The sequence below is a fragment of the Scomber japonicus genome, chromosome 4 (genome assembly GCF_027409825.1).
Source record: "Scomber japonicus isolate fScoJap1 chromosome 4, fScoJap1.pri, whole genome shotgun sequence".
Taxonomy (NCBI): Eukaryota; Metazoa; Chordata; class Actinopteri; order Scombriformes; family Scombridae; genus Scomber; species Scomber japonicus.
The window spans coordinates 35413171-35485259 of record NC_070581.1 but is presented as its reverse complement, the minus strand read 5'-3'; the positions used below and the strand labels follow the sequence as shown (position 1 = coordinate 35485259).

The following is a 72089-nucleotide window of genomic DNA, read 5'->3' as shown; positions in this document are numbered from 1 at the left end:
TTGCTGGAAAGAGAGCATGAATATACCCAGGCTAATAACAGGAGTTTTCTGTGTGTGTGTGTGTGTGTGTGTGTGTGTGTGTGTGTGTGTGTGTGTGTGTGTGTGTGTGTGTGTGTGTGTGTGTTCATACCTAGCAGCGTCCTCAGCCATCCTCAACAGCGGTCCTGAACACAGCCAATCAGGCTCCAGCTCCATCCCTAAATGTCTAAATGTCCAAATTCTTTTCTGACATATGAACCAAACAACTAAATGTAATGAAGTTAAAATAATCATTATTTGCAGCCCTGTACATTACTGCCTTAAAATGAACAATAATCACTCATCATAGATTTTCTTGGTTTTATGTGGCTGCGTTAAGAAACCTCCAACAAACAAACTGGAACACAGAAAGGATCATTCTTGACCTGATATTCAGAACAGCATCAGCAGACCTGCATAATCAGCTCTGATGAAATCTGATAGGAAAACAATAAACACAATGAACTCTTTGCATGTTGCCAGTACAGGTGAGGTAAGAGGTTAATGTGTAACCTCCAGCAGCATATCATCAGTCACAGACTCAGAGAGAGACGCAGATACAAACAGACGATGATGGAGAAAGTTCTTCTCGGCATCATAGCTGCGTCAGGTAAGACTTTTATTTATTTGTATATGTGTAGTTTTAAATGTCATTAATTTCCCTTATTATTATTATTATTATTATTATTAATATTATACATTGTGGTATCTTAGTGATTGTAACATGTACAGCACTGTGACAACTTTAAACACAATGACTTTAGTGTTACAGTGCTTTTCTATTAACTGACACTAAATACAAAATGATAGTTGGAGTTTTTTATGTTCACATCAATAACCTTTTACTGACAAAAGTAATAACACACCTGAATACACTGAAATGTTATTTTAGGTGGTATTTAATCAATGTGCATGTGTGTCATCACAGTGCTGTGTGTGGTCTCGTCACACGTTCAGCGTCAGTACCACTTTGTTTATGAGAAGAAGAACATGACTGAAGCGCAGAGTTACTGCAGAGACAAATACACAGACCTGGCCACGATAGACGACGAGGGGGATGTGAAGACCCTGACAGACATGGTGGATTTAGGCAAATTGGGCCTCGATGAAACCGGCTCTGCGGTGAATTCACTTTTCACTACTGTTCACTCTGTATCTGTTAAATTTGCATTTGTGACAATGACAGTATGTAAGTGAGAGGTGTCACACACACTGAGCTGCTGCTTTAGTACATTTTCTTCAGGCTATGATGAACATTTTAGTACAAATGTTCCACTTTCTTGGTAAATATGACCCAATGGGCCAGATGCAAGAATATGTTTGTATTTTTCTTCTTAAATGTGTCATACTTTTTCGTGAGGTGGAATGTACGAGTGTGTCACGTTGGATTCATAAAACACTTGTATCACCAGGAAACAGTCGTAAATGACGTTCGTAAACATGATGAATCCCACCTGTTCTACATTAACGCGCGTTCCAGAGAATAGTAAGTTAACATTTCCCCAAAATACCATATAAGGTCAGACGACCGGCAGGTTGTGGAGAAGATCCATTCATGAAAATGACACTAAAGACTAAAGCCCAATTTCCACTGGGTCCGGCAGCGGCGCGTTACAGCTGCACCGCGGTCACCGGAGCTGATGGTAACACTATAATCAATGAGACCGGGAATGTTTCAGCAGCGTGTCAGCAACGTCTCAGCAGCGGCTCTCGCGCCGCAGCGCTATGGATAGGTAGCATTTCTATTTTTGAGCTCAACAGAGCAGATTGCACCAGACAGGAAGTCAAACACTGAATCAGCATAATAAAACTTCCGTTTTTCAAAATAAAACAACCCGTGCAGCCTCCCGGTCGTATTTCAGCAACAAACAGGAATAAAACAGTCAGATAAAGACTCCATCTAGCTACGTAGCTACTGACACATGAGATAAGCACAAAAATCAAAGAAAATTACCAAATCAACCAAAATTGAGCAAGTTAACAAAACCGGGCTATTTAGTTGTGCTGCTACTACAGTAATTACTGTAGGTTAAAAGGCACCCGTTTGGATTTGATTGGGCTGGAAAATTTGAGTTCCCCCAAAAGATATCATTGTCACACTGTCATGTTTTATTGCTTTGGAGGACTGCAGGTTGGTTGTGTGTGACAGGTACGACAGCTCACAGAACGAATCTGTGCGTACGAGTGGTTCTTGCATCTGGCCCATTGATTTTGTTTTTAAGTGGGACTTAGAATGGGAGCAATAACATAAAGCTAAATGTGAAATATATGTGTAAATGTCACGAGAATAAATATACAATATTTGTAAAAATGTTTTTAAAGTATTTTGTAGTAATATGAAAAATAATAATTAAAGCTGCAAGCAGCGATGAACGGGCCCTCACTCCCGCGCCGACTCAAAACAGCGGTAACGCATCTTCAAGGTCATAAAATGAATATGAAGTCGGTCAGATTAAATCTGTAGGAGGAGACAAACAGCAACAAACAATTCAAAATTTAAATGAAAATGGTCTACTTCCTGTTATGGTTTGGGTCCAAGAGACTTCTTTGTGCGTCTTTACATGATACATATGGGTACCAAATTTTGTTGGTCTACATCAATCTGGAGCGAGGGGCTCAATTTGATCTGATACGTGTGCAAATTTTCTTGAGTTTTCTGGAATTTTAGTACAAATGTTCCACTTTCTTGGTAAATATGACCCAATGAGTTTGCTTTTATGTGGAACTTCATATGGGAGCAATAACAGAAAGCTAAATGTGAAATATGTGTAAATATGAAAATGGACAACAAAAATTCATATAACTCCTTTCATGTACAAAAAACAGCTCAAAATTATTGACAATTTAAAACAGAAGACAGCAAATCATTTAAATAAGAAAGAATAATTTAAAGTTTATTATTATGCAATAATTTAACAGTTTGCTGTGTGTGTACCATTAAATGACTGAAATACTAGAACCAGCAAGTAATACTGCATCAGTTACTTTAGATGAAATCTCTTATAATGTAAGTGAATGGAAATGTTATGCAGAGTATCTTTAAGCTGAGCAAAGACAAAAGTTGTATAACAATCAAATCTTGCTTTCAGACGGCCTGGATAGGACTGTACGATGACGTGAACAGCTGGAGGTGGTCACACACAGATGCAGAGGTTGAGTTCACAAAGTGGGCCACAGGCGAACCGAACAACCAGCAGAGTGGTCAACACTGCACAGAGATGTATGATACTGGAGAATGGAACGATATTCCTTGTGACTACACTCGTCAGGCAGTCTGCTCTTATGTGAGAGGTGAGAGTTATCACTAACGGTCCGTTCTTTTCCAGTTACTGTTCAGTTTCCTCCAGATTTGGGCTGAAATAGTCAGTTCCATCAGTGTGATCCCTGCATTCATTTCAAGGTGTGAAGCAGAGTCATGAAGCCAGTTTCTATAAAGCCTGTTGACTCATTGAGCTTCTACATTAACACAGGTCACTGTCTCAGTCAAAGGGGTAAGAAAAGGAGGCAAAGTGGCTCTGATGTGCCTTTATGGATGAATGTGTGCCTCCATGTTCATATGTTCGCTCCACCACTGGATACAGAACGTCTGAAGAGAGAAGTGTAGACGTATGAAGAGCCTGTTAAACAAAACAAACTCTAACATAGTCAGTGTCTTTAATGATTATTCTTACTGACACAGTCCTTTATTGGAGCAGTTCTCAGTGGATTCATAATGACACAGAAATGTTACAGAAACTGTGGCATTCATCTTTGTTCACTCATGTAAAGTGACAGACAGGAAACACTGATTTTCACTATGGTCTATTTTCAGGGTCAAATGTGACATTTATCCGCATCACTACTACCATGAATTGGACTGAGGCCCAGAGCTACTGCAGAGCAAACTACACAGACCTGGTCACTGTGAGAAATGAAGCAGAGAACCAGGAGGTGAAGGATCTAGCTGATGGACAATTGGTCTGGATCGGCCTCTTCAGAGACTCCTGGAAGTGGTCTGATGGAAGTAACTCCTCCTTTAGGTACTGGGCCAAAGGAGAACCTAACAACCGCGAGAAGAAGGAGGAATGTGTAGCAATCAGCTTCAGCCGTGGAGGTTGGGAGGACTGGAACTGTGACTATAACAAACCATTCATTTGTTACGAAGGTAAGTCATGATTCAGTTATCCTTTAAAGGACAGTTCCCAGTGTTCCCAGTGTTCCCAGAGCTATAAGATGAATTTGCAGTAACACATTAGTTTTGACAGCCTCAATAAAAAATGTGTAAACAGGATGATACAGCTGCCGTCACAGTTTTCAGTCTTTGCTGTAAAAGGTGAATTTTATATTGAATTTTCTGTCCACATTCTGTTCAGTGATATTATTTTATTACTTGTAACAAAAAATAAAATGGCAGTGGTATAATTTGTGATTACTAGAACAAACCACCTTCAAATGTTCTTAATCATTTACTTCATTAACATATTTAATGCTGTATTTTTCTTGTGTATGTGGTCGATGTTTCAATATGAACTTTCTTTCTAGAGCAGCGTCTCATTCCTCTGCTTTATTGATTCAGTATCTGATAGTTTCATTGTGTTTTCATTGTTAACAGCTCCAACCACTGAAGAACCAACATCAGTCCCATCAGCCTCCACACCAGCAACAACACAGAGTTTAACCTCCAGTTCAGGAAGCTTCACACCTTCATCATCTGTCCCTGAAACCACAGAGCAGATTGCAGGTACAGGACATTATATGTACATTTGAGAATCTCTTCTGGAAGGATTCTGTATCTGTAGTTTACATGTTGGTATGAAAAATGTGTCACTAAAACAACACTCAGAAGAAAGAGTGAAAACTGATGAAGCCTGTTTGTTTCTTAAAGAGATGATTGAGCCAAAGCACAAGATGCGTGTGGGTCTGAAGATGAACTCCGCTCTGGATCTGAACAAACCTGAGGTGATGGAGGAAGTCTTGAAGCAGGTAACTAACAGGACTACAATGTCAATGTTGTTATGAACTAGAGTCAGAGCCAAGAGCAGGACACACAGCAGGATAATGAGTGGAGGTGTTTATTGCAAGGCTGAATTGTGATGGAGGCTAATGGCAGGGGGAATGGAGCTCAGAGCTGCTGGGCGGCTGAGGATGAGGTGAAGGTGATCCTAAGGTACGAGGAAAAGTCTGATTATTAAACAGCAAAAAAGAAGGAGTAGAGAATTTAGGAGAGTAGCAGAGCCTGAAGTATAGCTAACACTCTGGCATTGTTGGAGAGCTGGGGTTCATGTAAGTGCAGGTAGGTAAGCTGATGAGAGGCAGGTGTGAGTGGCACAGCAGAGCCAGCAGAAAGGGGGGAGAACCACGGCCACGCCAGCTTCACAGACAAAAACAACAAGAAAGAGAGAGACAAACAGGAAGAACACAGAGAAACACTAGGAGTCTGCAGCAGAGCCAGTCACATTCACAACTAATGTCACATTCAATATTACACTATATAACAAGCTGCTAGAACATGCTGCTGTGGAGCCCCTGTGTGTAGTTGTGGCTCCTTGTCATGTTACACATCTTTGAGTTGTTTTGGAGAAAAGTTTGTAAAATGAATGAAAATGTGTTTTTTATGTGGCTCATGTCAGTCACAACGGCAGATTTTCTGCTAAACTGGAACTTTTACTCTTCATACTTGAAGTAAATTGAGCTGATTGTAGTTTAGTTCTTTTAATCAGGCAGGATCTGAAATGCAGGACTTTGACTTGTAATGTAGAGTATTTTTACATTGCTGTATTTGGACTTAAGTAAAGGATCTCAGTCTGTGAGTGATATTCAACACAGTAAATGTTTGTGTATCTCAGCTCAAACAGAGGCTGAAGGAGAAGGGGGTGAATGAAGACGTCAAACTGAGCTGGAAGAAGCAGCCTGATGGAAAAGTCTTCCACAAGGAGAAGAAGAAGAAGAAGAGGAACATTCCACCAAGAGATGAGTTTTAATGCTGTGTAGAAGTTTGTCTGTTTCTACTCAACAGTTTTTTCCTTCATTCTTTAAAAGTGTGATGCTTTGTTCAAAATCTTTGGTGTGATCTTTAAATGATGCAAGTGAGAGTAGTTGTGTGTGAGGCAGACGCCACTGAGCATGTGCGATTCTGTAGAAGCTTCACTTGTTTGTTGAATTTTAATTTTTAGAGGCCGAGCTCTTCACAGTGCGAAGGCTCTATTTTATCTGTAGGAAAAGCTCTGCGTTGTTTTTGATTTTTATTATAATTATTTTATGGCCTAGGACACTTTAAATGTAAATGTATCCATCCAGATTGATATTGAAATTGGGTATGTAAATGAATCATGTCCATCCAACAGGAAGTCGGCCCTTTCTATTCAAAGTTGCCATTTTTCTGCCATTTTTGCCATTTCCAGCTCTCGTACTTTAAAGCTGCAGTCTGTAGTTATGAGAAAAAAGTGGACTTAGACAGATCAGCCTGACAGCAGCGCGTGTACAGCCTTATTGACACTCCTCTGGGCTGTGATTATAAATATCACCAAAGTACACAGATAATTCTTTCCTGAAACTTTGAAGAAATGAATAATGAATTATAAGAATAACGGAGCTTTAAAATAAAGTGTGACATGAAGTCCCTCTTTCTTCCTCTCTGCTGCTGCAGTCCTGCCTTCTAAGCCCCTCCCACAGAGGAACCTGCCGTGCACTCTGCACGCACGTGAACGCTCGTCCCCACAGAAACGCTGCGGACACCGAAGAGCGGTGACAAGCGTCCTGCAGTGAGTTTACATAGAGGTTGCATGGCAACTCACCGCAGGACGCTTTTAGAGAGGAAACCTGTTTGACCAGTGAGAGCAAAGCAGATGTGTGTGTGTGTGTGTGTGTGTGTGTGTGTGTGTGTGTGTGTGTGTGTGTGTGTGTGTGTGTGTGTGTGTGTGTGTGTGTGTGTGTGTGTGTGTGGCCTCAATGACACGCCTCTGGGCTCTGATTGGTTGTTTTGACTCAGGAGCGATGGATTCTTGCTAATCATTTTACGACCACTAGGTGGAGCCAGAGACAGTATCTGTATGCTGTTCTACTGTCAGATCATGATGACAATTTTAGCAAACATAACACAAAATGAGTCACAGACTGCAGCTTTAAACAAACCCATCCTACAGATTGACTCCAGACTTTAAATTGTTCAGTATCATCTAAAGATGTTGGAGAGGAAACGTTTTGCCTGTGTTATACGTGATGGGCGTGGCAGTGCGGCAAAGTTCAATGTTTTGCCATGAAACTTTAAAGCCTTCTAACTTCACTCCACATCGTCTGATCTTTTCCAAATGTAATAAGAGTCCCGGTCTGAAGGCCCATATTCAGTGACAGCCATAGCGCCACCTACTGTCAACAGGAAGTAATAAGCGTCATTATTGGACTAGTTACTCCTAGTAGGTTAGGCAGATACTGATACTGAAAGTGACTTAGCTAAGATGTAAGACCTTGATGATGCTCCTTCATTAATGTCATGACTCATAATCAAATGCCGTTACCATTTTTCCTTTTCCACGCCTCGTACTTTAACAAACTCCTCATAACTCCTACATACATTGTCTGATCTGCACCAGAGTGCTCAGGCATGATGAGAGTCCCACCCTGAACACGTCTAAGTGTCAATACCATAGAATGTATAAAAGAAACGGACGTAACATCCGTGACGTCACCCATTGGTTTGTGAACTGCTGCTCGGAAGCCGATAGTTTCTAATCTGGGCAGCGCCATCTTGAAAGTTTCAGGTGCATGCTGGGAAAAATAAAAACAGGGATTCTTCTTATATGGGCATGAGGCGGGACCATGGGCGGAGCCATGGGCGGAGTGGGGAGGTTGCTATGGTTACGAGGGCTGGATCTTGAGGACATTGGTCAATCAACCTGTCAATCAGGACGTAGCCCCGCCCTAATGCATACCCTGCTTTATCGTCACATATAAAATCAGGGAGGCCAAAATGTCCCAAATGAACATCATACTGCATTGAAGAAGGCTTTAAACTAGCGATTGAGACCATAAACACATTTTGAAAACGTTTACTGAGGTTAGAAATCAAGTGAGAAGTTGGTGAATTCTCCATTGACTTGTATAGAGACGGTCGCCCCCTGGTGGCCTTTTGATAGAATGCAGCTCTAAGTTACTTCTCCATTGACTTGTATAGAGACGGTCGCCCCCTGGTGGCCTTTTGATAGAATGCAGCTCAAAGTTACTTCCTGGTTGGACTCATTTCAGAGGACCGGAGCTCCCCGCCTGGTCAATACTGACTCATATTAACAGCGCCACCTACTGGACACAGGAAGTCAGCTTCATATGACAAACATTATCTGATTTACATGAAATTCACAGGATGTGTTCTCCACATCATTCATGACGACATGACATGTAATTGGTGGGTGATCTCTAGCGCCACATAGTGGACACAGGAAGTGTTGTTTAACCCCTTCATACAATGTTAAATAAAAGCCTGGATGCAAAGACCGTTCAGCGCTGCTTGCAGATTTAATTTGAATTTATTTATTTCTAACATGAGAATAAAAACAGATAAAGAAGACAAACGAAACAAGGAAGAAGTATAAACTTAGAGGTTCCTACCCGCTTCTCACTATCGCAAGTTTATTTACAACCAAAATATTCAGCCGGTGCCAAAAACAAGAATAAGACCAACCTATTAACACAGCTCCTCCTCATCCATATACCTCTTCAATTTAGTATCTTTCTGAACTGATTTTGGATTTGAACTTAGTTTCAACTCAATAGCCACAAATTCACTCCACAGACTGAAGTAGACATTTTCTTCACTGTTTGTTTCAAATTAAAATCTCCTCCAAAATGTTTGTATATTACCCAGAAGTGAATGACTTCCTGCTTTAAAACATAATTTGTGCAGTTTTAAATTGTACTAGACCATGTGACTTTTAAATAAGCGTGTTTGTGTGTTCACAGTATCCTACATTGTTTACTATCCTAATTGCTCTTTTTTTGTAGTTTTCATAATGGCTGTAAGTTGCTTTTATAGGTGTCACCCCATACTTCCACACAGTAATTCAGATATGGTCATTCCAGCTTTGTGATTATATGACTTATGTGAGGTTTCTTAGCTTCCACATAAATTACAGATCCATCATTAAATGAATCATCAGCCATCATCTTTCATTTATTCTGTTATATTGAGTAATAATCTGTTTACTACATATTGTATTAGATTTATTAACCCTCCTGTTGTCCTTGTGTCAAGGAAGGAAGGAAGGAAGGGAGGAAAGGAGGGAGGAAGGAAGAGAGGAAGAAGGAAGGAAGGTAGGGGGGAGGAAAGAAGGAAAGAAAGAGAAGGAAGGAGGGAGGGAGAAAGGAAAAGAGGAAGGAAAGAAGGACAGAGGAAAGGAGGAAGGTAGGGGGGAGGAAAGAAAGTGAGAAGGAGGGAAGGAAGGAAAGAAGAAGGGAGGAAGGAAGGGAGGAAAGGAAGGAAGAAAGGGGGATGGAGGAAGGAAGGGAGGAAATAGAGAGGAAGGAAAGAAGGAAGGAAGTACAGTAAGGGAAGAAAGAAGGAACAGTGAAAACAGACGGGTCAATTTGACCCGGGAGGACGACAGGAAGGTTAATATTCTTTTAGTTAATAAATAATTGTTGTGTGTTTATTCTTTGAAGTGGTACAGAGATCAATGAAACTGTTGAATCATTCAGATGTTATAAGACTGATTTATTCAAAATGATTGATTTATTAATGAATGATTAATTTTCATAATCTGTCTCCTCTCTTTTTAACGAGTGCTAATTACTAAACATTGTAATTCGTTACAACTGATAATCCATGTACCAACCAAAACTATAAAACTATAAATATCACCAAAGTACACAGATCAGTCTTTCCTGAAACTTTGAAGAAATGAATAATGAATTATAAGAATAACAGAGCTTTAAAATAAAGTGTGACATGAAGTCAGCTGGTGTCCTGGTGCTGATTGGCTGCCTCGTTGTCTTCCCTCCTTCTGTGTCACATCTTCTTTGCCTTCGTTTTAGGACAAGTCCACACGTACCAAAACGATCTTTTCCCCCTCCGTTTTCCCTGGCATCGTTTCAAGAATATTTGCGTACAAACAGATTTTTTCAGAAATTCACCAAAAACGGAGAGGAAGAGGCTATAAGAGGGATATAAGAGGTGGAAGGCTAAGCTCGAGGGGTGTGGCGATGACATCATCGAAACGTAGGTATGCGTCTTCACCATCCAAACGAACACTCAACTCATGTTTCCACCCTGGGACCAGGTTTCAGAAAGCTTGGTTTCCACCCTGGGACCAGGTTTCAGAAAGCTTGGTTTCCACCCTGGGACCAGGTTTCAGAAAGCTTGGTTTCCACCCTGGGACCAGGTTTCAGAAAGCTTGGTTTCCACCCTGGGACCAGGTTTCAGAAAGCTTGGTTTCCACCCTGGGACCAGGTTTCAGAAAGCTTAGTTTGGTCGATCGATTTGATTTCGGTGTTTAAATCAAAAAGCGTCTCCGTGTGGATGATGGCCCCTGAGACTTCCAGCATGTTCCTGTTGGGTTCCTCGTGTGTTTCCACCTTTGCATGTTTGACTGTGTAGTGGACATACGGCTGAACATCATCTGGCCGTAGTCACCTTTGACCCCAGGTGAAATAAACTAGACCCAGTTTGGTAGAGAAACAGACACAGTCTCTCTGTTGGATAAAACCAAAATCCATTAACATTCACAAAGTGTAACAGCTGGTGAGTGTGGACCCAGTTGCAAGAAGGGGAAGTGAGACAGAGGTACAAAGTCCAGTAAGGCAAGTTCTTTAATCCAAAGAGGAGGCAGGTGGTCATACAGGAAAAGGCTAGCAGGAATCAGGCAACCAAGACAGGCAGAAACTCTGAGGTCATAAAACAAACCGGTGTTACACAAGAAACAAACAGGAAGTAGGCGAGAAAGCAAGAACACAGGGTAACGAAGACAATCTGGCAAGGAAGACATGGTGGGGGGGGGGGTTATACACAGGGAGGCAAGACACAGGTGAAACAAACAGGTAATCAACTAAGGCGGGAGAAAGAACACAGAGGGGAAGTAATCCTGACAGCACAGGGGAAGACTAGACTTTCAAAATAAAACAGGAAGTGTACAACACAACATAAAATACAGAGTCTGACACAAAGAAGCTCAAAGTGACAGAACATAAGACAGATCTTGGTGTCTCCTTCACTCCCCTTTCTACCTTCAACTGAACCTGTGAATAGAAATGAATGTTAAGACTTAGACAAAGACATCTTGGTCAATAGTTATGTAGTTATGTTAATAATTATGATAATAATCAATTATCTTACACACATGGTAGAATAGCAGTGTGTCATGCTTGATTATATTCATTATTTTCAGGCTTTAATGAATGAAAGTGATGTGTGCTCAATGCCAGAATAATACATTCTGTGTTGTGTTACTGTATTTTATTAGGATTAAATGACCTGAATAATAATAATGAATGAAGATGATACGTTTGTGGCAGGGCCGGCCCAAGCCTCCATGGGGCCCTAAGCAAAATTTGATTTTGGGGCCCTCTATTACTGCCAATAATAATGATTATTGATCATTCACACACCTACTATAAACATATTCTACTTATTCTACTCCGTCATTATGAATACACTTGTAAAACTAAATGTGAAAACTTTTTGTTATAGTTAGATTGTAATCAACAGTGATTAATGGAAGCAGACACCAGATTTGCAAACTTACAGAAAAATCTTTCAATTAATATTTGGCAAAGTGAGCAACTCCCCCTACTGGCCACACAGAGAATCAATACATAAAACCTCAAAGAGCAGCCCGGCATGTTTTACCCATCTATGGTTTTTAATCTGAAATGGTAGCAAATCCAGCTACAAGAGCAGCCTGGGGTTGATTAACACTTAATATTAAAGTGATATAGTACTAAGTGGGATACTGAATGTCATCTAGGTCAATTAAAAGTAACAAAATAAACTAATCATTTACTGTAAACACAATCTGCTTTATTATTATTATTAATTTAAATAAACTGCAACACCAAATATACAAAAACAGACAGTATTAAATTAAATAAAAATACAACAAATACTTAAATAATGATGAAAATCAACAGGCACCTAAAACAAGGTAACACAAACGGTTGATAAATAAAATATTAAGTTGAATTAGGTCTGAAAACTATGTAAAAATGTGCAAAATATTTGGTAAAAATAGGGAGGGAAATACAAAACACACTCCTGTAATTCAAACATTTGACTATTATATGTAAAAAACACAGCATTGAATAAAATAAACAAAGAAATATCAATCCTGCTGTCCCTCTGTTGCCAGTTTTATGGACTTTTTTGAAAATAATTTGCAGCAAAAGCAATAGACCGCATCTTTACTTTTTGAATATGTGAGCCAGCTCCGCTTGACTTTATTTACTAGGTGTCTGTATGTGTAATGATGGTGGAAGCTTCGGCCATCGTGTCTCTTCGGGAATGTGAATGTGTCCTTTATAGGCAGTGGCCCTCTTAATACCTGTTCAGTCCTTTCTGAGTCTGACAGGAAAGAGGGACACTCAGCTGGGTCCACTGGCGGAGCTGCTGATCCCTGCTGCAAACTGGATGCTGAAGAAGATCATTCTCGATGACCAAAGATGAAGGACCTATAGGGAAATTAAAATAATATTTTTGGACAAAATTATTAATCTCAGTATGTTCTGCAGTGCACTGAGCAATTATAAAGGCTGTTTTGTTGTTAACTTACCAGGTACAGCTGAGGTTGCAGAGAGGACAGTGGGTACAGTGGATGTAGCAGAAGATAGAGACGGACCTGAGATGAAAAACATGTCCCTTGTCATATGATTATATCTTATATTATTACATCTTAATGAGATAACTTGACTAGAAATTAAATATATATGGTGACAGTTTTTCGATTACCTGATTCATCAGCCTGGGCTGCTCCTGAGGAGGTGGATTGCCCCTGGACTGAGTTACTGCGTCCTCCAAAATACTTTAACAGTGCTCCTGGGGAAGTTTCATATAACGTATGAGCATAACAGGGAGTTGATGTAAAAGGAATATATTTACTTACTCACATAAATTACTGTGCTCTGCAGCAAACAATTGCAAACAACATACCTCAAACTATAAGTTAACTAAATTAATTCATTAATGCAAAACCATATTGCTAGCAAACGTCACCGCGTTTGTAATTAACGTTAGTTATTAAACATTTGCTATCAAACGTTGTTATCAGAAACGTTGTTTTGATGCCAAAAAGCGACACAGAATAATATATATACACTGAGAATTAACTTTTCAAAGTATTACACAAACACAAAAACGTTAGCTGACAAGCTATCTAACCTACCCACAAGAGAGAAGTAGTAAGACATTTTGAACTAATGTTAGCTAGCAAATTTGCTATTATAGGCTAACGTATTTGAAACAAAATGTCAACAATAATTAAAACTGCAAGCAGTGATGAACGGGCCCTCGCGCCCCCATGCACCGCCCCGTACTCGCATGTCGCTGCGTGCTGCAGTCACACGGCAGACACAGCGGGCACGTAGACATCTTGGCACCTGGGCTTGTAATGAATGTTGTGTGATGGGGCTAAGTCACATTGCATGTGTCCACTAGGTGGCGCTAGAGATCACCCACCAATTATATGTCATGTTGCAGTGTGTGATGTGGAGAACACATCCTGTAAATTTCATATAAATCGGATAATGTTTGTCATATGAGGCTTACTTCCTGTGTCCAGTAGGTGGCGCTGTGTATTTGACACAGTATTGATGCATAGATGTGTTCAGGGCGGGACCCTCTACATGCATGATGAATTTGGTGTAGACAGGACAATGTCTGTAGGAGTTATAAGGACTTCCTGCTTTATGGCGAAGCATCGAAATTGTCCGCACAGCCACGCCCAACAGGAAGAAGTCATAAAAAAGATTTTGATAACTGGCGTTATGTCTTAGCTGAGTCAATTTCAGGTGTAAATACTTAAGATTATGAGAGTAATTAGTGAAAGAATGAAGCAAGTGACTTCCTGTTGCCAGTAGGTGGCGCTATGACTGTCACTAAATATGAGACTGTACATGTGTTCAGACCGGGACACTGAACAAGCATATTAAATTTGTAAAAGCTCAGACCATGTGGAGTCAAGTTATGAGGGTTTGAAATTTCATGGCGAGACATCGAAATTCGCCATGTCACCATGGCAACCAGGAATGACGGACGAAAAAGCTTTTGATAACTTTTCATCTCCAATGTCTCAAGATGATTTTGTGTGAATTTGAAGTGGATGGGATGAAATCCCTAGGACTAGTTCGCTCAAGTATGATGTGTGGAAATGACCAAAACACTCACCAAAATTGAGCATTTTTCCCAAGATGGCCGACTTCCTGTTGGACTTAGGGTATGGGTCTAAATGGCGTTTTTGTGCGTCTGGAGATGATACATAAACCTACCGAATTTCATTCTTCTATGTCAATCGGGAAGGCTGAGGTGCAATTTTGAAATATTCAAGGGGGCGCTATTGAGCCGTTTAGCCACGCCCATCCCATTGAAGTATATAGGATGTTAAATGACCCCACTCCAGACGTGTGTGTTGAGTTTCGTTACCGTAAAGGCATCCTTTGCCTCTGAAAACTGTAATCGTATTTTCATGGCGTTGAATGCGTTGTCATGGCAACAGTATTTGATGATGGGTCACGAGTTGCAGAATGTAGCATCACCAAGGTCTTATGTCTCAGCTGAGTCAATTTCAGGTGGAAATACTTAAGATTATGGGAGTAATTAATAAACAAATGACGTAAGTGACTTCCTGTTGCCAGTAGGGGGCGCTATGGCTGTCACTAAATATGAGACTGTACATGTGTTCAGACCAGGACGCTGAACAAGCATATTAAATTTGGTAAAGCTCAGACCATGTGGAGTCAAGTTATGAGAGTTTGAAATTTCATGGCGAAGCATCGAAATTCGCCGCGTCACCACGGCAACCACGAATGACGTGGGAAAAAGCTTTTGATAACTTTTCATCTCCAATGTCTCAAGATGACTCTGTGTGAATTTGAAGTGGATGGGATGAAATCTCTAGGACTAGTTCGCTCAAATATGATGCCACAATTTGCATTAAAATCAATATTTTGATTCAAAATGGCCGACTTCCTGTTGGAGTGACGTCATGGAACCCATAGACTTTTTTGTGCGTCTTGACATGATGAACATGTGTACCGACTTTCGTTTCTCTATGTCAATCTGTCGCGAGGGGCTCGATGTTCTTGATTTTGCAGGTGGCGCTAGAGAGCCATTTTGCCACGCCCATTTGTGCAGACCATAAAATATCAAAATTTTCGCCGCGTCTGGCTTGCGTGCAAACTTTGGTGACTTTTCGAGCACGTTCAGGGGGTCAAAAAGGGCGTTGTTGTGGGAGAAGAAAAATAATAATTAAAACTGCAAGCAGTGATGAACGGGCCCTCGCGCCCCCACGCACCGCCTCGTACGCGCATGGCGGTGCGTGCTGCAGGCACACGGCAAACACAGCGGGCACGTAGACGTCTTGGCACCCCGGCTCGTAATGAACGTTGTGTGATGGGGCTAAGTCACATTGCATGTGTCCACTAGGTGGCGCTAGAGATGACCCACCAATGACATGTCATGTTGCAGTGTGTGATGTGGAGAACACATCCTGTAAATTTCATATAAATCGGATAATGTTTGTCATATGAGGCTGACTTCCTGTGTCCAGTAGGTGGCGCTGTGTAAATGACACAGTATTGATGCGTAGATGTGTTCAGGGCGGGACCCTCTGCATGCGTGATCAATTTGGTGTAGACGGGACAATGTCTGTAGGAGTTATAAGGACTTCCTGCTTCATGGCGAAGCATCGAAATTGTTTGCACAGCCACGCCCAACAGGAAGAAGTCATAAAAAAGCTTTTGATAACTTTTCATCTCCAATGTCTCAAGATGACTCTGTGTGAATTTGAAGTGGATGGGATGAAATCTCTAGGACTAGTGCGTTCAAATATGATGCGTGGAAATGACCAAAAAATGCACCAAAATTGAATATTTTTCCCAAGATGGCCGACTTCCTGTTGGACTTAGGGTATGGGTCCAAATGGCGTTTTTGTGCGTCTGGACATGATACATAAACATACCAAGTTTCATTCTTCCATGTCAATCGGGAAGGCTGAGGTTAAATTTTGAAATATTCAAGGGGGCGCTATTGAGCCGTTTAGTCACGCCCATCCCATTGAAGTATATAGGACGTTAAATGACCACACTCCAGACGTGTGTGTTGAGTTTCATGACCGTGGAGGCATCCTTTGCCTCTGAAAACTGTAATCGTATTTTCATGGCGTTGAATGCGTTGTCATGGCAACGGTATTTGATGATGGGTCATGAGTTGCAGAATGTAGCATCACCAAGGTCTTATGTCTCAGCTGAGTCAATTTCAGGTGTAAATACGTAAGATTATGGGAGTAATTAATGAAAGAATGAAGCAAGTGACTTCCTGTTGCCAGTAGGTGGCGCTATGACTGTCACTAAATATGAGACTGTACATGTGTTCAGACCAGGTCACTGAACAAGCATATTAAATTTGGAAAAGCTCAGACCATGTGGAGTCAAGTTATGAGAGTTTGAAATTTCATGGCGAAGCATCGAAATTCGCCGCGTCACCACGGCAACCAGGAATGACGGGCAAAAAAGCTTTTGATAACTTTTCATCTCCAATGTCTCAAGATGACTCTCCGTGAATTTGAAGTGGATGGGATGAAAACTGTAGGACTAGTTCGTTAAAGTACGAGGAGTGGAAAACGCCAAAATCGCACATATTTTTCAAAATGGCCGACTTCCTGTTGGAGTGACGTCATGGGCCCCATTGACTTTTTTGTGCGTCTGGACATGATACATATATACACCAAATTTCGTTCATGTACGTCAATCTCTCACATTTTTATATTCAATAGGGGGCGCTATTGAGCCATTTCGCCACGCCCATTTCTGCAAACCATAAAATATCAAAATTTTCGCCGGGTCTGGCTTGCGTGCAAACTTTGGTGACTTTTGGAGCACGTTCAGGGGGGCAAAAAGCCCGTTGTTTTGGGAGAAGAAAAATAATAATCTTGACAGATACAATAGGGCTTCGCGCTGGTCAGCGCTCGGGCCCTAATTAGGGACTTTCCTAATTTCAGGGAACTTTTCAAAATCTCCTTGACACCAAATGTTACATTACCTTTATCTTGTCGTTTTTTCTCCTCTTCATCTTTCTTCCTTTTTCTCTTTTCTGCCCCTGAGGGGTAAGTCCTTTTTTGCGACATCTTTCACCTGCTCCTAGCCCCTAGCTCCTGAGTGCGCACCGCACGGTTGGGTGCACTGCACACGTTACTAGCGGAGGTCAAATGTCAAGCAGCGAGGCAGTAGGAAACTACACGCTGCTTGATCATGTTAACAGACTCTGTTAACATGATATTGTTGGTTTTTTTTGTACAAGAACGTACATTTGATAATATATGAATCATCATCACGCACACATGGAAAAAAATAATTAATTGCTTTTTTATTTTTTAAGTTAGTTGCTCTTCGGGGCCCCCTAATGGTCACGGGGCCCTAAGCAGCTGCTTAGTTCGCTTATGCCTTGGGCCGGCCCTGGTTTGTGGTAAAAACCAGAGATGACCTCACCAGTGAGATAAAGAAGGAAGGGATGGATCTGATAGGCTGACACACACAGTCTGGATTCTCTCTCTTGTTTCGTTCCTCTCTTAACTTTCTTATTTCTTCTTTAAGTCATCAAAGCGGGTGTAGTTCTGAATGGATCATAATCTGAGAAACACAGTGACGTCAATTTAAATTCATGGAGGCTTCATGTTCATGTTTGTTGACCTTTGATCATTTTGTGCACATCTCTTATTTCATTTGCATCATGCAAAGTGTTTATTATCTTCCTGTGAGGCTCTTCACTGTCACACTGCCTCTCTCTCTCTCTCTCTCTGTCACACTGCCTCTATCTCTCTCTCTCTCTCTCTCTCTGTCTCTCTCTCTCTCTCTCTCTCTCTGTCTCTCTCTCTGTTTCTCTCTCTCTCTCTCTGTCACACTGCCTCTCTCTCTCTCTCTCTCTCTCTGTCTCTCTCTCTCTCTCTCTGTCACACTGCCTCTCTCTCTCTCTCTCTCTCTTTCTCTCTGTCACACTGCCTCTCTCTCTCTCTCTCTCTCTCTCTCTCTCTCTTTCTCTCTGTCACACTGCCTCTCTCTCTCTCTGTCACACTGTCTCTCTCTCTCTCTGTCTCTCTCTCTCTGTCACACTGCCTCTCTCTCTCCCTCTCTCTCTCTCTCTCTTTCTCTCTGTCACACTGCCTCTCTCTCTCTCTGTCACACTGTGTCTCTCTCTCTCTCTCTCTCTCTCTCTGTCACACTCTCTCTCTCTCTCTGTCCCTCTCTCTCTGTCTCTCTCTCTCTCTGTCTCTCTCTCTGTCTGTGTCTCTCTCTCTCTGTCTCTCTCTCTCTGTCACACTGCCTCTCTCTCTCTCTCTCTCTCTCTCTCTCTGTCACACTGCCTCTCTCTCTCTCTGTCACACTGTCTCTCTCTCTCTCCTTCTCTCTCTCTCCCTCTCTCTCTCTCTGTCTGTGTCTCTCTCTCTCTCTCTCTCTCTCTCTGTCTCTCTGTGTGTGTGTCTCTCTCTCTCTCTCTCTCTCTCTCTCTCTCTCTCTCTCTCTCTCTGCCATCTACTGCTAATTAAAGGCAAAGTTTAAACGACACATTCTTCAGCTGGCAAACAGGACGGCCCGTTAAAAAGGATTTAATTATTTCCACAGTTAACTTTTGTGTTTACATGAAGCTTTTTATACTGACGTGGTTGTTAATCTTATTATTAAATAACTAAAGACAGATTAACACAGGCAGTGTTTCATAGTGTTAATATGTTTATTTGAAGTAAACTCACCACTGCTGCTGGTAAATTTCCATCCGCCACACCCCTGCTCCACTCCTGCTAATCAGCCACATCCACCTCATCAGTTAACTCTGTTCACTCCGCTGCAGCTCATCAGTATTAAACCAGTATATATACTCCTGTTGTTCATTCACTTTTTGCCAGATCGTCATTTGCTTCATGTCAGATCTTCCAGCACTGATTCACGGACTGAGTCCCTGGTATCGACCCTACTTGCCTTGGACCTCCTCTCTTCCTCTCTTCCCTAGTGAACGCACCAGCCTTCTGTCCCTGACCTCGAGTATCACCCGTTCCTGTCTGCCTGTGGCTGTGTGGCGTCCTCCGGCTTCGATCCTGTCAGGACAGCTCAGAAACTTCCTGGTCAACCTCATGTCTGTGAGTACTACTGGCATTACCTTACCTGCTGCCAGCTCTTCGTCTTTGAGGACCCTGAGCCCTGCCCACCACCCTACACATCCTGCCAGATACCTGTTCTGTTACCTAGCTATAAAATAAAGATCATTTAAAACTGCTCCCTGGTTCTGTGCTGCTATTGGGTCCTACCACCTCCACCTGTTACAGTACGATCTGGCCAGCCATGGACCCAGTGCACAACCTCACACCAGAGAGCTGCCTAGACAGATTTGAGGGCATTCTTGAGAGACGCCTTCATTTGGAGGGGTCCAGACTCCATCTCAGCCCCCATCGACAGCCTCCAGAGAGGTTTCGTCTCAGTCTCCGGCGGCGGCCACCGGAGGGGTCCGGCCTCATATTCTGTCTCCGTCGTCAACCACCGGGGGTTCCCGTTCAGATTCCTGTCTCTGCCTTTCGGCCTCCTGCCCTGCCTCCAGTGGGGTCCTGTCTTCGCCTCCGTCACCGGTCACCAGAGGGTTCCCATCTCGGATTCTGCTGCTGGTCTTCAAAGAGGATCCGCCCTCGTTGCCAGCCTCCTGAAGTGCTCCACCTTGGCTACCAGCCTCCTGTTTGACTATGAGGGAGGGTGAGTCATAAGCTCTGTGGTTTTGTGTTTTTCTTGTTGGCCCTCCACATGTTTTCAGTTTATTTACAGACACAGTCTCTGACAGCTCTTTACATTTGCATTTAGTTTAGTTTTTACAATACGACACTGTTGCTATGACAGGATAGCTTGGTTAAAGCCAGACCCTTCCTCAGTTGTGGAAGGGTCTGGCGTTCATTTCCTCGTATTTGAGGTGGGATCAATGAATGTCGATCAAATGCTTCTGTGCTACTGGACAAACTTACAACCAATCATATCAACGACACACGATGACGTATTCAGAGCCTGTAGCAGTGCGAACACTTCCTGTTTATGAAGGAAAAATCATTCAGCGCAAGTTTTTGTTGAACTTGTCTTCCAGTGTATTTAGCACACAGTTTGCTGCTGCTTGGATCGGTTGCTGCAGCTCCGTGGCTCCATGCTGGATGTAAAGGGAGTCACTCTGCGGTCGTCATCGCCTTGAGCCCGCCTCCCCGTTCTGTGATTGGTTCCCGATCTCAGGGGAAGATTGTATCTTGGTGGCCATGCTAACTTTCTGAGCAAAGTGGAATGTCGCTGGAAAGAGAGCATGAGTATACCCAGGCTAATAACAGGAGTTTTCTGTGTGTGTGTGTGTGTGTGTGTGTGTGTGTGTGTGTGTGTGTGTGTGTGTGTGTTCATACCTAGCAGCGTCCTCAGCCATCCTCAACAGCGGTCCTGAACACAGCCAATCAGGCTCCAGCTCCATCCCTAAATGTCTAAATGTCCAAATTCTTTTCTGACATATGAACCAAACAACTAAATGTAATGAAGTTAAAATAATCATTATTTGCAGCCCTGTACATTACTGCCTTAAAATGAACAATAATCACTCATCATAGATTTTCTTGGTTTTATGTGGCTGCGTTAAGAAACCTCCAACAAACAAACTGGAACACAGAAAGGATCATTCTTGACCTGATATTCAGAACAGCATCAGCAGACCTGCATAATCAGCTCTGATGAAATCTGATAGGAAAACAATAAACACAATGAACTCTTTGCATGTTGCCAGTACAGGTGAGGTAAGAGGTTAATGTGTAACCTCCAGCAGCATATCATCAGTCACAGACTCAGAGAGAGACGCAGATACAAACAGACGATGATGGAGAAAGTTGTTCTGGGCATCATAGCTGCGTCAGGTAAGAGTTTTATTTATTTGTATATGTGTAGTTTTAAATGTCATTAATTTCCCATATTATTATTATTATTATTATTATTATTATTATTATTATTATTAATAATATACATTGTGGTATCTTAGTGATTGTAACATGTACAGCACTGTGACAGCTTTAAACACAATGACTTTAGTGTTACAGTGCTTTTCTATTAACTGACACACTAAATACAAAATGATAGTTGGAGTTTTTTATGTTCACATCAATAACCTTTTACTGACAAAAGTAATGACACACCTGAATACACTGAAATGTTATTTTAGGTGGTATTTAATCAATGTGCATGTCTGTCATCACAGTGCTGTGTGTGGTCTCGTCACACGTTCAGCGTCAGTACCACTTTGTTTATGAGAGGAAGAACATGACTGAAGCTCAGAGTTACTGCAGAGACAAATACACAGACCTGGCCACGATAGACGACGAGGAGGATGTGAAGAACCTGACAGACATGGTGGATTTAGACAAATTGGGCCTCGATGAAAACGGCTATCCGGTGAATTCACTTTTCACTACTGTTCACTCTGTATCTGTTAAATTTGCATTTGTGACAATGACAGTATGTAAGTGAGAGGTGTCACACACACTGAGCTGCTGCTTTAGTACATTTTCTTCAGGCTATGATGAACATTTTAGTACAAATGTTCCACTTTCTTGGTAAATATGACCCAATGGGCCAGATGCAAGAATATGTTTGTATTTTTCTTCTTAAATGTGTCATACTTTTTCGTGAGGTGGAATGTACGAGTGTGTCACGTTGGATTCATAAAACACTTGTATCACCAGGAAACAGTCGTAACTGACGTTCGTAAACATGATGAATCCCACCTGTTCTACATTAACGCGCGTTCCAGAGAATAGTAAATTAATATGAACGACGTCCCCAAAATACCATATAAGGTCAGACGACCGGCAGGTTGTGGAGAAGATCCATTCATGAAAATGACACTAAAGACTAAGAAGTGTTAGTGTTGGAATTAAAGGTAAAGACAAAGAATGAGCTGTTGCACCGTCACAGAAATAAAAACTAAAATGATTTAACATGAATTAGATGCTAAAAACAGCTAGCTAATGCAGTCATCAGTCAGGGAGCTAAACTATTACTTTGATCAGCAATATTTCAATTAAATGAATAAAAGTAATTAATAGTCAGTTTGCATTGTGGAAAAGTAACCGTGGACAAGTTGAGCTTGGCTCCCCCTTTTTGCGGAGGGGTCTCTAAAAGCCTGCGAATCGACATTATTAATTATTAATTTCTCTGTTATGTGGTAGTCAGCATACAGTGATGGTAAAAAGAAAAATCCAAGTCAGTTGCCTCTGAAGACTCAGTGGCGTCTTCTACCACAAATGAGATGTTGGTGACAACCGCTGATGTTACACTTGATGCCGGACTACTGTCAGCTCGACCTCTCTGTGTTTGTACTGATAAACTACAGCAGGTTACATCACTCTGTAGTATAGCTACCGTATCGTGCTTGGCTGCATTGTATCGTACAGTGTTGTTTGGTCTTGATACCCGTGTGGAGGTGTTATGTGTTCATTAAGTGATTATTATATCTTGCTTATCTAGTATATGATGTCACCCCCCAAACCCCCTGGAAAATTTGAGTTCCCCCAAAAGATATCATTGTCACACTGCCATGTTTTATTGCTTTGGAGGACTGCAGGTTGGTTGTGTGTGACAGGTACGACAGGTCTGTATCACTTGTAAATTGTGTTCGTACCTAAGAGAAAATCCAAAATATGAGAAAATTAAATCACAGAACGAATCTGTGCGTACGAGTGGTTCTGGCATCTGGCCCATTGATTTTGTTTTTAAGTGGGACTTAAAATGGGAGCAATAACATAAAGCTAAATGTGAAATATATCTGTAAATACCACAAGAATAAATATATAATATTTGTAAAAATGTTTTTAAATTATTTTGTAGTAATATGAAAAATAATAATTAAAGCTGCAAGCAGCGATGAACGGGCCCTCACTCCCGCGCCGACTCAAAACAGCGGTAACGCATCTTCAAGGTCATAAAATGAATATGAAGTCGGTCAGATTAAATCTGTAGGAGGAGAAATGGCAACAAACAATTCAAAATTTAAATGAAAATGGCCTACTTCCTGTTATGGTCTGGGTCCAAGAGACTTCTTTGTGCGTCTTTACATGATACATATGGGTACCGAATTTTGTTGGTCTACATCAATCTGGAGCAAGGGGCTCAATTTTTAAAAATTTTGCATGTGGTCTGATGCGTGTGCAAATTTTCGTGCGTTTTCTGGAATCTTAGTACAAATGTTCCACTTTCTTGGTAAATATGACACAATGAGTTTGCTTTTATGTGGAACTTCATATGGGAGCAATAACAGAAAGCTAAATGTGAAATATATGAAAATGGACAACAAAAATTCATATAACTCCTTTCATGTACAAAAAACAGCTCAAAATTATTGACAATTTAAAACAGAAGACATCAAAGTTTAATTTAAAGTTTATTATTATGTAATAATTTAACAGTTGTGTGTGTACCATTAAATGACTGAAATACTAGAACCAGCAAGTAATACTGCATCAGTTACTTTAGATGAAATCTCTTATAATGTAAGTGAATGGAAATGTTATGCAGAGTATCTTTAAGCTGAGCAAAGACAAAAGTTGTATAACAATCAAATCTTGCTTTCAGACGGCCTGGATAGGACTGTACGATGACGTGAACAGCTGGAGGTGGTCACACACAGATGCAGAGGTTGAGTTCACAAAGTGGCCCAGAGGCGGGCCAGACAACTCTGGGAGTGATCAACACTGCACAGAGATGTATACTACTGGAGTATGGAACGATCTTCGTTGTGATACACCCCGTCAGGCAGTCTGCTCTTATGTGAGAGGTGAGAGTTATCACTAACGGTCCGTCCTTTTCCAGTTACTGTTCAGTTTCCTCCAGATTTGGGCCGAAATAGTCAGTTCCATCAGTGATCCCTGCATTCATTTCAAGGTGTGAAGCAGAGTCATGAAGCCAGTTTCTATAAAGCCTGTTGACTCATTGAGCTCCTACATTAACACAGGTCACTGTCTCAGTCAAAGGGGTAAGAAAAGGAGGCAAAGTGGCTCTGATGTTCCTTTATGGATGAATGTGTGCCTCCATGTTCATATGTTCGCTCCACCACTGGATACAGAACATCTGAAGAGAGAAGTGTAGACGTATGAAGAGCCTGTTAAACAAAACAAACTCTAACGTAGTCAGTGTCTTTAATGATTATTGTTACTGAGTCCTTTATTGGAGCAGTTCTCAGTGGATTCATAATGACACAGAAATGTTACAGAAACTGTGGCATTCATCTTTTTTCACTCATTTAAAATGACCCCGCCTATGCAAGTAGGGCAGTGTTGTGAGATACCTCACTTGGTTATCAGAGAACCGGGGTTACGTGAGTTCAAACCTCCCTCAGTATATCACTATGGGAGATATAGCCCACTCCGGGATTTGCATGCTCCGAAGCCTACAAAGCCGTGACTCACGATGGGTCGACACCCTAAACCCTCCCCAAGGGCTAGCACGCAGTTAACATGAACCCACACTCAGGACTGAATGAGCCAGAGATGTCTTGGTCACATCCAGCCTGTAAAACCGAATGAACGTGTGTGGGGATGCCTAACTGTCAGCGGCACAAATATCCCTCACTGATATGCCCTTGAACAGGGCCCATGAGGTGGCCATACCCCTGGTGGAGTGGGCCCGCTGAATTACTCCCAAACTGTTCAATACATTTAAATTTAAATATCTGTCTGTTCCTCAACTTACCTCTTTTTTCTCTGACAGCAATGATGACCCACCCTACTCTGCCTCGGATTGGCTCTGACCTGGAAACAGTAGTGACCAATCAGAAAGGAGGGGGTGGGGTTGCTATTCAATGCTCGCCCCCTTTGTGCCAAAACTCAGCAAAGGCGAGCAAGTCGAAGGCACAGAGAGTGACGGCAAGCGCACAGAGAGTGACCGCGAGCGCGCAGAGAGTGGTCTTTATGCGCGCTGATTATGGTTTTTATGCGCGCGGTATTTGGCACTGAAATGACGCCATACCACTCGCCGTACAGGGGATTCCCGGGAGCCGGGGGGGGGCTCAGAGCAGAGACCTCCGTGAGTGCTGACTGCTGAGCCTCTGTCCCCGTGAACCACAACACCTAGCCCAACCGCTTTTACTTCCCGTCCAGGGGATGGGCAGTTTGGATCAGTACCTCCACCGGTATAACTCGGTATAACCACGCTGCGCCCCCTCGCTGCAGCCGCAAACCCCTGGTGGGGGGTGGTGTGGGGCGAGGACTGACTTTGCGTGGAAGGCAGAGGTCAAAGGCTTCTCTTGCTTCTTCCTAAGGTCACTGGTTTGCTGCATGGCCGTAACAGCCTCACCAAACAAGCCTTTAGCCCTGGATGGGTCGAAAGGAGCGTCAATGATGACCTGTTTGTCCTGTTCTGCCAGGCAGGAGAGGTTTAGCCAGAGCGCTCTCTCTCCCGCCACTGCAAGCCCCATAACGCGGCATGGAGGATGAGATCCGTGACGATAATTCCTCCCAAACCTTTGGGCTTGGGGAGCCCTTATCCAGGAGGAGACCCATCTCCTGGAAAAGTTCAGCCTGGTAGGCTGTCAGCAGTGTGATAACATGGCTGCTGATTTGTACACTTTTTGGTACATGGAGGCGGCAAAGCACTTCTTTCTTGCCCGGGAGGGCGGGACCTGCCGTCCACTTATTCAACGTGCTTAAATATGGGTCATATTTCAGAAAAACGCTCTATTTTAATCAATGTGTCAGCTTTTTTGCCGGACGTCAATGTAGCACAGAGCAGATCGTGCAGGACAGGAAATTGTGTATAAAATACAAAATAAAGCACCGGGTTAATTTTCAAAATAAAATGCACCGTGTTTACGGCGGATCATATTTCCCTCACTACAGGTCTGAAGTACAGGTCCGAGGTTTAGACATGCAGGGACGGCGGGCATGACCTGTTTTGTCGGTGTACGGCGAGAAGGCAGAATTTTACCGTCATAAAGGTCCCTTTCCTCACCCTTGTCATCCAGTGCCGCTGGCCACTCAATACCCAGCCGGGGTGCTGCCCGCTTACACACCTCGTGCAAGTCGACCTCCAAAGGTGTAGAGGAGGGTTGGATTTCTCCTCTGACAGAGCTGCCGGGTCGAGATGTCTGAGCCGGGGGGAGGATGGTGTCCTCGTCATCATCCTCGTTCTCCTCGTTGAGAAGGTCCAAATTATCATCCACCTCCACATCTCCCCCTCCGTACTCGTCCTGAGTCAAGGAACTCGTCGAACAGCGGTGCTAGCTTTGGCCGGCTTCAGCTTGGCCGCACTGTCGGAGAGGCAGAGGTCGGCTTTAGAAGCGGCTGAAACTCTGAGGCGCTGCTCCAGGATCGTAGCTGGCATGGCACTGCAGTGCTGGCAGCACTCGGAGTCCACGAGTGATGCTTGAGCATGCTGGACTCCCATACAGAGAGGATGTGGGTCTCTCCCTGAAATGCTAAAACCGCAAGAGGCCAGGCAAGGGCGGGACTCGACGTCCTTCACCTTGCCGCTAGCTGTTGTCCTCTTAGAGGAAGCGGTAGCTATTAACTAACCTCGACGGTCAGTCGCAGAAACACCACACTCTAAAACCTTGACGGCTAACGTAGCAGTGATAAACACACGGTTTTCACAATGAAAGCAGCGATAAATGATAAGCAGTGAACAAATCCTGAATCTAGATATCCATGCTTGGTGACTACCCTGATGGCGTGTCGGAAGAGCAGTTGAATGAATAATCCGAATCAGGACAGCTGAGGAGCTCGGTGATCTTTATGGTGGAAGGAAGCGAGAATGACAGGTGTTCCATAGTGAGATACCAAGGGAGGTTTGAAAGAGAACACAAATTTTCACTATGGTCTATTTTCAGGGTCAAATGTGACATTTATCCTCATCACTACTACCATGAATTGGACTGAGGCCCAGAGCTACTGCAGAGCAAACTACACAGACCTGGTCACTGTGAGAAATGAAGCAGAGAACCAGGAGGTGAAGGATCTAGCTGATGGACAACAGGTCTGGATCGGCCTCTTCAGAGACTCCTGGAAGTGGTCTGATGGAAGTAACTCCTCCTTTAGGTACTGGGCCTCAGTAGAACCTAACAACAAAGGGACGAAGGAGGAATGTGTGGCAATGAACTTCCACACTGGATGTTGGGAGGACTGGAACTGTGACCGGAACAAACCATTCATTTGTTACAAAGGTAAGTCATGATTCAGTTATCCTTTAAAGGACAGTTCCCAGTGTTCCCAGTGTTCCCAGAGCGATAAGATGAATTTGCAGTAACACGTTAGTTTTGACAGCCTCAATAAAAAACGTGTAAACAGGATGATACAGCTGCCGTCACAGTTTTCAATCTTTGCTGTAAAAGGTGAATTTTATATTTAATTTTCTGTCCACATTCTGTTCAGTGATGTTATTTTATTACTTGTAACAAAAAATAAAATGGCAGTGGTATAATTTGTGATTACTAGAACAAACCACCTTCAAATGTTCTTTCATTGTTCACAGCTCCAACCACTGAAGAACCAACATCAGTCCCATCAGCCTCCACACCAGCAACAACACAGAGTTTAACCTCCAGTTCAGGAAGCTTCACACCTTCATCATCTTTCCCTGAAACCACAGAGCAGTTTGCAGGTACAGGACAGTTCATGTGCATTATGAAGGGATCACTACATTTGAGAATCTCTTCTGGAAGGACTCTGTATCTGTAGTTTACATGTTGGTATGAAAAATGTGTCACTAAAACAACACTCAGAAGAAAGAGTGAAAACTGATGAAGCCTGTTTGTTTCTTAAAGAGATGATTGAGCCAAAGCACAAGATGCGTGTGGGTCTGAAGATGAACTCCGCTCTGGATCTGAACAACCCTGAGGTGATGGAGGAAGTCTTGAAGCAGGTAACAGAACAACCACGTGATTTATATGATTTAGCTGACGACTCAGAACAGCAGCAATGCACTACATCCAGTTTATACATTTATGTCGTCATTAGTAGATTGGTGTCAAAAAAGGAAAGAAGCGTCTAAAATAAATGTAATTAAAACAGAGCTTCTAGATGAAAGCAACTACGTCCGTTATACAAGCACTGTACTGGAGTACAGTTTGAGGTACTTTACTTTGACTTGTAATGTAGTATTTTTACATTGCTGTATTTGGACTTAAGTAAAGGATCTCAGTCTGTGAGTGATATTCAACACAGTAAATGTTTGTGTATCTCAGCTCAAACAGAGGCTGAAGGAGAAGGGGGTGAATGAAGACGTCAAACTGAGCTGGAAGAAGCAGCCTGATGGAAAAGTCTTCCACAAGGAGAAGAAGAAGAAGAAGAGGAACATTCCACCAAGAGATGAGTTTTAATGCTGTGTAGAAGTTTGTCTGTTTCTACTCAACAGTTTTTTCCTTCATTCTTTAAAAGTGTGATGCTTTGTTCAAAATCTTTGGTGTGATCTTTAAATGATGCAAGTGAGAGTAGTTGTGTGTGAGGCAGACGCCACTGAGCATGTGCGATTCTGTAGAAGCTTCAGTTGTTTGTTGAATTTTAATTTTTAGAGGCCGAGCTCTTCACAGTGCGAAGGCTCTATTTTATCTGTAGGAAAAGCTCTGCGTTGGTTTTTTATTCTAAATCAAACATATTGTTGACGACCTAAACATGCACCTGTGTCACACCTGGTGAAAATTTGATATTTAATCAAATCATTTTTATTATAATTATTTTATGGCCTAGGACACTTTAAATGTAAATGTATCCATCCAGATTGATATTGAAATTGGGTATGTAAATGAATCATGGGGGGGGGGGGCTGGCAGCTGACAGCAGACAGCAGCATGTGTACAGCCTCATTGACACGCCTCTGGGCTCTGATTGGTTGTTTTGACTCAGGAGCGATGGATTCTTGCTAATCATTTTACGACCACTAGGTGGAGCCAGAGACAGTATCTGTATGTTATTCTACTGTCAGATCATGATGACAATTTTAGCAAACATAACACAAAATGAGTCACAGACTGCAGCTTTAAACAAACCCATCCTACAGATTTGACTCCAGACTTTAAATTGTTCAGTATCATCTAAAGATGTTGGAGAGGAAACGTTTTGCCTGTGTTATACGTGATGGGCGTGGCAGTGCGGCAAAGTTCAATGTTTTGCCATGAAACTTTAAAGCCTTCTAACTTCACTCCACATCGTCTGATCTTTTCCAAATGTAATAAGAGTCCCGGTCTGAAGGCCCATATTCAGTGACAGCCATAGCGCCACCTACTGTCAACAGGAAGTAATAAGCGTCATTATTGGACTAGTTAGTCCTAGTAGGTTAGGCAGATACTGATACTGAAAGTGACTTAGCTAAGATGTAAGACCTTGATGATGCTCCTTCATTAATGTCATGACTCATAATCAAATGCCGTTGCCATTTTTCCTTTTCCACGCCTCGTACTTTAACAAACTCCTCATAACTCCTACATACATTGTCTGATCTGCACCAAAGTGCTCAGACATGATGAGAGTCCCACCCTGAACACGTCTAAGTGTCAATAACACAGAATGTATAAAAGAAACAGACGTAACATCCGTGACGTCACCCATTGGTTTGTGGACTACTGCTCGGAAGCCAATAGTTTCTAATCTAGGCAGCGCCATCTTGAAAGTTTCAGGTGCATGTTGGGAAAAATAAAAACAAGGATTCTTCTTATATGGGCATGAGGCGGGGCCATGGGCGGAGTGGGGAGGTTGCTATGGTTACGAGGGCTGGATCTTGAGGACATTGGTCAATCAACCTGTCAATCAGGAGCCACGCCCCAATGCATACCCTGCTTTATCGTCACATATAAAATCAGGGAGGCCAAAATGTCCCAAATGAACATCATACTGCATTGAAGAAGGCTTTAAACTAGCGATTGAGACCATAAACACATTTTGAAAACGTTTACTGAGGTTAGAAATCAAGTGAGAAGTTGGTGAATTCTCCATTGACTTGTATAGAGACGGTCACCCCCTGGTGGCCTTTTGATAGAATGCAGCTCTAAGTTACTTCTCCATTGACTTGTATAGAGACGGTCGCCCCCTGGTGGCCTTTTGATAGAATGCAGCTCTAAGTTACTTCTCCATTGACTTGTATAGAGACGGGCGCCCCCTGGTGGCCTTTTGATAGAATGCAGCTCTAAGTTACTTCTCCATTGACTTGTATAGAGACGGTCGCCCCCTGGTGGCCTTTTGATAGAATGCAGCTCAAAGTTACTTCCTGGTTGGCCTCATTTCAGAGGACCGGAGCTCCCCGCCTGGTCAATACTGACTCATATTAACAGCGCCACCTACTGGACACAGGAAGTCAGCCTCATATGACAAACATTATCTGATTTACATGAAATTCACAGGATGTGTTCTCCACATCATTCACGACGACATGACATGTAATTGGTGGGTGATCTCTAGCGCCACATAGTGGACACAGGAAGTGTTGTTTAACCCCTTCATACAATGTTAAATAAAAGCCTGGATGCAAAGACCGTTCAGCGCTGCTTGCAGATTTAATTTGAATTTATTTATTTCTAACATGAGAATAAAAACAGATAAAGAAGACAAACGAAAGAAGGAAGAAGTATAAACTTATAGGTTCCTACCCGCTTCTCACTATCGCAAGTTTATTTACAACCAAAATATTCAGCCGGTGCCAAAAACAAGAATAAGACCAACTTATTAACACAGCTCCTCCTCATCCATATACCTCTTCAATTTAGTATCTTTCTGAACTGATTTTGGATTTGAACTTAGTTTAAACTCAATAGCCACAAATTCACTCCACAGACTGAAGTAGACATTTTCTTCACTGTTTGTTTCAAATTCAAATCTTCTCCAAAATGTTTGTATATTACCCAGAAGTGAATGACTTCCTGCTTTAAAACATAATTTGTGCAGTTTTAAATTGTACTAGACCACGTGACTTTTAAATAAGCGTGTTTGTGTGTTCACAGTATCCTACATTGTTTACTATCCTAATTGCTCTTTTTTTGTAGTTTTCATAATGGCTCTAAGTTGCTTTTATAGGTGTCACCCCATACTTCCACACAGTAATTCAGATATGGTCATTCCAGCTTTGTGATTATATGACTTATGTGAGGTTTCTTAGCTTCCACATAAATTACAGATCCATCATTAAATGAATCATCAGCCATCATCTTTCATTTATTCTGTTATATTGAGTAATAATCTGTTTACTACATATTGTATTAGATTTATTAACCCTCCTGTTGTCCTTGTGTCAAGGAAGGAAGGAAGGGAGGAAAGGAGGGAGGAAGGAAGAGAGGAAGAAGGAAGGAAGGTAGGGGGAGGAAAGAAGGAAAGAAAGAGAAGGAAGGAGGGAGGGAGAAAGGAGGGAGGAAGGAAGAGAGGAAGAAGGAAGAAAGGTAGGGGGGAGGAAAGAAGAAAAGAAAGGGAAGGAAGGAGGGAGGGAGAAAGGAAAAGAGGAAGGAAAGAAGGACAGAGGAAAGGAGGAAGGTAGGGGGGAGGAAAGAAAGTGAGAAGGAGGGAAGGAAGGAAGGAAAGAAGGAAGGAAGGAAAGAAGAAGGGAGGAAGGAAGGGAGGAAAGGAAGGACAGAAGGAAGGAAGAAAGGGGGATGGAGGGAGGAAATAGAGAGGAAGGAAAGAAGGAAGGGAGGAAGAAAGGGAGGAAAGAAAGGACAGAAGGAAGGAAGAATGGGGGATGGAGGAAGGAAGGGAGGAAATAGAGAGGAAGGAAAGAAGGAAGGGAGGGAAGGAAGGAGGGAGGAAGTACAGATGGAAGGAAGTACAGTAAGGGAAGTAAGAAGGAACAGTGAAAACAGACGGGTCAATTTGACCCGGGAGGACGACAGGAAGGTTAATATTCTTTTAGTTAATAAATAATTGTTGTGTGTTTATTCTTTGAAGTGGTACAGAGATCAATGAAACTGTTGAATCATTCAGATGTTACGAGACTGATTTATTCAAAATGATTGATTTATTAATGATTGATTAATTTTAATAATCTGTCTCCTCTCTTTTTAACAAGTGCTAATTACTAAACATTGTAATTCGTTACAACTGATAATCCATGTACCAACCAAAACTATAAAACTATAAATATCACCAAAGTACACAGATCAGTCTTTCCTGACACTTTGAAGAAATGAATAATGAATTATAAGAATAACGGAGCTTTAAAATAAAGTGTGACATGAAGTCAGCTGGTGTCCTGGTGCTGATTGGCTGCCTCGTTGTCTTCCCTCCTTCTGTGTCACATCTTCTTTGCCTTAGTTTTAGGACAAGTCCACACGTACCGAAACGATCTTTTCCCCCTCCGTTTTCCCTGGCATCGTTTCAAGAATATTTGCGTACATCTCAACACGACTCGACACGCTACTTCATATTCCAGACCTATAGGTGGCGCTTTTTCAGTTTTCAGAACTTCACCAAAAACGGAGAGGAAGAGGCTATAAGAGGGATATAAGAGGTGGAAGGCTAAGCTCGAGGGGTGTGGCGATGACATCATCGAAACGTAGGTATGCGCCTTCACCATCCAAACGAACACTCAACTCATGTTTCCACCCTGGGACCAGGTTTCAGAAAGCTTGGTTTCCACCCTGGGACCAGGTTTCAGAAAGCTTGGTTTCCACCCTGGGACCAGGTTTCAGAAAGCTTGGTTTCCACCCTGGGACCAGGTTTCAGAAAGCTTGGTTTCCACCCTGGGACCAGGTTTCAGAAAGCTTGGTTTCCACCCTGGGACCAGGTTTCAGAAAGCTTGGTTTCCACCCTGGGACCAGGTTTCAGAAAGCTTGGTTTCCACCCTGGGACCAGGTTTCAGAAAGCTTGGTTTCCACCCTGGGACCAGGTTTCAGAAAGCTTGGTTTCCACCCTGGGACCAGGTTTCAGAAAGCTTGGTTTCCACCCTGGGACCAGGTTTCAGAAAGCTTGGTTTCCACCCTGGGACCAGGTTTCAGAAAGCTTCGTTTGGTCGATCGATTTGATTTCGGTGTTTAAACCAAAAAGCGTCTCCGTGTGGATGATGGCCCCTGAGACTTCCAGCATGTTCCTGTTGGGTTCCTCGTGTGTTTCCACCTTTGCATGTTTGACTGTGTAGTGGACGTACGGCTGAACATCATCTGGCCGTAGTCACCTTTGACCCCAGGTGAAATAAACTAGACCCAGTTTGGTAGAGAAACGGACACAGTCTCTCTGTTGGATAAAACCAAAATCCATTAACATTCACAAAGTGTAACAGCTGGTGAGTGTGGACCCAGTTGCAAGAAGGGGAAGTGAGACAGAGGTACAAAGTCCAGTAAGGCAAGTTCTTTAATCCAAAGAGGAGGCAGGTGATCATACAGGAAAAGGCTAGCAGGAATCAGGCAACCAAGACAGGCATAAACTCTGAGGTCATAAAACAAACCGGTCTTACACAAAGAAACAAACAGGAAGTACACGAGAAAGGTAGAACACTGGGTAACAAAGACAATCTGGCCAGGAAGACATGGTGGGGGGGGGTGGGGCGGGGTTATATACACACAGGGAGGCAAGACACAGGTGAAACAAACAGGTAATCAACTAAGGCGGGAGAAAGAACAAAGAGGGGAAGTAAAACTGACAGCACAGGGGAAGACTAGACTTTCAAAATAAAACAGGAAGTGTACAACACAACATAAAATACAGAGTCTGACACAAAGAAGCTCAAAGTGACAGAACATAAGACAGATCTTGGTGTCTCCTTCACTCCCCTTTCTACCTTCAACTGAACCTGTGAATAGAAATGAATGTTAAGACTTAGACAAAGACATCTTGGTCAATAGTTATGTAGTTATGTTAATAATTATGATAATAATCAGTTATCTTACACACATGGTAGAATAGCAGAGTGTCATGATTGATTATATTCATTATTTTCAGGCTTTAATGAATGAAAGTGATGTGTGCTCAATGCCAGAATAATACATTCTGTGTTGTGTTACTGTATTTTATTAGGATTAAATGACCTGAATAATAATAATGAATGAAGATGATACGTTTGTGGTAAAAACCAGAGATGACCTCACCAGTGAGATAAAGAAGGAAGGGATGGATCTGATAGGCTGACACACACAGTCTGGATTCTCTCTCTTGTTTCGTTCCTCTCTTAACTTTCTTATTTCTTCTTTAAGTCGTCAAAGCGGGTGTAGTTCTGAATGGATCATAATCTGAGAAACACAGTGACGTCAATTTAAATTCATGGAGGCTTCATGTTCATGTTTCCTGACCTTTGATCATTTTGTGCACATCTCTTATTTCATTTGCATCATGCAAAGTGTTTATTATTTTCCTGTGAGGCTCTTCTCTGTCACACTGCCTCTCTCTTTCTCTCTCTCTCTCTCTGTCACACTGCCTCTCTCTCTCTCTCTCTGTCACACTGTCTCTCTCTCTCTCTCTCTGTCTCTCTCTCTCTCTCTCTCTCTCTCTCTCTCTCTCTCTCTGTCACACTGCCTCTCTCTCTCTCTCTCTCTCTCTGTCTCTCTCTCTCTCTCTCTGTCTCTGTCTCTCTTCCTCTCTCTGTCTCTCTCTCTCTCTCTCTCTCTGTCTCTCTCTCTGCCTCACTCTCTCTCTGTGTCACACTGCCTCTCTCTCTCTCTCTGTCACACTGCCTCTCTCTCTCTCTCTCTCTCTCTCTCTCTCTCTGTCACACTGCCTCTCTCTCTCTCTCTATCACACTGTCTCTCTCTCTCTCTGTCTCTCTCTCTCTCTCTCTCTCTCTCTCTGCCATCTACTGCTAATTAAAGGCAAAGTTTAAATGACACATTCTTCAGCTGGCAAACAGGACGGCCCGATAAAAAGGATTTAATTATTTCCAGTTAACTTTTGTGTTTACATGAAGCTTTTTATACTGACGTGGTTGTTAATCTTATTATTAAATAACTAAAGACAGATTAACACAGGCAGTGTTTCATAGTGTTAATATGTTTATTTGAAGTAAACTCACCACTGCTGCTGGTAAATTTCCATCCACCACACCCCTGCTCCACTCCTGCTAATCAGCCACATCCACCTCATCAGTTAACTCTGTTCACCCCGCTGCAGCTCATCAGTATTAAACCAGTATATATACTCCTGTTGTTCATTCACTTTTTGCCAGATCGTCATTTGCTTCATGTCAGATCTTCCAGCACTGATTCACAGACTGAGTCCCTGGTTTCGACCCTACTTGCCTTGGACCTCCTCTCTTCCTCTCTCCAGCCGTCTGTCCCTGACCTCGAGTATCGCCCATTCCTGTCTGCCTGTGGCTGTGTGGCGTCCTCCGGCTTCGATCCTGTCAGGAGAGCTCAGAAACTTCCTGGTCAACCTCATGTCTGTGAGTACTACTGGCATTACCTTACCTGCTGCCAGCTCTTCGTCTTTGATGACCCTGAGCCCTGCCCACCACCCTACACATCCTGCCAGATACCTGTTCTGTTACCTAGCTATAAAATAAAGATCATTTAAAACTGGGTCCTATCACCTCCACCTGTTACAGTACGATCTGGCCAGCCATGGACCCAGTGCACAACCTCACACCAGTGAGCTGCTCAGGCCCCGTCTCAGCCTCCGTCGTCAACCACCGGGGGTTCCCGCTCAGATTCCTGTCTCTGTCTTTCGGCCTCCTGCCCTGTCTCCATTGGGGTCCTGTCTTCGCCTCCGTCGCCGGTCACCAGAGGGTTCCCATCTCGGATTCTGCTGCTGGTCTTCAAAGAGGTTCCGCCCTCGTTGCCAGCCTCCTGAAGTGCTCCACCTTGGCTACCAGCTTGACTATGAGGGAGGGTGAGTCATAAGCTCTGTGGTTTTGTGTTTTTCTTGTTGGCCCTCCACATGTTTTCAGTTTATTTACAGACACAGTCTCTGACAGTTCTTTACATTTGCATTTAGTTTAGTTTTTACAATACGACACTGTTGCTATGACAGGATAGCCTGGTTAAAGCCAGACCCTTCCTCAGTTGTGGAAGGGTCTGGTGTTCATTTCCTCGTATTTGAGGTGGGATCAATGAATGTCGATCAAATGCTTCTGTGCTACTGGACAAACTTACAGCCCATCATATCAACGATACACAATGACGTATTCAGAGCCTGTAGCAGTGCGAACACTTCCTGTTTATGAAGGAAAAATTAAGTTTTTGTTCCATTTTCAAAGTGAACTTGTCTTCCAGTGTATTTAGCACACAGTTTGCTGCTGCTTGGATCGGTTGCTGCAGCTCCGTGGCTCCATGCTGGATGTAAAGGGAGTCGCTCTGCGGTCGCCATCGCCTTGAGCCCGCCTCCCCGTTCTGTGATTGGTTCCCGATCTCAGGTGAAGATTGTATCTTGGTGGCATTGCTAACTTTCTGAGCAAAGTGGAATGTCGCTGGAAAGAGAGCATGAATATACCCAGGCTAATAACAGGAGTTTTCTGTGTGTGTGTGTGTGTGTGTGTGTGTGTGTGTGTGTGTGTGTGTGTGTTCATACCAAGCAGCGTCCTCAGCCATCCTCAACAGCGGTCCTGAACACAGCCAATCAGGCTCCAGCTCCATCACTAAATGTCAAAATGTTAAATTCTTTTCTGACATATGAACCAAACAACTAAATGTAATGAAGTTAAAATAATCATTATTTGCAGCCCTGTACATTACTGCCTTAAAATGAACAATAATCACTCATCATAGATTTTCTTGGTTTTATGTGGCTGCGTTAAGAAACCTCCAACAAACAAACTGGAACACAGAAAGGATCATTCTTGACCTGATATTCAGAACAGCATCAGCAGACCTGCATAATCAGCTCTGATGAAACTGAAGAGGAAACTAGTAAACATAATGAACTCTTTGTATGGTGGCAATAAAGGTGAGCTATTCGCCTCATAGGAAACTAATACAGGTGTCAGTACAGGTGAGGTAAGAGGTTAATGTGTAACCTCCAGCAGCATATCATCAGTCACAGACTCAGAGAGAGACGCAGATACAAACAGACGATGATGGAGAAAGTTCTTCTCGGCATCATAGCTGCGTCAGGTAAGAGTTTTATTTATTTGTATATGTGTAGTTTTAAATGTCATTAATTTCCCATATCATTATTATTATTATTATTATTATTATACATTGTGGTATCTTAGTGATTGTAACATGTACAGCACTGTGACAACTTTAAACACAATGACTTTAGTGTTACAGTGCTTTTCTATTAACTGACACACTAAATACAAAATGATAGTTGGAGTTTTTTATGTTCACATCAATAACCTTTTACTGACAAAAGTAATGACACACCTGAATACACTGAAATGTTATTTTAGGTGGTATTTAATCAATGTGCATGTGTGTCATCACAGTGCTGTGTGTGGTCTCGTCACACGTTCAGCGTCAGTACCACTTTGTTTATGAGAGGAAGAACATGACTGAAGCTCAGAGTTACTGCAGAGACAAATACACAGACCTGGCCACGATAGACGACATGGAGGATGTGAAGACCCTGACAGACATGGTGGATTTACACAAATTGGGCCTCGATGAAACCGGCCCTCCGGTGAATTCACTTTTCACTACTGTTCACTCTGTATCTGTTAAATTTGCATTTGTGACAATGACAGTATGTAAGTGAGAGGTGTCACACACACTGAGCTGCTGCTTTAGTACATTTTCTTCAGGCTATGATGAACAGTTTAGTACAAATGTTCCACTTTCTTGGTAAATATGACCCAATGGGCCAGATGCAAGAATATGTTTGTATTTTTCTTCTTAAATGTGTCATACTTTTTCGTGAGGTGGAATGTACGAGTGTGTCACGTTGGATTCATAAAACACTTGTATCACCAGGAAGCAGTCGTAAATGACGTTCGTAAACATGATGAATCCCACCTGTTCAAAATGATCCATTCATGAAAATGACACTAAAGACTAAGAAGAAGAACTTTACGAGCTCTCAGACAAAGATCAAGAGAAACACATAATTATTTAGTGTTAGTGTTGGAATTAAAGGTAAAGACAAAGAATGAGCTGTTGCACCGTCACAGAAATAAAAACTAAAATGATTTAACATGAATTAGATGCTAAAAACAACTAGCTAATGCATTCATCAGTCAGGGAGCTAAACCATTACTTCGAATTTACTGAATAAAAGTAATTAATAGTCAGTTTGCATTGTGGAAAAGTAACCGTGGACAAGTTGAGCTTGGCTCCCCCTTTTTGCGGAGGGGTCTCTAAAAGCCTGTAAATCGACATTATTAATTATTAATTTCTCTGTTATGTGGTAGTCAGCATACAGTGATGGTAAAAAGAAAAATCCAAGTCAGTTGCCTCTGAAGACTCAGTGGCGTCTTCTACCACAAATGTGATGTTGGTGACAACCGCTGATGTTACACTTGCTGCCGGACGACTGTCAGCTCGACGTCTCGATGTTTGTGCTGATAAACTACAGCAGGTTACGTCACTCTGTAGTATAGCTACCGTATCGTGCTTGGCTGCATTGTATCGTACAGTGTTGTTTGGTCTTGATACCCGTGTGGAGGTGCTATGTGTTCATTAAGTGATTATTATATCTTGCTTATCTAGTATATGATGTCACCCCCCAAACCCCCTGGAAAATATGAGTTCACCCAAAAGATATCATTGTCACACTGCCATTAGACAATTAGAACTGCAGGTTGGTTGTGTGTGACAGGTACGACAGGTCTGTATCACTTGTAAATTGTGTTCGTACCTAAGAGAAAATCCAAAATATGAGAAAATTAAATCACAGAACGAATCTGTGCGTAGGAGTGGTTCTGGCATCTGGCCCATTGATTTTGTTTTTAAGTGGGACTTAGAATGGGAGCAATAACAGAAAGCTAAATGTGAAATATATCTGTAAATACCACAAGAATAAATATATAATATTTGTAAAAATGTTTTTAAAGTATTTTGTAGTAATATGAAAAATAATAATTAAAGCTGCAAGCAGCGATGAACGGGCCCTCACTCTCGCCCCCGACTCAAAACAGCGGTAACGCATCTTCAAGGTCATAAAATGAATATGAAGTCGGTCAGATTAAATCTGTAGGAGGAGAAATGACAACAAACAATTCAAAATTTAAATGAAAATGGCCTACTTCCTGTTATGGTCTGGGTCCAAGAGACTGCTTTGTGCGTCTTTACATGATACATATGGGTACCAAATTTTGTTGGTCTACATCAATCTGGAGCGAGGGGCTCAATTTTTAAACATTTTGCATGAGGTCTGATGCGTGTGCAAATTTTCGTGAGTTTTCTAGAATCTTAGTACAAATGTTCCACTTTCTTGGTAAATATGACCCAATGAGTTTGTTTTTATGTGGAACTTCATATGGGAGCAATAACTGAAAGCTAAATGTGAAATATGTAAACATGAAAATGGACAACTCCTTTCATGTACAAAAAACAGCTCAAAATTATTGACAATTTAAAACAGAAGACAGCAAATCATTTAAATAAGAAAGAATAATTTAAAGTTTCATTTAAAGTTTATTATAATGTAATAATTTAACAGTTTGCTGTGTGTGTACCATTAAATGACTGAAATACTAGAACCAGCAAGTAATACTGCATCAGTTACTTTAGATGAAATCTCTTATAATGTAAGTGAATGGAAAAGTTATGCAGAGTATCGTTAAGCTGAGCAAATACAAAAGTTGTATAACAATCAAATCTTGCTTTCAGACGGCCTGGATAGGACTGTACGATGACGTGAACAGCTGGAGGTGGTCACACACAGATGCAGAGGTTGAGTTCACAAATTGGTGGCCAGGCCGACCAGACAATCATGGGAGTGATGAACACTGCACAATGATGTATGGTAATGGAGAATGGAACGATGTTCGTTGTGCCCTAACCCTTCAGGCAGTCTGCTCTTATGTGAGAGGTGAGAGTTATCACTAACGGTCCGTTCTTTTCCAGTTACTGTTCAGTTTCCTCCAGATTTGGGCTGAAATAGTCAGTTCCATCAGTGTGATCCCTGCATTCATTTCAAGGTGTGAAGCAGAGTCATGAAGCCAGTTTCTATAAAGCCTGTTGACTCATTGAGCTCCAACATTAACACAGGTCACTGTCTCAGTCAAAGGGGTAAGAAAAGGAGGCAAAGTGGCTCTGATGTGCCTTTATGGATGAATGTGTGCCTCCATGTTCATATGTTCGCTCCACCACTGGATACAGAACGTCTGAAGAGAGAAGTGTAGACGTATGAAGAGCCTGTTAAACAAAACAAACTCGAACATAGTCAGTGTCTTTAATGATTATTGTTACTGACACAGTCCTTTATTGGAGCAGTTCTCAGTGGATTCATAATGACACAGAAATGTTACAGAAACTGTGGCATTCATCTTTGTTCACTCATGTAAAGTAACAGACAGGAAACACTGATTTTCACTATGGTGTATTTTCAGGGTCAAATGTGACATTTATCCGCATCACTCGTCGCGTGAGTTGGACTGAGGCCCAGAGCTACTGCAGAGAACGCTACACAGACCTGGTCACTGTGAGAAATGAAACAGAGAACCAGGAGGTGAAGGATCTAGCTGGTGGAGAAAAGGTCTGGATCGGCCTCTTCAGAGACTCCTTGAAGTGGTCTGATGGAAGTAAGTCCTCCTTTAGGTACTGGGCCTCAGGAGAACCTAACAACGGGAAGGAGGCTTGTGTGGCAATGAACTTCAACCGTTCTGGACGTTGGGAGGACTGGAACTGTGACCAGAACAAACCATTCATTTGTTACAAAGGTAAGTCATGATTCAGTTATCCTTTAAAGGACAGTTCCCAGTGTTACCAGTGTTCCCAGAGCTATAAGATGAATTTGCAGTAACACGTCAGTTTTGACCGCCTCAATAAAAAATGTGTAAACAGGATGATACAGCTGCCGTCACAGTTTTCAGTGTTTGCTGTAAAAGGTGAATTTTATATTTAATTTTCTGTCCACATTCTGTTCAGTGATATTATTTTATTACTTGTAACAAAAAATAAAATGGCAGTGGTATAATTTGTGATTACTAGAACAAATCACCTTCAAATGTTCTTAATCATTTACTTCATTAACATATTTAATGCTGTATTTTTCTTGTGTATGTGGTCGATGTTTCAATATGACCTTTCTTTCTAGAGCAGCGTCTCATTCCTCTGCTTTATTGATTCAGTATCTGATAGTTTCATTGTGTTTTCATTGTTCACAGCTCCAACCACTGAAGAACCAACATCAGTCCCATCAGCCTCCACACCAGCAACAACACAGAGTTTAACCTCCAGTTCAGGAAGCTTCACACCTTCATCATCTGTCCCTGGAACCACAGAGCAGATTGCAGGTACAGGACAGTTCATGTTTATCCATCAGTTCACCAAATCTTAAATGGGCCAAAACTTTCTTTTCATTCCCAGAACAATGTGTCTAAGCTCTGACTCACTGAAAACAATCTTTGTTATCTTGAATAAATATTATCTGTCACATTACAAGCAAAAAACACATTCTGTGAAATTCTGCAGCTCCAACCACTGAAGAACCAAACTGGACTTCCCGACCTTTTCCAACATCAGTCCCATCAGCCTCCACACCAGCAACAACACAGAGTTTAACCTCCAGTTCAGGAAGCTTCACACCTTCATCATCTTTCCCTGAAACCACAGAGCAGATTGCAGGTACAGGACAGTTCATGTGCATTATGAAGGGATCACTACATTTGAGAATCTCTTCTGTCAACTGTATTGAGAAGACCTGGAAAAGGGAAATCAATGTTCCCTGATACTGCACGTTCTAATATTCATAGTTATTCAATAAACAGCAGACACGGGTTAATTCAGATGAAAGTGATTCACTGTTTTCATTACTCTAAGGTCATGTTATATTAATTTTACCAGTCTGTCATAAATGTGAATCAAGTGATGATACATTAATGCATTTAGTTAGAGACTGTCCTCTGAGGGACTTGGCTGTCTTTAGATGCTCAGAGGACTCTTTAACTCTCCCGTCACACATTCAAACAACAGAAACATGTATTCTCAAAGACAGGAAGACATTCCTCCGTGCTTCAGAAACTGGCTGCATGGACGTGTTTTAGTTCTTCACACGGAGAAACTGAGATTTAATCATTTAAATAACAAATACAAAGAATATCAGGGTCCCTTTTTGCAAAATCTGGACTCACTTTGACAGCATTTGTATTTTTATATATATATAAATATATGATTCTTTCTTTGTTCTGTTTTTGTATATCCTAATTGTGATTACTAGAACAAATCACCTTCAAATGTTCTTAATCATTTACTTCATTAACATATTTAATGCTGTATTTTTCTTGTGTATGTGGTCGATGTTTCAATATGACCTTTCTTTCTAGAGCAGCGTCTCATTCCTCTGCTTTATTGATTCAGTATCTGATAGTTTCATTGTGTTTTCATTGTTCACAGCTCCAACCACTGAAGAACCAACATCAATCCCATCAGCCTCCACACCAGCAACAACACAGAGTTTAACCTCCAGTTCAGGAAGCTTCACACCTTCATCATCTTTCCCTGACACCACAGAGCAGTTTGCAGGTACAGGACAGTTCACGTTTATCCATCAGTTCACCAAATCTTAAATGGGCCAAAGCTTTGTTTTCATTCCCAGAACAATGTGTCTAAGCTCTGACTCACTGAAAACAAGCTTTGTTATCTTAAATAAATATTATCTGTCACATTACAAGCAAAAAACACATTCTGTGAAATTCTGCAGCTCCAACCACTGAAGAACCAAACTGGACTTCCCGACCTTTTCCAACATCAGTCCCATCAGCCTCCACACCAGCAACAACACAGAGTTTAACCTCCAGTTCAGGAAGCTTCACACCTTCATCATCTTTCCCTGAAACCACAGAGCAGATTGCAGGTACAGGACAGTTCATGTGCATTATGAAGGGATCACTACATTTGAGAATCTCTTCTGGAAGGATTCTGTATCTGTAGTTTACATGTTGGTATGAAAAATGTGTCACTAGAACAACACTCAGAAGAACGAGTGAAAACTGATGAAGCCTGTTTGTTTCTTAAAGAGATGATTGAGCCAAAGCACAAGATGCGTGTGGGTCTGAAGATGAACTCCGCTCTGGATCTGAACAACCCTGAGGTGATGGAGGAAGTCTTGAAGCAGGTAACAGAACAACCACGTGATTTATATGATTTAGCTGACGACTCAGAACAGCAGCAATGCACTACATCCAGTTTATACATTCATGTCGTCATTAGTAGATTGGTGTCAAAAAAGGAAAGAATAAAGCGTCTAAAATAAATGTAATTAAAACAGAGCTTCTAGATGAAAGTAACTACGTATGTTTATTCAAGCACTGTACTGAAGTACAGTTTGAGGTACTTTACTTTGACTTGTAATGTAGTATTTTTACATTGCTGTATTTGGACTTAAGCAAAGGATCTCAGTCTGTGAGTGATATTCAACACAGTAAATGTTTGTGTATCTCAGCTCAAACAGAGGCTGAAGGAGAAGGGGGTGAATGAAGACGTCAAACTGAGCTGGAAGAAGCAGCCTGATGGAAAAGTCTTCCACAAGGAGAAGAAGAAGAAGAAGAGGAACATTCCACCAAGAGATGAGTTTTAATGCTGTGTAGAAGTTTGTCTGTTTCTACTCAACAGTTTTTTCCTTCATTCTTTAAAAGTGTGATGCTTTGTTCAAAATCTTTGGTGTGATCTTTAAATGATGCAAGTGAGAGTAGTTGTGTGTGAGGCAGACGCCACTGAGCATGTGCGATTCTGTAGAAGCTTCACTTGTTTGTTGAATTTTAATTTTTAGAGGCCGAGCTCTTCACAGTGTGAAGGCTCTATTTTATCTGTAGGAAAATGATATAATGATCATAAAGTATGTAAATCTATACTGTAACCTCAGTAGGATTGATTTTATTTGTTTACTCAGACAAAATTAAAATCTTTTTGAAAAGTTAAAGGGTCATTCTGCTGATTTTCTTCATGTTTGGCTCCAAACCAACAGTGAACTGATCTATTAACAAGTATAGTGTGTATCAACGTCTGATGATAGCTTCAGAAGTAAAAGTAGTAGTAATACTGCAGTATTATAGTGATGTAGTGTGTGTGTGTGTGTGTGTGTGTGTGTGTGTGTGTGTGTGTGTGTGTGTGTGTATGTGAGGGCAGATTAACATTTTCTTGTTATGGTCACAAGTCAAAAAGGGTCGAGAACAAAAAAACAACCCCCCCCCTAAACACACATCACCCCCCCTCATGTCTGACAACCTGTTGCTACGGGAAACCATCAGACCCTGTCAATCACTGCGGGGGGAAACAATGCTGTGATTGGTGGGCTGTCAGACGGGGTCACCATGACAACGCAGAGGCCCACTGATGACTCAATGGACAGTCCCCCCCGCCCCCCCTGCCAAAATAACACTAATTAGAGGATTCAGTTATTATGTGATACTGCATACTACATCACTATAATACTGCAGTACTTTTACTGTAATACTGCATACTACATCACTATAATACTGCAGTACTTTTACTGTAATACTGCATACTACATCACTATAATACTGCAGTACTTTTACTGTAATACTGCATACTACATCACTATAATACTGCAGTACTTTTACTGTAATACTGCATACTACATCACTATAATACTGCAGTACTTTTACTGTAATACTGCATAAAACATTAACATATAATTTAATATAACAGATAATAGTTCATGTGTTAGTTTGATGGTTTAAAAGTCGTAATGTCTCATTCTGTCCACCAGGTGGCAGTAGTGTCTCGTTCTGTCCACCGGGTGGCAGTAGTGTCTCATTCTGTCCACCGGGTGGCAGTAGTGTCTCATTCTGTCCACCGGGTGGTAGTAGTGTCTCATTCTGTCCACCAGGTGGCAGTAGTGTCTCATTCTCTCCACCAGGTGGCAGTAGTGTCTCATTCTGTCCACCGGGTGGCAGTAGTGTCTCATTCTGTCCACCGGGTGGCAGTAGTGTCTCCGTCTGTCCACCAGGTGGCAGTAGTGTCTCCGTCTGTCCACCAGGTGGCAGTAGTGTCTCCGTCTGTCCACCAGGTAGCAGTAGTGTCTCCGTCTGTCCACCGGGTGGCAGTAATGTCTCCGTCTGTCCACCAGGTGGCAGTAGTGTCTCATTCTGTCCACCAGGTGGCAGTAATGTCTCGTTCTGTCCACCAGGTGGCAGTAGCGTCTCATTCTGTCCACCAGGTGGCAGTAGCATCTCATTCTGTCCACCAGGTGGCAGTAGCGTCTCGTTCTGTCCACCAGGTGGCAGTAGTGTCTCCGTCTGTCCACCAGGTGGCAGTACTGTCTTGTTCTGTCCACCAGGTGGCAGTAGTGTCTCGTTCTGTCCACCGGGTGGCAGTAATGTCTCGTTCTGTCCACCGGGTGGCAGTAGTGTCTCCGTCTGTCCACCGGGTGGCAGTAGTGTCTCCGTCTGTCCACCTGGTGGCAGTAGGGTCTCCGTCTGTCCACCAGGTGGCAGTAGTGTCTCCTTCTGTCCACCAGGTGGCAGTAGTGTCTCGTTCTGTCCACCAGGTGGCAGTCACGTCTCATTCTGTCCACCAGGTGGCAGTAGTGTCTCCATCTGTCCACCAGGTGGCAGTAATGTCTCCATCTGTCCACCAGGTGGCAGTAGTGTCTCGTTCTGTCCACCAGGTGGCAGTCACGTCTCATTCTGTCCACCAGGTGGCAGTAGTGTCTCCATCTGTCCACCAGGTGGCAGTCACGTCTCATTCTGTCCACCAGGTGGCAGTAGTGTCTCCATCTGTCCACCAGGTGGCAGTAGTGTCTCATTCTGTCCACCAGGTGGCAGTAGTGTCTCCGTCTGTCCACCAGGTGGCAGTAGTGTCTCCTTCTGTCCACCAGGTGGCAGTAGTGTCTCCGTCTGTCCACCAGGTGGCAGTCATGTCTCATTCTGTCCACCAGGTGGCAGTAGTGTCTCATTCTGTCCATCAGGTGGCAGTAATGTCTCCGTCTGTCCACCAGGTGGCAGTAGTGTCTCCGTCTGTCCACCAGGTGGCAGTCATGTCTCATTCTGTCCACCAGGTGGCAGTAGTGTCTCATTCTGTCCATCAGGTGGCAGTAGTGTCTCCGTCTGTCCACCAGGTGGCAGTAGTGTCTCCTTCTGTCCACCAGGTGGCAGTAGTGTCTCCGTCTGTCCACCAGGTGGCAGTCATGTCTCATTCTGTCCACCAGGTGGCAGTAGTGTCTCATTCTGTCCATCAGGTGGCAGTAATGTCTCCGTCTGTCCACCAGGTGGCAGTAGTGTCTCATTCTGTCCACCGGGTGGCAGTAGTGTCTCATTCTGTCCACCAGGTGGCAGTCTCGTTCTGTCCACCAGGTGGCAGTAGTGTCTCATTCTGTCCACCAGGTGGTAGTAGTGTCTCCGTCTGTCCACCAGGTGGCAGTCGTGTCTCCTTCTGTCCACCAGGTGGCAGTAGTGTCTCCTTCTGTCCACCAGGTGGCAGTCTCGTTCTGTCCACCAGGTGGCAGTAGTGTCTCATTCTGTCCACCAGGTGACAGTAGTGTCTCGTTCTGTCCACCAGGTGGCAGTAATGTCTCGTTCTGTCCACCAGGTGGCAGTAATGTCTCGTTCTGTCCACCAGGTGGCAGTAGTGTCTCCGTCTGTCCACCAGGTGGCAGTCGTGTCTCCTTCTGTCCACCAGGTGGCAGTAGTGTCTCATTCTGTCCACCAGGTGGCAGTAGTGTCTCCTTCTGTCCACCAGGTGGCAGTAATGTCTCGTTCTGTCCACCAGGTGGCAGTAATGTCTCGTTCTGTCCACCAGGTGGCAGTAGTGTCTCATTCTGTCCACCAGGTGTCAGTAGTGTCTCCGTCTGTCCACCAGGTGGCAGTAGTGTCTCATTCTGTCCACCAGGTGGCAGTAGTGTCTCCTTCTGTCCACCAGGTGGCAGTAGTGTCTCATTCTGTCCACCAGGTGGCAGTAGTGTCTCCGTCTGTCCACCAGGTGGCAGTAGTGTCTCCTTCTGTCCACCAGGTGGCAGTAGTGTCTCGTTCTGTCCACCAGGTGGCAGTCATGTCTCATTCTGTCCATCAGGTGGCAGTCATGTCTCGTTCTGTCCACCAGGTGGCAGTAATGTCTCGTTCTGTCCACCAGGTGGCAGTAGTGTCTCATTCTGTCCACCAGGTGTCAGTAGTGTCTCCGTCTGTCCACCAGGTGGCAGTAGTGTCTCATTCTGTCCACCAGGTGGCAGTAGTGTCTCGTTCTGTCCACCAGGTGGCAGTAGTGTCTCGTTCTGTCCACCAGGTGACAGTAATGTCTCATTCTGTCCACCAGGTGGCAGTAGTGTCTCGTTCTGTCCACCAGGTGACAGTAATGTCTCGTTCTGTCCACCAGGTGGCAGTAGTGTCTCGTTCTGTCCACCAGGTGGCAGTAGTGTCTCGTTCTGTCCACCAGGTGGCAGTAGTGTCTCCTTCTGTCCACCAGGTGGTAGTAGTGTCTCATACTGTCCACCGGGTGGCAGTCATGAGCTGACGGGAGTGATAATCGCCTTGTTTGTTTGTTTTTGGAGAAATGCTTTGCTGGTTCTGTGATGTCACATCCTGTTGTAGCTGGTGTTTTATTTTGAAAGTGATTCTCTCCTTGTGTATTCTGGTAGTAGTACTTCCTGTGTTAGTTTTACTTCCTGTGTTAGTGTTACTTCCTGTGTTAGTGTTACTTCCTGTGTTAGTGCTACTTCCTGTGTTTGCCCCGCCTCAGTGGATCATGGGTTGCACCTGTTGGGTTGACTGTGAGGCCTGAAGCCGCCATCTTGGTCTACGGAGGTAAGAGCTGCTCTATGACACAGGATGCTTGGGTATTTTAAAATGTCGGTTTTACCCAAATACTAATTCTACTTCCTGTGCTGAGGTTAGTGTCCGTGTTTCTTAAAATGAAGCTGCACCACGTTGCAAACATGACTTCACTCGTAGCAAATGTTCTTTAGTTTTTATTTTTCTTTAGTTTTTCAGTTTGCTTTTTTTATTTCAGTTTAGTTTAGTGAGTTCAACAAGCGATTTAGTAAATTCAGTGTGAGTGTGTGTGTGTGTGTGTGTGTGTGTGTGGGGGGGGGGGGGGGGTTAGGTTAGGGAGTTAAATGTATGTTTTTCTGTTTTCTGTAAAGCACATTGAGTTACCATGGTGTATGAAATGCGGTATATAAATAAAACTGCCTTGCCTTTAGTTTTAATTTAGTTTTTCAGGTATTAAGAGAAATCTTTGACTTGTAGAAGCTGAAAAGGATGAAAGAATGTGTGACACCAAATATAGTTTATCAAGTCTAATTTAATTCTTTAACCAGCTGCTGCAGGACAGGAAGCCGCTATGCTGCCCCCCTCTGGAGGGGTCAGGGGTAGCAGGCTGGGTTAGGGTTAGGGGTTAGAGGTTAGGGGTTAGGTATGGCTGCTGCAGGACAGGAAGCCGCTATGCTGCCCCCCTCTGGAGGGGTCAGGGGTAGCAGGCTGGGTTAGGGTTAGGGGTGTAATAGCAATTTCAACTCCTTTGTAAAAATACCCAACCTCCCACCTTCTCACCAAGATATCAGAATTGTAAATTCAGTTTATTTGCATCTCTATTACCTGAGACACCAACTCAAACCTTGTGTATTTTAATTTAGGCTGTCTAGACCTCTTGATTTCACACCTCAGGGGGTCGGTGCCGATACCTGCGAGAGACAAAAAGTGTTGAATCACACCTTAGGTAGGAGGCTGACCCCACAGCAGACATAGGACATTAAACACACCCCAGAGGTGGGCCTTCCTCTCAGGTATAAATGTTGATGTTTTTCCAATGTTCGGGGTCTCTCTTCATTCAGAACCGCTCGCATGTTTTGTTGATTGACCTTTTCTTTGCAAAGAAAATAAAACCTTGTCGGCCGGCAGAAATCTCTATTTCATTCTTCACCAAGAGCACAGAATTTCAACGACAATTTGGTGTCAGAAGTGGGATCCCTCGAGTGATCATCTAGGGCGGAACGCGGACAGTGACAAGGCCATCCTGGAAGAGAAAAGCTTTCCAGTCTCCAACCTCAAAATCTTCTTCTGAGAAGGGAGGACTGACCACAAACGCCCTGGATCATTACCGCTGGGATTCCACGAACATAATTCAGTGAAATTCATCTGGTGAGCATTGAAATATTGATATTCTAACTCTTTTCTTTAAAATTTGGGGTTTAATTTGTCATAATATTTCCATTTTTCATTATATCCACTATTGTGTCTGAGTCAGTGACTCAGGGATCAAAGTTTAAATACTTTGGGTACTTTTTTTATTGCTTACATAAGCATAAATTAAGGGGTTCGCTTTCAATCACTTGTGCGGTATTACAGAGTGGTCCTTACAGAGACGTCTGTATTGTAGTTTTGCCGTCGACGGCCTCCACCAGCTGGAATGGGGAGTAAAGTCTCTGGTCAGGCAGGTCCTCCACCAGAGGGTGCAATTTTGGATATTATGAGAAGGAAATATGGGGATAAAGCTTTAAAATATTTAAATGTCTGGACAGCTGAGTTTGGATTCCCAGTAGGGGGATCCCTCGGTTTAAAAAATATATTATTATTAGAAGAAAGACTAAAAAAGAAAGAACTAGAAATGAGAAAGAAAAAGAAAATATCTGTAAAAAAAATTGGAAATTATGGAAAGTCAAAAAGAATGTTTGCAGATTTGGAAAGAGGAAGCAGACACAAGAAATAGGGAAAGAATGCAAAAACAACTACCTTTTACACACGAGCGAACCGAAACCAATGAAAAACAAGATTTAAACACTGCAAGAACATCAGACTTGCAGATTTCTTCTTCTTTGTTTTCACAGTTGGCAGTTTTGAGGCTGGATCCAGACCTCCACGGCAACCCACCCTCCCATCCTTCAGCTCCACCATCATACAACTCTACAAGAGAACCAGATCCCTTCAACATGACACAACAGGAGCAGCTCATCCTGATGCGACTGCTCAACCAAAAAAAACTCTTCGGACAACCATTCTTCTCCAATTGCCCACAGACTACGTCATTCCAATCAAGATACAGCCTTCAACATGCCCATGATTGAATTTTCGGGACCAGAAGGTACAACATGGGTTTTCCGTGCATGGACTTCTGCTGACATCACAGCAGCAGAACTTCGCAGACACGCCATACATGCCTGTGACCAACTACTCCAAAAGAAAAAGAAGAAAGAAGAGACAACACAAAAACAACGTCACATAGCGGCAATGACCATGTACAACACAGTCCAAGATAACAGACAACCACATCATGAACGCAAACAAAGAATACACAGCCGATACAAGAACGGGGAAAACAGATTTCCAAGAAGATTTCCCAATGATGTCTGTTACCACTGTGGACAATCTGGACATTTTAAACGTGACTGTCCTGCATTAAGATCATCAGTTCCAGAGAACACATCAGACGGACGGTGGTCGGGGGTTGTCGGAGAGGGATGGAATCTTGCTGACAAGCTCAACCAACTTGTGAAGCCAGAAGAAGGTACTGCACCACACACACACTCACACATACATACTGAACAGATTAACACACAATCTATTGAGACCTCAGACAAAATTGCTTTAACATATGTTCAATATACATCTGATCATTTCAAAAGATTTCCCAAACATACATTGATCATAGTTGAACAAAATGTTGTATTCTTAGTTGATTTCAGGAGCTACACATTCTGTGATAAGAGTTTATTCTGTTGGTTCATCAGGTCAAACAATCAGAGAGAACATTACTGTCCCACTTAAATGTGAGGATGGACCACATACAAATTTCAAACATGCATTCTTACTCTCTGAAGTCTGTCCCATTAATCTCATGGGCAGAGATTTAATGTGCAAATTAGGCCTTTGTCTAATCTCAACCCCAGAAGGTGTCAAAGTTCACAGACTATCTGATTTGGAACCCTATCTTTCACATTCTTTTGTTCACCACAACTCAAATTTACTCTATGCATATCAATGGAAATTGCAAACAACAGTCTCTTCTGAACTTGTTACAGAAGCCAAAAAGACAGTTTTAACAACTGCAACTGATTTCATGACACCAGAGGACCTGCATTGTACCTCTCATGTGTCACCAGGACCTGATGAGCCATATGAAGAGAGCTGGCTGAGAGAGAGATTTGAAAAACTTAAACTAACACACATATATTGGACACAGCACAGATGTGCTATATCAGTCTCTCTCACATCAGCTCAATCAAACATGTATACAATACCTGATTCAGTCCCGCACATCACACTTGCAAAACACACATCAGATAACTGGCATGATTTGGGCCCATTCATAAAATCATGTCAGCGCGCAGCGGATTGGCAAAAAACATATGATCGATCTATTTTTTTCTCACCAACACTGCAGTGCTATTGTAGAAATTTAACATCTGTTGTGCGCACTACAAAAAAAATCCAGCTGGTACCTGAAAGCACTTCTAACTCTTTTTCTTTTTGTCCTAAGAAAGCTGCAGCTATTACCGCCCTACAGGAAGTCCCTAAGACACTGTGGGCTGTTAGTAAGTATGATGTTGGCCTCATCAAAGACTGTAAACTTGTTATCATAAAATGAAAATCTGACTTTAGACCTTGCAAGGCTCAATGCCCACTAAAACAAGAAGCCATTGATGGTATAACATATGTCTTTGAGTCTCTTAAAGCAGCAGGAGTAATTATTCCCTGTGATGACTCTTGTCTCAAGTTCCCTCAAATGCAAAATCCTTTTCAATGGTGAATCTTTCTAATGTTTTCTTCAGTGTTCCAGTGCATCCAGAAAGTCAATTTTGCTTTGCTTTCAACTTCAATGAACAAGGCTACACATTCACTCGCTTGTGCCAAGGTTATTGTGAAAGTCCCACCATCTACAATGAAGCTCAGAACAATCTTTCACTGAACTAAAGCTTGCCTTACAGATCACTCCAACTCTGGAACTACTTGGCCCTACCAGGCCGTTCACTCAAACGACATATGAGACAAATGGATGTATGACTTCTCTTTTGTTACAGGATCACGGAAATAAACTACTTCCCGTAGTTTATTTTTCTTATGTAACTCTCCTGGTCCCACATGCTGTGTCTATGATTTTACTTTAACAAAAAAACTTCTCACCTCTTCACAGCACGACGGCTAAGATACATCACTGTGCTTTTAGACATGTCTAATATCACTGTTCAAAGATGCAATGTTTTAAACCCTGCCTCTCTTCCTTACGCCTGAGGATGAACAAGAACATAACTGTGTTGCTATCCTTCAACAGGTTGCTCTCCAAGACCAGATCTACAAGAAACACCATTAATTAATCCTGATTTGATTGTTTTTCTAGATGGATCTGCTTCACGTGACCCACAAACTGGTCGCAACAGAATAGAATTTGCTGTTGTCACCATGAAACTCTTGTCCCAGATTCACTTCATCATGACAAGGTTGCAGCTCTTCTAGATGCCATTTTGCTCCCAACCTCAATTGCTGTTTGTAAATGCCTTGCTCATACTAACAACTCAGATTCTGTCTCCTTAAGAAACGCAAGAGCTGATGCTGCTGCAAAAAGAGCAGCACTCCAACATATTACCCTTGATCCTTTGTTTGTTTTAACTCCAGCCTCCATACCCATCTCCCTTGAAGCAATACAATCCTTTGCCACGCCACAAGAGAAGGCTCTGTGGAAAACGTTGCGGTGCCACACAGAGAGAAGCAGTGTGGCAAGGACCCGATAACAAATCATGTCTACCTAAACATTTCTTTCCTCAATTTCAAAGTTGACACATGACATGTGTCAAAAGGGGGGATACTGGATACCATAACCCAACACTGGTTCAACAAAGTTTTTTTTTCACAGAAGTTTTGTTAATCATGTATGGTTTGTGCAACACATAGTACAGCAGGTGAAGTCAGCCCTTCCACCACCAGCTTCCACATTGCTCCATGACTTCCAGCCTGGTGACTGGGTGGTGACAAAGGACCTAAGAAGGAAGCATTGGCACTCCAAACGCTGGCGAGGTCCATTCCAAGTGCTCCTGACGACACATACGGCTGTGAAGATTGCTGAGAGAACAACGTGGATACACGCTAACCACTGCAGGAAGGTTCCTGAGACCACAGAGGGACTCAACCGACAAACCGAACGGCATAAAGACGAACAACACAACGACGGATAGACACAACAGAGAACAACACGAGAGAGAATTCTGTGAACTCAACATCAACTAGACGAACAGAAGTAACAACACAAACTTTTTCTTTCCCATCTAACTACATCATGCACCACCTGATCCTGTTCCTATCGTGGGCAGTGATGCTGATAGAGGCTTACACCTACACACCCTCTAAGACTGTCTCTCTGAACAAAGGACAAAATACAACTTTCACCTGCAGTACTTATCCTGAAATTTGGCGATCAGGTCAAATTCATGCATATTATGCCAAATATGATAAATACCTATGCAGAGACCCCTGTAGCCCACATGATTGGCATTTGGTTGTGGCTGCCACAAATGAAAATCTTGCTCCAAACAGAGATCCCCGCTTCACAATAACAAGAAATCCACATTCCAACGGAGTCAAAATCACCATCTCTGATGTCAAAAATACTGATGCAGGCACATATTGGTGTGGTATTGAATATCCAAGCTCTGATATGTACAGACAACTCAGAGTCATAGTCAATGAGCCACCACACTCATATGGCATCCCACTTAACACACTGTCAAATGATAAAGACAATTCCACCGAACTCTGAGACAAGAAGATTACCACCCGGACACCATTGATTTCAAAGATGACGCAGTGCAACAAGCCTCAGACAATGCAACGGCAACAGTGCATGTGCCCTAGCTCTTTCACATAAAAAAGAGTTGAAGATTCCTGATGACTGTTGGGTTTGTCATGCTCTAGCAACCAGGTTCTCTTGGCTAAAGCTTTGGGGCCAAGAATGGTCATCATGGTTTTTAACAATAATCATCCCAGTTGTAGTTATTTTCTTTTTGCTCTGTATCATAATTCCCTGCATGTTGAAATGGCTATCTAACATACTCACCAAAAAGGTAATCCAATCTTCTACACATGTTCATGTGAATGTTAACAATGACCATCAAAATTCAACCTCATTTCACATTCCTGATCCCTATCATTACTCCAGCTCAGATTCTGACTTTGATGATGACATTTTGTAAAAAAAAAAAAAAAAAAAAAAGTACACTTCCTTTTTCTTCTTTTTTGTTTATCATTTTTTATCTTGTACATCAAATTTTAAATTCTTAATTCCCTTTTCTAAACGACTGCCATGATGATACATTTTAAAATCTATGTGAATTAATGTGTCAGATAATTAAGTTGTATTAGGTTTTAAAGTTGTATTGTATTTTATTTTATTTTTTTATTTTGTTTTAATCTTTATTTGTTATCATTGCTTCATTTCATTTATTTGATTTTGTAAATATACCATTATTATTTTTATTATTTTTCTTTTCAGTTGTGATTAATCAATAATCAAAAGGGAGAATTGTAATAGCAATTTCAACTCCTTTGTAAAAATACCCAACCTCCCACCTTCTCACCAAGATATCAGAATTGTAAATTCAGTTTATTTGCATCTCTACTACCTGAGACACCAACTCAAACCCTGTGTATTTTAAATTAGGTTGTCTAGACCTCTTGATTTCACACCTCAGGGGGTCGGTGCCGATACCTGCGAGAGACAAAAAGTGTTGAATCACACCTTAGGTAGGAGGCTGACCCCACAGCAGACATAGGACATTAAACACACCCCAGAGGTGGACCTTCCTCTCAGGTATAAATGTTGATGTTTCTCAATGTTCGGGGTCTTTCTTCATTCAGAACCGCTCGCATGTTTTGTTGATTGACCTTTTCTTTGGAAAGAAAATAAAACCTTGTCGGCCGGCAGAAATCTCTATTTCATTCTTCACCAAGAGCACAAAATTTCAACGACAGGGGTTAGAGGTTAGGGGTTAGGTATGACAGCATAGCAGCTGCTGCAGGACAGGAAGTAACAGAGGGAGAAAACAAATCTGAATTTATCTGCAGTTTAGTTTTAGTTAGTTTCACGTTGTTCATTTTAGTTTTTATTTAGTTTTCTTTTTTTATTAATTGTAGTTTTTATTTTAATTTCAGTTAACTAAATCATTTTTTCATTGCTAGTTTTAGTTTTAGTGAACTATAATAACTCTGCTGTGCAGAACAGTTTTAGCTCCTATAGGTCTGATTCATGAAGGACAGGGCTGAGGGGATTCTTTATGGTTTAACACTTACCTTAAATATTTCATAGTTCTGCTACTAAACCTTACAATGATAATAATGAGAGTGATAATAAAATAATAACAGTAATAATGATAATAATAATAAAATGATGATGATGAGTAGGCATGGGCCGGTATGATAACCATAAGAAACAATATCACGGTTTCATGGTATGGTGGTATTGTGATTACAGCTCTAAAATGTTCCTAAAAGGAAGAAAAATAAAGACAGACATGTTAATTTAACCTGAATCTGTAATGACAGTGTGAGGGGTCGTGATACTCTACGCTGCAGCTGCACCACCTGAGGGGTTTCTGACCAGCACTTCCTGTCTTTGACCAGCACTTCCTGTCTTTGACCAGCACTTCCTGTCTTTGACCAGACTAAAAACAGGTCATACCTCAGGAACGGTACGACAGAACATTTGACAGTTTCTAATTTCTAATTCTACTTCCTGTGCTGAGGTTAGTGTCTGTGTTTCTTAAAATGAAGCTGCACCACGTTGCAAACATGACTTCACTCGTAGCAAATGTTCTTTAGTTTTTATTTTTCTTTAGTTTTTCAGTTTGCTTTTTTTATTTCAGTTTAGTTTTAGTGAGTTCAACGAGTGATTTAGTAGTTTAGTAGTAGACAGAACATTTGGCGGTTTCGGTTATCGTGGCTTTTTCAAATCGCGGTGAACACAGTTATCATCCCATGCCTAATGATGATAGCAATACAATTAGATTGATAGTGATGATAATATTAATAATAATAATAATTAAAGCTGCACGCAGCATTGACCGCCTCGCTGTGACGCATCTTCTAAGTCAAACAGCGCCAAAATCGCAAATTCGAAAAAATCCTTAAAGAGACAGGAACTAAAACGGCCTGTTAGAGTCAGAGGCTGAACTGAGTGGCTGCATAAAGGACCAGGAGAAGATGGAAATCATGCAAAGATATTCTAGTAGAGACTCTGAACAATAATATATACATATTATTTTAAACCAGAATATCTCAACATCAGGTTACCTCTTCCTTAAACCCTTGACATGCCAGCACTACTATAATCCGTAATCAGCTGAGTTTCATCATCAACTGTAACCTGCTGTGATGATCTGGGCTCGTTTTAAAACCTTCTTCATTAAGAAAGAACTCCGGATCTTCTTTTCAAATCAGCACAGAAACATTTATTCTCTATTACTGGCATCAGACTCTTGAATGTATGTTTGATATGTAACATTTCTCTCTGGATTGAAGTCTTATGTTGGTATCTACAGACTGTGTTCAGGTTCTGCTCTTATTCCCAAACATCTAAATATTTAATATTTCCCTTTTAAAGATTATATATATGAACAACAGAAGCGTCTCTGACAGTTTGGTGCTGCAGTGTTTATCCTCCTGAAGTCCTTCCTGTTCACATCGTGGAGCAGCTGCTGTCTGCTTTTGATCAGACCTGGATGTGAAAACGCCCACAGAGCCGCTCAGTTCATGCGGATCCATCAGACCCAGCAGGACCCACACAGGCAGAATTTAAGACCCATTAACATTCATGAGCACTGTCCCGGCGCTCCCACGCTCTCTCTGCCTGCAGCCTGCAGACACCAGCCGCTCACAACCGCTCAGAACAAATAGATATATAACTCCACTGTGACAAATACATATTCAAGATAAATGTCAAAGATTTCCACTGTGCAGATAAAGACTTTAAGTTATCCGCTGCGTCTCAAACCTCAAACCTCCTCTTCTAAACTTACTCCTCTTAATATTCTGAGAGCATCACTGAAGTATGGAGACCTGCAGCATTAATGTGTGAATGTTCATATTTCAGCTCTGAAACAAAGAAAGCTGAAGTTATTATCCAAGTTCAACTGGTTCATTACTGAGGAACATATAACATCATCATCATCATCATGTACAGTACTGTGTAAAAGTCTGAGACGGCCATCATACAAACAGAAAGTACAGGAAATATATGCACAACAATTAACATTACTTATTAAATATCATTATTAATTAAGGCTCCATTTAGGTTAAAGAGAGTCAGGTTCCTGCTGTTGCTCTAGTGTTAGAGGAGCTCTGAATACTTTAATACAGAAACACATTTCCTGTATATTCTGGTTGTATTCTAATAAAGAGATAATAATGATATCTGGTCATTATAGCATTGCTACTGTAAAACAACTAATCTAATGGTGAATCTGTCAAATTCACTTAAAGCTACCTCTGTTACATTTCACACATGTTTTTGTTTAGGTTAACCCTTAAACAGGCCTTACTAGTTATGTCATTTGCACCTAAAGGAAGGAAGGAAGGAAAGGAGGGAAGAAGGAAGGAAAGGAGGGAGGAAGGGAAGGAAGGGAGGAAGAAGGAAGGAAAGGAAGGAGGGAGGGAGGGAGGAAGGAAGGAAGGTAGGAAGGAAAGGAGGGAAGAAGGAAGGAAAGGAGGGAGGGAGGGAAGAAGGAAGGAAAGGAGGGAGGAAGGGAAGGAAGGAAAGGAAGGAGGGAGGGAGGAAGGAAGGAAGGTAGGAAGGAAAGGAGGGAAGAAGGAAGGAAAGGAAGGAGGGAGGAAGAAGGAAAGGAGGGAGGGAGGGAGGGAGGGAGGGAGGGAGAGAGGAAGGAAGACCAGATGAAGGAAGGAAGAAAGGAAGGACAGATGAAGGAAGGAAGAAAGGACAGAAGGAGGGAACATTTACCCTAACAGCTGAACTTAGATCTGAGGAAGGAAGGAAGGAAGGAAGGAAGGACAGAGGAAGGACCCGGGAGGACAACAGGAAGGTTAAAGAGTCTGTATCTCCTGGTGCACGTTGTCTGTTTAAGGGTTAAAATGATATTAATAGGTAATGGCACTCTGAAATGTTAGAGAGACCCACCATCCACAGAAACTAAACATTATTCCATTCTGACAATGACAGACACCTCCAGCCTGGGGGGGGGGGGGGGAAATGCTGTGTGAAATGCAAGAAAAGTAAGAGTAGCTTTATCATGTCCATCAGCTGACTCACTCTGCTTATAGTCCAGATGAACAGCAGGACCGTTTACCATCAGCTGATCACGTGAGGCGCATTAATGATGGCCTTCAGTGTGTTTGAGTCTGAAGGTTCAGTACCGGCCTGATCAGTTTATTCTGAGCAGTTTATTCTGATGCTAATGATCAGAAGTCGCTGCTTTCATTTCAGCTAACGGTGAGTCATGCTGTTAATTTATTTCTCCTGGCGTGTTGAACTCCAGCAGCCCTGCAGGCTTTGATACCCACGCGCTAAAAAAACACATTAATTGGTCAACTTACAGCTCAGTAATTAATTTCACACCTGGCATGTTTGCAGAGCTGCTGTTCGGTCCTGATGTGGCTCGTGGATCAGCTGTTACTAGCTGCTGCTGAACACACTCACACAGATGTTCATGTGGTTTCTTATCCAGATATCACAGGTTGATTTATCTTTTATAAAACACTGGATCCAAACCAAGGCTGTGTTTAAATCACTCCTTATCTATTACACAGTGTTCTACATTTACCCCCCATCACTTTATTCAAGTGTCTGAATGCTGAGTGTCTAAATGTCTCCACTGTTTAAAGACTGTGTAAAGTGAATTCAGACATTTTCTTCTAAACACATTAAATAGGTCATAAATGTATTTCTAAAAAAGGTGTAAAAAGCATTTCAACTATTTAGATTTGAATTGTGGAGCTAGGATTAGCATAAACCCGCCCTGCTGCTGTAGAGGTATAAATACATTCAGCACACACTACTACTACTACTACAGTCTACAGTTAGCCAGTTAGCTGAGTTAGCACTACTACTACTACAGTCTACAGTTAGCCAGTTAGCTGAGTTAGCACTACTACTACTACTACAGTCTACAGTTAGCCAGTTAGCTGAGTTAGCACTACTACTACTACAGTCTACAGTTAGCCAGTTAGCTGAGTTAGCCACCGAGCTAGCAGCTGAGTTAGCCGCTGAGCTAGCGTCCATCTTTCTGGTAGAGGTGGTGACTTTGATTGACAGGTGACACTTGGTAGGGGGCGGGGCTTCAGCAGACTCGGAGGCCACGCCCACAGCGTCTGGGAGCAGAGAAAGAGACTGATTTTTACACAACTTTGAAGCCTAATTTCATATATTTGATGATTTTTTTTTAATCATTCAAATTTGGCAGGGTGGTTAACAACACACTTTTCTGTGGTATGTCAAACTCAGAACACATATTTATTCTGACTTTACACAGACTTTAATATTAGAGCCTCAAATGAAAGAAAGTAGAGTCCAGAGCCCCGTTTCAGGAGGTTCCTGGTAAAATGTAGGAGGAAGCTGTTGTGTCTCCAAAGCAGAGTAGGATCCTGATAGGTCCACCCGGACTTTCTACTACTGTTCTTCTTCTGCTTATTTTGACATTTTCTGTTGACACCAATCAGCACCGAGTCTGTGTGTCGGCTCAGTTTGGAAATCACAGCAGCTAGTGTCTGAATCACTTCTCTGTACAACAAACAGCAGTAACAGCTCAGATATGGACTTTTGTAGACGCAGCCACGGGTTGGCAGGTCGGCGGGGTCCGTGTTGGGGGAGAGGATGGAGTTGGACGCTCCGGGTCTTTAGTTGGGACCAGTGCTACAGTGGAAGCTGGAGTTTGATCACTTTGCTTTCTTTGTTTATTTGTAAATCAGATATGGACTTTTGTCTCTTCAGTTTTGATTTGTGTAGACGCAGCCAGCGGTTTGGCAGGTGCCAGCAGATGTTTTGATAGGCTCACGAATTCAAATCAAAATGAAGCAACTCAGTGACAGTTTGTTTTATCGGCAGCAGTGAAGGTGTGTGATGACTTGGCTCTTAACAACACAGATACAACTTTTTACTACAGCTTTTATTCATGTAATAATCAGAGCACAACAGTTACCCGGGCCATGACTCCCCTGGCTCGTGGTGTATGATATCACATTATTGTCATTCTCTGTTGTCTCTGCTAACTCTCAACGCTAACAGTGTTTTTCTTTCTCTGTGAAACTTGTTTTAATTACAGTTTGTGAAACTAATCTTTGAATCTTGGGCTCGACACAGTTCTCACAGTCAGACACAGACGTTGTTAAAGACGTCACAAAAAATGTTGAAACAGAAGAAAACCAGCAGACGGGTTGCGGCTGTGTGTGTGTGTGTGTGAGTGTGTGTGTGTGTGTGTGTGTGTGTGTGTGTGTGTGTGTGTGTGTGTGTTACTCGTGGACGTGCACCAACCTGCGTTTTTTAATTTCCAAAGTAAATTTAGTTTGGCAAAAAGAACCCTGCAGAGGAATTTGCTGCCCAACCCAAACGCTGGGCGGTTCCAGCCGGTTTACCACCAACCAAACCTTCCTCCACCTTCCTCCACCTGTCAGCTGTGATTCATGACTGCTGCTGCATTCCTCTCACGTGTGTTTCCTGCTGCTACAAGTTCACATCTCCACCAGGACAGGAAGTCAGTGTCAGCTGTCACTTTGTGTCTTCACTGGTCGAATTAAACAGTGAAACAGTGCTGAGCTGGAAAATGTTTAAAATAGGAAGGAAGGAAGGAAGGAGGGAAAAGAAGGAATGAAGGAAGGTAGGTAAGAGGGAAGGAAGAAAGGAGGGAAAAGAAGGAAGGAAGGAAAGAAGGAAGAAAGGAGGGAAGGAAGGAAGGAAAGAAGGAAGAAAGGAGGGAAGGAAGGAAGGAAGGAAGGAAGGAAGGAAAGAAGGAAGGAAGGAAGGAAAGAAGGAAGGTAGGAAGGAGAAGAGGAAGGAAGGGGGAAGGAAAAGAAGGAAGGAGGGAGGGAGGAAGGAAGGAGGAAAGAAAAGAAGGAAGGAAGGAGGGAAGGAGGGAAAAGAAGGAAGGAAGGAAGAAAGGAGGGAAGAAAAGAGGAAAGAAGGAAGGAAGTAAAGAAGGAAGGTAGGTAGGAGGGAAGAAAAGAAGGAAGGAAGGAAAGAAGGAAGAAAGGAGGGAAGAAAGGAAGGAAGGAGGAAAGAAAAGGAGGAAGGAGGGAAGAAAAGAAGGAAGGAAGGTAGGAGGGAAAGAAGGGAAGAAAAGAAGGAAGGAAGGTAGGAGGGAAAGAAGGAAGGAAGGAGAAGAGGAAGGAGGAAAGAAAAGGAGGAAGGAAGGAAAAAAGAAGGAAGGAAGGACGGAAGGAGGAAAGAAAAGAAGGAAGGAAGGAAAAGGAGGAAAGAAAAGAAGGAAGGAAGGAGGAAAGGCGGGATGTGAGAGAGCAATATATTTCTTTATTATAGCTGCTGTTTCTATTAATATCAGCTGATTCACCTCGTGACTATAATAACCTTTAATCAGACTTTTACCGTGAAGTTGGTTTCATATTGGACATTAAAACACTTTATAAGATGATGAATTCATTCAGGCCTTAAATCATTTAGTTATTTATTATTTAAACAATAAAATCCATTTGTCTTTCTCGCCTTCAGATCAAACTAACTAACTAACAGGTGAAACACACACACACACACACACCTACACACACACACACATACACACACACACACACACACACACACATACACACACACACACACAGTTTATTCAGTTTAAACAGAGTGAAAAATACGCAGTTTAAGGTGTGTGTGTGGTGTGTGTGTGTGTATTGATGTATGCTGCCGTGTGTGTGTGTGTGTGTATTGATGTATGCTGCCGTGTGTGTGTGTGTGTGTATTGATTAAAGTGTGTGCTGGCTGGCTGCAGTTATTAATATTTGAAGCTGACTTGTTGTGGAGCCTTTGAAGCTGAGCGGTTTGAAGTCCTCTGACACGTTAAAGCTCAGCGAGGAGAAACCCTTAAAACCAGAGAACACATTTAATATGAATATATCAGCAGCAACATCTACACAACATCTACACACCAACTACACAACACTTACATCTACACACCAACTACACAACAACTACACAACATCTACATCTACGTCTACACACCAACTACACACCAACTACACAACATCTACACACCAACTACACACCAACTACACAACATCTACGTCTACACACCAACTACACAACATCTACACAACATCTACGTCTACACACCAACTACACAACATCTACGTCTACACACCAACTACACAACATCTACGTCTACACACCAACTACACAACATCTACGTCTACACACCAACTACACAACATCTACGTCTACACACCAACTACCAGTGTTGGGAAAGTTCACGTTCTACATGAACTAGTTCAGTTCTTTTTTTCAATACGTTGCGAACTATACTCTTTTACTCTTTTAAAATTGTTGCCACAGCAATTATTTCATTAGTTTAACAAACTATGTGTCAGATTTCATCCAGTTCTATGTACCGTTTTAGATTAGCAAACGATGTAACTGAAGTTCGGATTTTATTTTTCAAAGCCGGTGGGCAGAGTTTGCACATAAACGTCAGATTGTTCCCTTCCTTGTCGCTAAGATAATGATATGATACCTCCTTATGTCCACATGCTGCTGTCGCCTCCATGCTGTTTTTTGTTTTGTTTTGATGACGGCAGTGCGACACTGGCTGCCGTTGCCTTTGGTTGCCAGATCCACTCAAGTTGAGCTCTACTCAACTGTGGCGCTCTCGCACTTGTTAGAATCTGGCACAGACAAAGAAGCACACGCAACGGTTGGGCAACACTTTAGTGCGGTGTGTTTTTTGAACCTTATTGAACGAAATTAAAAAAGAGTGAACGTGACGTTCACAGACACCAGAATGAACGCGTTCATAGTATCGTTCATCAGGCAGAAATACCGTTCGTTCGTTCAAGTTCACCAAAATTATGAACGAGTTCATGCACAACACTGTCAACTACACAACATCTACGTCTACACAACATCTACGTCTACACACCAACTACACAACATCTACGTCTACACAACATCTACGTCTACACACCAACTACACAACATCTACGTCTACACACCAACTACACAACATCTACGTCTACACACCAACTACACAACATCTACACACCAACTACACAACATCTACGTCTACACACCAACTACACAACATCTAAACACATCTTCTCTCCTTCATGCTCTTTGTTTGTGTTCCTCCTTTAATAAAACGTGTTCATGCTGCAGAGAAAGGTTCCCAACCTAGGGGTGGGCCCCTCCAGTGGTTCCCAACCTAGGGGTGGGCCCCTCCAGTGGTTCCCAACCTAGGGGTGGGCCCCTCCAGTGGTTCCCAACCTAGGGGTGGGCCCCTCCAGTGGTTCCCAACCTAGGGCTGGGGCCCCTCCAATGGTTCCCAACCTAGGGGTGGGGCCCCTCCAAAGGGTCAGCAGGTACATGTGAGGGCTGCTGAGATGATTCATGGGAGAGGTTTTCAGTTTTTGGACTTTTTCTCTAATCTTTGATTTTTGCTGAAATATTGGATCATTTGAACATTTATTGAAATGAAAGCATGTGAGAAGTTTAGAGGGAAGAATCAGTATTTGGTGGAGCTGTTAACAAAGTACTAGTACCTCAGACTGTACTACAGTAAAGTACTAGTACCTCTAACTGTAGTACAGTAAAGTACTAGTATCTCTAACACTACTACAGTAAAGTACTAGTACCTCTAACTGTAGTACAGTAAAGTACTAGTACCTGTAACAGTACTACAGTAAAGTACTAGTATCTCTAACACTACTACAGTAAAGTACTAGTACCTCTAACTGTACTACAGTAAAGTACTAGTACCTCTAACTGTACTACAGTAAAGTACTAGTACCACTAACTGTACTACAGTAAAGTACTAGTACCACTAACTGTACTACAGTAAAGTACTAGTACCTCTAACAGTACTACAGTAAAGTACTAGTACCACTAACTGTACTACAGTAAAGTACTTCCTCTCTGATGTTAATTGTTGAACCTTTTGATCTTTTCTCTCCTCCACCCTCTGATATTGATAAGGCTGCTCCCAGTGGAGGCCATTACTGCTGACTGTGTGTGTGTGTGTGTGTGTGTGTGTGTGTGTGTGTGTGTGTGTGCATTCCTGCCTCTTCAGGTTCAGGCTTTAGAAGTAAAACCCTTCATCTATTATTGATTCACTGAAGCAAACTGTCTCACAGCAGGAAGCAGACAGACAGACAGGTGGAGAGACAGACAGACAGGTGGAGAGAGAGACAGACAGACAGGTGGAGAGACAGACAGGTGGAGAGAGAGACAGACAGGTGGAGAGAGAGACAGACAGACAGGTGGAGAGAGAGACAGACAGGTGGAGAGAGAGACAGACAGGTGGAGAGAGAGACAGACAGGTGGAGAGAGAGACAGACAGGTGGAGAGAGACAGACAGGTGGAGAGAGACAGACAGACAGACAGACAGGTGGAGAGAGAGACAGACAGGTGGAGAGAGAGACAGACAGGTGGAGAGAGAGACAGACAGGTGGAGAGAGAGACAGACAGACAGGTCTCTTCCAGTTTTTTTTGCATCTTCTAATCCTCTTCTCCTCTATTGATCCAAACCATTGATTTCACACTTTTAACCCCTTCAGTGCCACAAAATAGAGCCCCTGGTACATAAATGGTGATTATTACCAATATGCTGAATGATTATAACAGTCAGATTAAATAAATGGCTCCATAGACTTCCATTATAATAAAAATGAATAGAAGTCACTCAGTATATTGGGAATAATGTCCAAAGTGGTAAACGTGACAGTAAAACATGTTAGATACAAAGAGATTTTAAAAAGTGATGAAATGTGTTTATAATATTTATAATGTGCAGAACACAAAGAGTCCAGCAGGAGGCGCATTATTATTATTATAGAGACTTTACTGTGTGTGTGTATGTGTGTGTCTGTGTCTGAGGGTGTGTGTCTGTGTGTGTGTCTGTGTGTGTGTGTGTGTGTGTGTGTGTGTAATATCTACTGTGTGTGTGTGTGTGTGTCTGTATGTGTGTGTAATATCTACTGTGTGTGTGTGTGTGTGTGTGTCTGTATGTGTGTGTAACATCTACTGTGTGTGTGTGTCTGTGTGCGTATGTCTCTGTGTGTCTGCGTGTGTGTGTGTGTGTGTGTCTGTTTATTTCAACTATCTTTGGCAAAGCCTGAGCTTCTTCTCCAGCGTCGGGTCCTGACAGGTGTGATTTGGCACACTCACACACACACACACACACACACACACACACACACACACACACACACTGTGAGTAAAGGTGTGTGTGTGTGGGGTCTCTGTGAGTCAGCTGGCACTGATTTGTGTTACAGGGAGTGTCGGACAACCTGGACTTAACCGCCCACCCTCACACACACACACACACACACACACACACACACACACACACACACACATATATATACATATACACACCCTCAGACACACACACACACACACACACACCCTCAGACGCACACACACACACCCCCTCACACACACACACCCCCTCAGACACACACACACCCTCAGACACACATACATACATATACACACACACACACACCCTCAGACACACACACATACACACCCACACACACGCATAGACACACACACACACACACACACCCTCAGACACACACACACACACACACACACACACCCTACATGTGTAGACTTGTAAGATATATAAATGATTCTTGTCTCGACATTAAACTGATCAGCTGACGTTAATCAATCACACACACACACACACACACACACACACACACACACAGTAGATATTACACACACACACACACACACAGTAGATAACACACACACACTGTAGACATTACACACACACACACACCCTCAGACACACACACACACAGTAGATATTACACACACACACACCCTCAGACACACACACCCCCTCAGACACACACACACACACCCTCAGACACACACACACCCCCTCAGACACACACACACACACACACTGTAGATATTACACACACACACACACACACACACTGTAGATATTACACACACACACACACACACACACACACACACTGTATATATTACACACAGAGACACACACACACCCTCACACACACACACATATATAAACATTACTCGATTCTAGTAATCAGCAGATTTATTGATTTTATATAATAATAATTAGTCACAGTCTGATGATGATGAGCTGCAGGGTTAGGGTTCGGGGGTTAGGGGGGTTGGAGGTTAGATGTTCGGGGGGTTCGGGGGGTTGGGGTTTGGGGGGGTTAGATGTTCGGGGGGTTGGGGGGGTTCGGGGGGTTAGGGGGTTTGGGGGGGTTAGATGTTCGGGGTGTTGGGGGGTGGGGGGGTTAGATGTTCGGGGTGTTGGTGGGGTTGGGGGGTTCGCTGGGTTGGGGGGGTTTGGGGGGCTGAATGAGGAGTTAATGAGCAGGAAGGGTTAAACGTGAAGCCGTCTATCTGCCTCCATCTGGACTCTGTCGCTCTCCCTCCTTCTGTGTGAGCATGTGTTGGTCATTATGTCGTTAGTGTCTGTGGTCACTGAACCCTCAACCCTCCCAAAACTGACCCGGGGGGGGGGGGGCGGGGGGGTGGGCAGGGCTGGGAGGGGGGGGGGGGGGTAACTACAGCGCCACGAAGGCAGGCGCGATACGTTCCTGATTCAACCTCAGCATGGGTTTCTATTGTACTGTATATCTGAGTCATGTGGTGTAATTTAAATTTAAAGGGTTGAAATGTGAAAATAAACGTATGAATAACTTCACACATTCTTTTTTTGTGGACCCAGCATCAAATTTCTGCTTTTAATCCATTTAGAGAGAATATATTAGAGGATTATGGCAAAAATGTCTAAGTGGTGTAACCATAAAAACTTTGTACCAAATAATTGAACGTTGCTTAAAAACAGTAAATAGTCAATAAAACACCTTCCTTCCTTCCTTCCTTCCTTCCTTCCTTCCTTCCTACCTAACACCATATCAACTAGTTTGGCATGATCTTACATCCTTCCTTCCTTCCTTCCTTCCTTCCTTCCTTCCTTCCTTCCTTCCTACCTAACACCATATCAACTAGTTTGGCATGATCTTCCTTCCTTCCTTCCTTCCTTCCTTCCTTCCTACCTAACACCATATCAACTAGTTTGGCATGATCTTACATCCTTCCTTCCTTCCTTCCTTCCTTCCTTCCTTACACCATATCAACTAGTTTGGCATGATCTTCCTTCCTTCCTTCCTTCCTTCCTTCCTAACACCATATCAACTAGTTTGGCATGATCTTACATCCTTCCTTCCTTCCTTCCTTCCTTCCTAACACCATATCAACTAGTTTGGCATGATCTTACATCCTTCCTTCCTTCCTTCCTTCCTTCCTAACACCATATCAAATAGTTTGGCATGATCTTACATCCTTCCTTCCTTCCTTCCTTCCTTCCTTCCTTCCTTCCTACCTAACACAGAAATACTAAATGTAAATCTTGTATTAATATATTAATGATATTGAGTCGTAACCTCCATGATGTCTTGCTGCGGAGGTCTGAATTTATCTGCTGCTGTTTTAACCTGATGCTGCTTTTAAATCTAGTTTAACTGGTTTATTAATTCATCATCTTAATAACATTTATCATCTCTGAGTTGTGTTTAAATGGACTTGATGTGTTCCTGTGATGCTAAATAAAGAAGTGATCAGATAGAAGAGAACAAACAGTGAATCCAACAGAATGTGTTTCATAAACGGAGCTGAGAGGAAGGGAGGAGGTGATGGAGAGATGAGTGTTACGTGGGTGGGTGATGATGATGATGGGGGGGGGGGGGGGGGGGCTGTTAGAGCGAGGCGATAACACCACCTGTCAGTCTTAAGTGTTGTTGATGTGTTAACGCTCGACACCCCGACCCAGCAGACCTGACCCGCCTGGTCCAGCAGGAGGATTTAAAGTCCGCATACATTCAGGATTATGGATTATCCATCTGTCAGAGATGCTGCGTTACGTTCCTCTGCAGCCAACAACACGGAGACCCTGATGACCCCGGCAGGAGCCTCACATCAGCTTCATCAGCTTCATCAGCTTCATCTCTGCAGCCAACAACACGGAGACCCTGCTGACCCCTCACAGCTTCATCTCTGCAGCCAACAACAAGGAGACCCTGATGACCCTGGCAGGAGCCTCACATCAGCTTCATCAGCTTCATCTCTGCAGCCAACAACAAGGAGACCCTGTTGACCCCTCACAGCTTCATCTCTGCAGCCAACAACAAGGAGACCCTGCTGACCCCTCACAGCTTCATCTCTGCAGCCAACAACAAGGAGACCCTGCTGACCCCTCACAGCTTCATCTCCAGCTCTATGTTAATGTTCTGAGTCTCTGCAGGAATAAAAACTCCTTACTTATGTTGTACTGCTCCTTTACGCAGCGCCTCAGTTCAGCCTCCGACTCTAACAGGCCGTTTGTGTTCCTCTACATGAAAGACACACTGAGTGGTTCAGAGGAGAGGAGCTCTATAGAAGTTCAGTCCATTTACCAAATAACAGAAAACCTCTAAAAGCAGAACATGAAACCTTGTGAGTCTCATTTTTAGGAATGTGATCCACTCAGCTGACAGACAGCGTTAACCCTTTATTGGTCCGTCTGCTTGAGCTCACTTTGTGTCAACAACAGACAGAAGATGGTTACTAAGGTGGTTGCTAAGGCGGTTCTAATGTGGTTGCTAAGGTGGTTGCTAAGTGGTTCATAAGGCGGTTGCTAAGGTGGTTCCTAAGGTGGTTCCTAAGGTGGTTGCTAAGGCGGTTTCTAAGGTGTTTTCTAAGGTGTTTCCTAAGGTGGTTGCTAAGGTGTTTCCTAAGGCGGTTGCTAAGGTGTTTCCTAAGGTGGTTGCTAAGGCGTCTCCACTCTCAGATCTCAGATGTGATTCAGATCCAACATGTACGGATGTGATTTGAGAAGTTGAACATTTGGAGTAATGAAGGAGAAAAAGAAGTGAAATCCTGAAGCCGACCAATCAGAGCAGAGTGGGCTCATCAGGAGGAGGGGGGGGGGGCTTAAAGAGACAGGAGCTAAAACGGCCTGTTAACAGTCAGAGGCTGAACTGAGGCGCTCCATAGAGGACCAGTAGAAGTTAAAGCATCACTATAAACTGAGTGAACCAGCTGTCGTCAGCGAGGCTGCAGCATGGACAGCGCGTCACCAGCGTGGCTAATAATAAATCTAATTAAACATCTAATTAGAGTCAGAAAGTAAAAGCATGCAAGTAATGAGGTGAGGAAGAGGACACGGCTCAGTCTGTAACGAGGTAAAGAGAAGTTTGTGAGTCAGACGGACAATAACGCTGACCTCCTCATTAGAGACCTGGTCTGACCGTCCAGCCGGGAGGACTTAGGTTTAACGTGTGTGTGTGTGTGTGTGTGTGTGTGTGTGTGTGTGTGTGTGTGTGTGTGTGTGTGTGTCAGTAGATCGATGGTTTGATCTCCTTCAGCAGCTGTGTCTGGGTGTAATAAGGCTCTATCAAACTGTCCAATATCTGACCTTCTTATCGGAGCATCTGTGTGTGTGTGTGTGTGTGTGTGTGTGTGTGTGTGTGTGTGTGTGTGTGTGTGTGTGTGTAATGAGGCTTTGGGAGGGAGACTGTTGACTGTGTGACTCAGTCTGAACATTAGACTGGCTCTAATGGACCAGTTTAGACACGCTTGATGGAGCAACATCTCTCTCGTCTGCGTCTCAGAGTCTTTCACACATTTCATTCCTGTTGTAACAAAAGGCCGTCAGCTTTTTACGGGTTTACAACCGCTTTAAAAAGTCTGTCTGGGAAGTTAATAACAACCATTAACAGGTCACTGTCACAGTTTCACAGTTTGGGTAAAAGCTTAAAAACAAAGATGTGTTTGGAAAAATGGAAAAATTATGAAAAGCAGAGAAGACAAGCTACAGGGGGAAAGTGCTTTAAATGAGTCCTCTAAACACATGAAAAGGGCTTGTTTGCAGAGGTATTTTAACTTTCCTCGAGTCAAGGAAGGAAGGGAGGAAGGAGGAAGGAAAGGAGGAAGGAAGGAAGACAGACAGAAAGAAAGGACGGAGGAAGGAAGGGAAGAAGAAGGAAAGAAAGGAGGGAGGGAGGAAGGAAGGAAGAAGGAAGGAAAGGAGGAAGGCAGGAAGACAAAAGGAAAGGATGGAGGAAGGAAGGGAGGAAGAAGGAAAGAAAGGAGGCACTAAAGGAGGAAGAAGGAAAGAAAGGAGGGAGGGAGGAAGAAGGAAAGAAAGGAGGAAGAAAGGTAGGGAGGAAAGGAGGGAGGGAGGAAGGAAGGAAGGAAGACAGACAGAAAGAAAGGACGGAGGAAGGAAGGGAAGAAGAAGGAAAGAAAGGAAGGAGGGAGGAAGACTGAAGGAAAGGAGGGAGGGAGGAAGGTAGGAGGGTTAGGGTGGGAGGGAGTGAGAAAAGAAAAGAGGAAGGAAGAAGGAAGGAAAGGAGGAAGGCAGGAAGACAAAAGGAAAGGACGGAAGAAGGAAGGGAGGAAGAAGGAAAGAAAGGAGGAAGAAAGATAGGGAGGAAAGGAGGGAGGGAGGAAGGAAGGAAGGAATGAAGGAAGACAGAATGAAAGGACGGAAGAAGGAAGGGAGGAAGAAGGAAAGAAAGGAGGAAGGGAGAGAGGAAGGAAGGAAGACAGACAGAAAGAAAGGACGGAGGAAGGAAGGAAGGGAAGAAGAAGGAAAGGAAGGAAGGAGGGAGGAAGACTGAAGGAAAGGAGGGAGGGAGGAAGGTAGGAGAGTTAGGGTGGGAGGGAGTGAGAAAGGAAAAGAGGAAGGAAGAAGGAAGGAAAGGAGGAAGGCAGGAAGACAAAAGGACGGAGGAAGGAAGGAAGGAAGGAAGATGGAAAGAAAGGAGGAAGAAAGGTAGGGAGGAAAGGAGGGAGGGAGGAAGGAAGGAAGAAAGACAGAAGGAAAGGACGGAGGAAGGAAGGGAGGAAGAAGGGAAGAAAGGAGGAAGGAAGGGAGGGATGGAAGGAAGAAGGAAAGAAGGAAGGGAGGAAGAAGGAAGGAAAGGAAGAAGGAAGGAAGGGAGGAAGGAAGACAGAATACAGAATACTGGTACAGTGAGGTATATTTCTTGCTCTTGTCTCGTACCACCTGAGTCTGGATGTTTCTTTGCTGTATGTTGGCTGTTTTCGTGAGAAGGTGACATTCAGTTTCCCCTCTAAAGGATTAATAAAGTACTTCTTATCTTATCTCATCGCTGAGATACAGGCGGAGAAAAGAGGAGAGAGAGGAGATAAGAGGTTAAACTAAACACTTTATTGAAGAAGCACAATCGAAGGCTTTAATGCACTTTATTTTAAAATACTTTATCTTTATTCAATATAAGAAAAGAAAACGTATTAACTTATTCTTTTTTTATTTATTTAATTATTTATTTGAATGAGTGTAAATACTAATAAATGAACTCTGCCCGCTAACACACAGATGCTGATGAGAACAACACAGACATTATGACACTGACCTTCACACATGTTCACTAATTGGACCTCAGTGAGTTTTAATTGAATCCCTGCTGAACGCTGACGTCGTCCCTCTGTGTTAATGTGAGGAGACGCAGACCTCTCCTCTCTCTCCTCTCTCCTCGCTGTCTGGCTCCACAGTCCAGCTCACTGTCGTCCTTCTTACAGCAGACTGTTGCGCTCGACGCTGTCTCCCGTCTGAAGCGTCTCAGCCAGAGAGAGACGGGGGGGGGCGAGGAAGGCAAGGCAGTTTTATTTATATAGCGCATTTCATACACAATGGCAACTCAATGTGCTTTACATAAAACAGGAAAACATGTAATTTGAGAAACTTAAAACATACAATTAACCCCCCCCCCCATAATAAATTAGAATTAAAGCTAATCATAAATTAGCT

The 72089-nt window shown here is 42.8% G+C and overlaps 1 protein-coding gene across 1 annotated transcript; it reads left to right on the top strand.

Annotated features, from left to right (window-relative positions):
- Positions 1-21064: 21064 nt before the first annotated feature.
- LOC128357753 (macrophage mannose receptor 1-like) lies at positions 21065-42885 on the top strand. Its single transcript, XM_053318123.1, has 12 exons — positions 21065-21101; positions 21440-21633; positions 23812-24013; positions 27062-27394; positions 27995-28092; positions 28415-28542; positions 35677-35960; positions 37498-37691; positions 39839-40040; positions 40561-40890; positions 41645-41768; positions 42873-42885. The coding sequence occupies exons 1-12, from the start codon at positions 21065-21067 to the stop codon at positions 42883-42885; spliced, it is 2139 nt and encodes a 712-aa protein (XP_053174098.1).
- Positions 42886-72089: the final 29204 nt, after the last annotated feature.

Excerpts from the sequence above, each read along its gene's own strand:
- LOC128357753 (XM_053318123.1), top strand. The coding sequence starts at position 21,065 with ATGGAGAAAGTTGTTCTGGGCATCATAGCTGCGTCAG. Across the intron at positions 27,395-27,994 it reads ACCATTCATTTGTTACAAAG|AGATGATTGAGCCAAAGCAC; the intron begins GTAAGTCATGAT and ends TGTTTCTTAAAG. Across the intron at positions 28,543-35,676 it reads AACATTCCACCAAGAGATGA|TACGATCTGGCCAGCCATGG; the intron begins GTTTTAATGCTG and ends CACCTGTTACAG.